Below are 72,089 nucleotides of genomic sequence, written 5' to 3' on the forward strand. Positions count from 1 at the left end.
ACCATTAAAAACTTGGTATCAGATAAAGCATGGTTTAAACAGAGTTTGAAAGACTTTTTGATAGGCAACTCATCCTACTCTATAGATGAATATCTTAACAGTGGCTGTTAGGCCAGCTTAAATAAAAATGTCTGCTAGATTTCAGTTCTGAGAGCACTTTGTCATAACAGTCAAGATTATGTACTTTTTGTTTGATAAATTTATTAATAGTGCATAACAATGTTTCAGTCTGACAGCGTATCAATTCTAAAAATATTAGCTGTTCCAGTTTGTATTGTATTCATCTAGTTTGACAATCTCCTGACAAATGATCAGGGTATTCAAATGTTTTATATTTTTTATGTTATACTTTCTGGCATGTTACTCACCCATGAGAATCGTCTCATGTTTTGGGTCTTGGAACAAAAGCTGAATCTAATCTAATCTAACCTACAAAATAATGGTTCTACAAGTCTGTTGTTATATTTGTATACCTCACTGATTCTGTTAAATTAATTTTTTTCTCTCTTTTTAGAGAATGTGGGAATTTATCTTAGCATGCCAAGCTGTTAACCTTCTTAACAATTTAAGAAAATTAAACTACATACATCTCCAATCCTTTTTCCCACTCCAACGCACACATCTTTTGCTGAAGGTATTATTTTAACTATTACATTAAATTAAGAAGCTTTCTTGAAACTGTGCTGCCATTTGTGAAACAAAGTTAAAAGTGTTCTCAAGATAAAAGGTCTTCACAAAAGGAGCATTTAGTATCTGTGCAGGTGGTAACACTGACAGCCTTCATATAAACAAGCCCATATGGTAGAACATCCTACTTTAAACATACACGCAATGGCAGAAAAAAGGAAAAGAGCACACCTTTCATTCAAGCATTGGATATATAAACTGATGAGACAAAACACTATGACCTCCTGTTTGATAATGTGTTTGTCCACTGTTGGAACACAATACAGCAGTGATTTTGTGTGGGACAAGTTCAATAAATTTCAGGTATGTTCCCAGCATTATGTGAGGTATGTTCCCAGCATTATGCAGCACCACATGTCTAAGCACAGGTCATGTAATTCCCATAAATTGGAGATCAGTGGTTTCTGGGTGCAGAACTGGTATCTGATAGCATCGCAGATGTATTCCATCAGATTCAGAAGGGGTGAATTTGATTCTGGCCTCATGACACTGAAAGTCATATTGTTGAAACATGTCACCTTCATTAGGGACAGGGTGCGGACAGTGCACAATAATGTTCACACAGAACAAAGCTGTTATGGAGCCTTCAGTTACTACCACAGGACCCACAAAAGACCAGGTGAATGTCCTCCATAGCATAATATTGCTCCCACTGGCCTAAGTCTGTAGCAAAGTGCACCTTTCATGCACCAATTCACTCTGTTGACAGTGTATGTGCACAAAACCGTCAAGCAGGTGTAATGCGAAACATGAATGATTCAACCAGATGACACATTTCTATTGATTCACTGCCCAATCTCAATGCTCCTGAGCCACAGAAATTGTAATTCAACAGTGTTGTCAACATGGGAACATACAGGGGTTGTCTACAGCAGAGCCCTATGTTTAAAAATGTGCAATGAATGGTTTGCTCTGAAATACTCGTGCTTCCACCAGCACTGTGTCATCAGACCTGCCACAGAAATTAGCTTCCTCAGCCGAATGTCATCTTTTTCAAAGGAACCATACCAGCATTTGCCTTAAATCAATTAGGGAAATCAAGGAAAAGGGGGCGGGGGGAGGGGGGGGCTTTGCACCAAAAGCTTACGTGTTTAATAGGTGGTGTTTCCCCCCCCCCCCCCCCCTGCCTGCAACACAACATCTACACTATACAGTGAGTGCCAATCTATCCTTTTCATAATACTGTCGTTACCACCTTGCCAAGAGGCATATCGTGGAGTAATCTGAAGGGCTCTACTAATTTGTACAAGAGGAAGGAGAGCACAATCTCAATGTAAGTTTTTAGAAAACTGGTATGTGCATTACTTCTCCAAACCTTTCAGAAAAGACACGGTATGCACTTCATTCAGCAAGATGCATAATAAACAATATTAGCAATACTGCATCAAACTTGTTCACTTTCATCTTTGGATTAAACATTCGATTTCAGAGAGTACAGAATTTGGCAGAATCAAATTTTGGGGCTATATGGAACTGGGACAATGGCATATTTTTTACCCATTCAACAAACTAAGCACTGCTGATTGCTACTTTTATTGTGTCTGCTGCTGCAATGCATATATGAAACTGTAAGTGCAGCATCTATGATGGAATAAAATGTTATACAAATGAAACAAACAGGCACAGTGAAATAGAGTAGTATGGCTCATCATTTCGGTCTCACAGATTAGCAGATGTTGACTTGAAAGATAATACTTAAGAAGTTGAATCCAAAGGAGAGGATGTACCATATTTACTCAAATCTAAGCCGCACTTTTTTTCCAGTTTTTGTAATCCAAAAAACCGCCTGCGGCTTAGAATCGAGAGCAAAGCAAGTGGAAGTTCTGAAAAATGTCGGTAGGTGCTGAAACAACTAACTTCTGCCGTCGAATATATGTAGTGCTACACAGGCACGCTTCGTAGGCACAAAGATAAATACTGGCGCCAAAACCTCTGCGTCAGTAAATAAATTTAAAAAAAAAGGTGGAAGACAATTTTCATACATTATCCAATGAAGTAAATACAAATTCCGTATTGTTCATCTTAGAATGTAGCAGAACTTCAATGTATTACGAAAATCCGACTGGCAAGGCTGTTTGGGATGTTTGTCAATATGGCCAATTCTACGTTCTGAATGTTTTCCTACCTGTGAGAAGAGATGGTTGCTAATAGGAACCTGATGAAATGTGAATCACATGCAGTATTCTCTTCATCATAAGAGTAATACAAATATAAACATTTTGCCACATATTCTTTCGTGTTTGCTGCTATCTTATTTAAATCCTGTCTGCCTAATAAACTACGAAACTAGAGTGAGACAACAGCAAATGCGGAAGAATATACGTATCATGACATGTTTATATTCGTATTATTCTTATGCCTAGTAGTGATACAGTCAGAAATGAAGCACGGCAACTGACTAGATTTTTATGTCTAAGATGACTCTAATTTCTGTGCAGAATTTGATGTACTAAAGAAGCGGCCGCAAAGATTTTCAAATGGAGAAAAATTTTCGCCTAACTCTCGTTCAGAACATGTTCTATCATACGCAGTCTATTATTTGGTTCTTGTTGATCATTATCAAAGAAAGCAGCAGTGTAAGTAACAAGAAATAGTAGTCTCTTGCCATTGTTCCACTAATGAGACGATTTCTCTCTCTTTTCTTTTTTTTTTTATTGTAAGCGGCGGTAGCGTGCACAAAAGCAAGCCATGCCGCGAGCGACAAAAGGCTGCAAACACGCACTATCAGAATGCGACAAACAATGCATGACACAGTACAGTAATGCATTTTCAGCTTAGATTGACATAAATGCCTATAACAAGGAAAACGGCACTTATCAGATCAAAGCAAAATAAGCAATCGATTCAAACCAGACGAAGCACGTGAAAAAGGAAGGGTACCAGTATAAATACGGACGGAGCGCCTGACGCATAGCAAAGGCTACCTGGTAAAGCTTAAGTGCTACGCTTACGACTCGAACCAAACTACTGTAGCTGTATCGTCATTCATTCGACCTAAATTGTGTCTCATATTACAATGGACTGACTTTGTTTCGATTTGGAGGTGCGGCCTAAAACTTTTCTCTCCCCTTGAACTTCGAGACTCAAATTTCAGGTGCGGCTTGGATTCAGGAATTTCTTTTTTTTCCTTCCTTTATTTCGAGTCTCATTTTTCAGGTTTGAGTGCGGCTTAGATTTGAGTAAATACGGTAGGTGGTATTTCAACTAATTCTGACTATGAAATAAAACAAAGTACAGCAGGGAACTCTGACGAATCAAAGAGCAGCGATGAAGATTCTGATGAATAGTAAAGTATGAGTTAAGAAATAAGATGCTACTGAGATCGTAAATTTTTGTTGTGTTGATGAATCTGTTAACAAACATATTCAAAAATGCACTGAAACATTGGCACATGTAGTGTTGGGAGGTGATAAACTGTCATTACTGTTAGAGGAGCTACGTATTTCTTGCTGTTCTAATCCTACATTACACTGTATCTGAAGGTATAGAATGAATCTTCACTGGCTAGAGAAATGGGTAACACAATTTTACAAGTCTCTGCTGTCATGTAATCTCTTCAGGGAAATCATGACTGTACTACGATTCGGTTTGTGGTTGACAAGGTCAGAGTCATTAAGAAATGCAAGGCAGCTACCATGTCAGTCCTAGAAGAGAGAGACGTAGGAAACTGTCAAAGCATGTACATTTCCGGTCCTTATGTTTGTGGTGATGTACTAACCAAGTAATACTGAAGTGTGATCCAAGTCGCACAAATATGGCTTTAATAATAACCTCCGAACAATATGCCTCTAAGGACTCAACAAGACACAGAACACTGATGTGCACATTACAAACTAGAATCACACAGAGAGTCAGTCAGCACTGTTCCACACTTATATATGTGCAAGTCGCCAGCAGATGGCATGGCAGGGACCGCACGGCACACTTGGCTCCCAGAGATGGCCTCCAGCAGCCAGCCTGCAATGATCAGTCGGTAACCAATTTAAAGACGCATGTACGGCAACACCACTCTTGGTGCACTCACACTGACACGTACTAGTAGCACGATACAGCAGTGATGAGCAGTAGTACCCCTCCTGTCTTGCGCGCCTTTTATCTGGCTCTACAATTTACTTTCCTAGACCCACACAAATGCCTGATCCTCCTAATTCAATTTGCTCTGCAGACTATTTAAAATTCATAATGAAAAACAGGAATGGGGGAAATAAATACAGTAGAAGAAGAATGGGTAGCTTTGAGGGATGAAGTAGTGAAGGCAGCAGAGGATCAAGTAGGTAAAAAGACGAGGGCTAGTAGAAATCCTTGGGTAACAGAAGAAATATTGAATTTAATTGATGAAAGGAGAAAATATAAAAATGCAGTAAGTGAAACAGGCAAAAAGGAATACAAACGTCTCAAAAATGAGATCGACAGGAAGTGCAAAATGGCTAAGCAGGGATGGCTAGAGGACAAATGTAAGGATGTAGAGGCCTATCTCACTAGGGGTAAGATAGATACCGCCTACAGGAAAATTAAAGAGACCTTTGGAGATCAGAGAACGACTTGTATGAATATCAAGAGCTCAGATGGAAACCCAGTTGTAAGCAAAGAAGGGAAAGCAGAAAGGTGGAAGGAGTATATAGAGGGTCTATACAAGGGCGATGTACTTGAGGACAATATTATGGAAATGGAAGAGGATGTAGATGAAGATGAAATGGGAGATATGATACTGCGTGAAGAGTTTGACAGAGCACTGAAAGACCTGAGTCGAAACAAGGCCCCCGGAGTAGACAATATTCCATTGGAACTACTGACGGCCGTGGGAGAGCCAGTCCTGACAAAACTCTACCATCTGGTGAGCAAGATGTATGAAACAGGCGAAATACCCACAGACTTCAAGAAGAATATAATAATTCCAATCCCAAAGAAAGCAGGTGTTGACAGATGTGAAAATTACCGAACTATCAGCTTAATAAGTCACAGCTGCAAAATACTAACACGAATTCTTTACAGACAAATGGAAAAACTAGTAGAAGCCAACCTCGGGGAAGATCAGTTTGGATTCCGTAGAAACACTGGAACACGTGAGGCAATACTGACCTTACGACTTATCTTAGAAGAAAGATTAAGGAAAGGCAAACCTACGTTTCTAGCCTTTGTAGACTTAGAGAAAGCTTTTGACAATGTTGACTGGAATACTCTCTTTCAAATTCTAAAGGTGGCAGGGGTAAAATACAGGGAGCGAAAGGCTATTTACAATTTGTACTGAAACCAGATGGCAGTTATAAGAGTCGAGGGACATGAAAGGGAAGCAGTGGTTGGGAAGGGAGTAAGACAGGGTTGTAGCCTCTCCCCGATGTTGTTCAATCTGTATATTGAGCAAGCAGTAAAGGAAACAAAAGAAAAATTCGGAGTAGGTATTAAAATTCATGGAGAAGAAATAAAAACTTTGAGGTTCGCCGATGACATTGTAATTCTGTCAGAGACAGCAAAGGACTTGGAAGAGCAGTTGAATGGAATGGACAGTGTCTTGAAAGGAGGATATAAGATGAACATCAACAAAAGCAAAACAAGGATAATGGAATGTAGTCTAATTAAGTCGGGTGATGCTGAGGGAATTAGATTAGGAAATGAGGCACTTAAAGTAGTAAAGGAGTTTTGCTATTTGGGTAGCAAAATAACTGATGATGGTCGAAGTAGAGAGGATATAAAATGTAGGCTGGCAATGGCAAGGAAAGCGTTTCTGAAGAAGAGAAATTTGTTAACATCCAGTATTGATTTAAGTGTCAGGAAGTCATTTCTGAAAGTATTCGTATGGAGTGTAGCCATGTATGGAAGTGAAACATGGACGATAAATAGTTTGGACAAGAAGAGAATAGAAGCTTTCGAAATGTGGTGCTACAGAAGAATGCTGAAGATTAGATGGGTAGATCACATAACTGATGAGGAAGTATTGAATAGGATTGGGGTGAAGAGAAGTTTGTGGCACAACTTGACCAGAAGAAGGGATCGGTTGATAGGACATGTTCTGAGGCATCAAGGGATCACCAATTTAGTATTGGAGGGCAGCGTGGAGGGTAAAAATCGTAGAGGGAGACCAAGAGATGATTACACTAAGCAGATTCAGAAGGATGTGGGTTGCAGTAGGTACTGGGAGATGAAAAGGCTTGCACAGGATAGAGTAGCATGGAGGGCTGCATCAAACCAGTCTCAGGACTGAAGACCACAACAACAACAACAATGAAAAAGGAGCCACAATTGCACTTTGTGTGCCAGTTACTTTCCAACACATTGGCACCAGCTGATCTTATTTAAGAATACTCAACTTTCGTAGCCATACTTACAGCACATCCTTTGCTTCCTGGTCTAAATCCAAGTTAACTCCCAGCCCCCCTCCCCCCCCCCTCCCCCCCCCCACACACACGCCCCTCCCCCCCCTCTACCCCCCTCCCAATCAGCTAGTTGTGTGCTGTTATCTCACGTCACACCATAGTCTATGAGTGCCCAGTTGTCTGTCGCCTTACTCCTCCACCTGCACCCCTAGCTAGCCCACAGATGGCTCCCCACTCTCCCACGAGCCACTAAATGCTTCCCTCCAAACCCCTCCCATCTCTCTCCATCCCTCACATTTCCTCAACCCACCCCATCCTACCCCACTCTAAAGCCCCACCTCACTCCAGAACACTCACCGTGGGCCAGTAAAGAGGTGGCAGTTGAGCGACCACACCATAAGGAGACATGCATGCGCATGTGAGTGTGTGTGTGTGAGTGTGCGTGTGTGTGTGTGTGTGTGTGTGTGTGTGTGTGTGTGTGTGTGTGTGTGCGCGTGCGCATGTTTTCCCTACAGCTAGAAAAAGAAAGTGCATTCTGGAAGCTCGCCAAGCAACGTACCTTTTAGTTTGGAAGGTAGAAGATGAGGTACTGGTGGAAGTAAAGCTGTGAGGACAGGTCGTGAGTCGTGCATGGATAGCTCAGATGGTAGAGCACTTGCCCATGAAAGGCAAAGGTCCCAAGTTCGACTCTTGGTCCAGCACACAGTTTTAATCTGCCAGGAAATTTTCATATCAGTGCACACTCCACTGCACAGTGAAAATCTCATTCTACATACCTTTTGTTCATGTGCCTATCGATGAGACAGTGCTTCTGCCTTTTGGTGAGCCATCTCCTTTATTCCTAAATAATTCGTAATTTTCAACAGAAACTTTCCGTACGTTATTATTGCATCCTACATTTCAATATGCAATTTCCACAATATGTGGTCATCTGTGAATATAATGGGGGTAACAACTGTAGGAGACCAAAAACTGACTGCAGAAAGCAAGTTCAAGTTATTGTACGCTGCAGTAGTTATGCAGAGGTGAAGAGGGTCACACAGGATAAGCTAGCATGGGCAACTCCATGAAACCAATCTTCAGATGGAAGATCACAACAATAAAAACATTTGATTCAGCACACACCAGACTCCAAACAGCGTACACAACCTGTATGCTCAGAAACACAGAAAATCATATTGGTTCCATCAGCAGGAAACTTCAGCCCGTAATTGTTATGGAACACTGCGGCGATTTTGTTCATTAACAAACCCAAAACTGGGGAGTAATAAGAGAGTATTGTTGTAACTTCTTATCAACCTGGTTACCAAAATACATATTAAGAAGACTGGTAAAGTGTTATTTTAAAGGGGTCACTCCAAAGCGCCACGAAAGTATTTGAGCAATGTATAAAATTAGAGAATCAGTGCACAATATTGAAAGCCTATCTACATTATCTATATCTGCATGACTAGTCTGTAATTCACAATTAAATGCTGGCAGAGGGTTCAGAGAACCACCCTCAACCTCTTTATCTACCATTACACTCCCCTACAGCATTTGAGGAAAAACAAACACTTCAATATTTCCGTACAAGCTCTCATTTCTCTTATTTTATTACAATGATCATTTCTCCCTATGTAAGAGGGCTCTAACAAAATATTTTCACATTCGGAGGAGAAAGTTGATGATTGAAATTTTAAGAACCTGCTCCAGCAAAATACTTTTGCTTTAATGACTGCCACCCCAATTGTATTGTATTGTATTGTATTGTATTTATTGGTCCAGTAAATCAGATATTGGACAGGTCAAAGTATATCTTACAATTAAAACACTTTAGAAACTAGAAAATTATGTTCACAAAATTTTACAGCACTTCATATACTGGGCAAGTCAATGTGTAAGTTATAATTAAACCACATTAGAAACTTGAAGTTTACAACTGAATACATGTATAAGCCAATATTAACGATTAAAGTATTTGCATGATCGTCTCTTAAGGTCTAAGGATTTTTGAGGAACTCTTCTACACTATGAACTGGCATGTACACTAGAGAATTACATTCACAGAATTTTACTTCAGATACTGGGCAAGTCGCTATACAACTTATACTTGAACCCCATTATAAACTTGAGAATTACATCTGAATGTATTTATAGGCCAATATTAATGGTTACAGTATTTGCATAATCATCACTTAGACTCTCGAGGATTTTGGAGGAACTCTTCCACACTATAAAAGCAATGTGTCAACAGATATTCTTTTAATGCTGCTTTAAAATTTTTTACTTCTGTCATTACTTTAATTTCTCTTGGCAATTTATTGTAGATAATTTTTCCATGGTGTAATGTTCCTTTTTGGCACAAACTGGTTTTTGTATTGAGTACATGGAAGTCAGTTTTCTGTCTTGTATTATGATGATGAACATTTTCATTTTTGGGCAGGATACTAGGATTTGTTATTGTATATTTCTTTATAAACGTTGCACTTTCAAATAGGAAAATACATGGAAGGGGAAGAATCCCCATCCTTTTATCCTTTTAAATAATGGTCTACATGGTTTGTTCCTTTTTATTCCAGCCATGATTCTCACTATTCTTTTTTGCATCCTGAATAGTTTTAGGCAGGATGGCGAGTTACCCCAAAAAGTGATCCCATATTTTAGGACAGAATGTATATTAGAATAGTAAACTGTCATTAGACAGTCCTTATGACAGCAGTTTTCTAGCACTCTCATTAAATAACACATGGTACTTAGCTTCTTTAATATGTTGTCAATGTGAGTTTCCCATCTAAGATTATCCTGTAGCCAGATCCCCAGAAATTTTGTATTAGGCTCACTTGCAATATCTGTGTCTGACATCTGAATTCTTATATCCTCTTCAATGTTTCTCTTGATATTATGAAAATTTAATGCTACTGTTTTGCTTTTATTTATTATTAGTTTGTTTTGGTTGAACCAGTTTACAACATTTGTTAATGCCTCAGACAGTCTTGTCTGTAGTATCTCTGCAGTCTTCCCGCTGACTAATATGCTTGTGTCATCTGCAAACTGGATAGTGCTACGGTACTGGTTAGCTGATGTTAGGTCATTTATATATATCAAAAATAGGATGGGGCCAAGTACCGAGCCCTGCGATACTCCATATTTTACTGCTTTATAATCAGAATAATGTCTTGTTGATTTATTTTCTTTGTGAAAATGTATTTCTACTACTTGCTTGCGGTCAGTTAGATATGATCTAAGCCAGCTGTTAGGCATACCTCTGATACCAATTCTTTCAAGCTTCTGCAGCAATAGAGTGTGGTCTATGATGTCAAAAGCCTTAGACAGATCAAGGCATATGCCAGTTACTTTTTATCCACTATCAATTTTTTCAAGTACTTCACCCAGAAATTTATATATTGCTGTTTCTGTTGATTGGCCTTTCCGGAAGCCATGTTGGGTTGTGGATAACATTTTGCACTTTTCTAGAAAATCTAGCAACCTCTTATGAAAAATTTTTTCTAGTATTTTAGAAAATGTAGATAGCAAGGCAATAGATCTATAATTGGCTATGTCTTCTTTCTTACCCTTTTTGAACAGTGGTTTTAGTTTCACTGTCTTTAAGCAGGAAGGAAAGACTCCATTTGTTAATGAACTGTTGAAAATGTAGGCTAATGGTATTGCAATGAAGTCCCCCACATTTTTAATGACATAATCTGGAATCTCATCCACACCTGTTGAAAATTTTGTTTTTAACTCGCTTATTGATAGTATAATTTCCTTAGGGTTGGTTGGAGTAAGAAATAGGGAGTTGCAGTTTCTATTTTGATTGGATGGTGTTGTAGCTGGATTTTTATTTGAAGATTTTATGTCAGATAGTAATTTTTCACTAATATTTGCAAAGTATGTATTAAAAGCATTGGCTACTTCTTCTGGATTTGTAATTTTTTTGCCATCTTGGATTACCTGGAGATTTACATTTTGGGAGGTCTCGTTTCCTACTTGTTCTCTGACTATCTTCCACATGGCTTTCATTTTGTTCCTGGCCATTTTTATATGGTGATCATTTGTTGTTTTTTTAGATTCTTTTATGACTTTGTGAAGCACCCTCTTATAATTCTTGAAATGCACCAGAAATTCTTCTGTAACATTTTGTGTTTTTGAGATTTCATAAAGTCTCCTCTTTTCAGCACATGATATTTTAATGCCTTTCGTCAGCCATGTAACATTTCTTTTTTTAGTTTTTAATGTTTGGTTTTTAACTGAAATAATAATAATGGGAGAATATTTCCATGAACATATCAAACTTTTTAGATGTGTCCTCATAGTTGTCTATATCATTTCATGTTTCTATTTTTAGTAAGTGCCTGAAGTGTTCTAGGTTGTGCTTGCTAAAATTTCTACCTTTTCTTGTCATTTGTTGTTCAGTATTTCCTGCAGTGTCTACTGGGAATTCAATTAACTGTGCATAATGATCACTGAAACCTGTATTCATATTTCCAGATTTGTGTAAATATTTATCTGTATTTATTAGTATCTGATCTATAGCACTGCTTGACGATTTGGTGACTCTGGTGGGGGATTTGATAGTTGTATGTATGTTGTAGGTTTTTAATAAGGCCTCAAGGTTTAATCTGTCTTTTAAGTTCTTGTTGAAATCTATATTAAAATCACCACATATGATGGTTGTTTTACTAACTATTTTTATACTGTTAAGTGCCTTCTCAAGATTTTCAACGAAAGTAGTTACGTTTCCATCTGGGCTTCTATATATGCAAATAACAATTATATTTAAATTTGTCAGTTCTGTAGCAGAAATTTCGAAGTTTTGCTCTTCCCCTAGCTGGTTAGTGAACTTTAAATTTTCGTGTTTGACGTCCTCTCTAACATATATGCATGTTCCTCCATGCATGGAGGTTTTCCTACAAATAAAAGATGAAAGGGCAAAGTCCTTTATCCTTGTGTGATGTAACGTATTTTCGGATAACCAGTGCTCACTAACACATATAACAGACACTTCTTTTAGGTCATCTGATAACAATATTTCTATCTCACTAACTTTATTTGATAAGGATTGTACATTTTGGTGCAGGAGCATAAATTTCGACGATGACTTATTTACTAGGTTGTTTTGGCCTACCTTATGTTCGACAGCTGCACATGACATATCATTTTTTACACTTTTACAATTGAAGTTTTCTTTCCAGAGTGATGTTTTAGAAGATGAAATCAACATTTCTCTGGAATCACTTGCCATAAAAAACGTTGTGGTTCTTTCCTGTTTCGTGTTGGGCGAATTGACTTGTAGTGTGATGGCGTTTCTGCTGTAATTTTTGGAGTTGTAATTTGAGGAACCACAACCAGGCTAGATGGGGATCCTCTTCTTGCACATGCGATATCTGTGGCATGCACTTTCCTGTTTGTCAATAATACAAAATGAGCTGCCCTTCTTTGAACTTTTAAATGATGTCCTCTGTCAGTCCTATCTGGTAAGGATCCCACACCATGCAGAATACTCCAAAAGAGGACAGACAAGTATAGTTGTAGATAGTCTCTTTAGTAATCCCAATCTTCTAAATGTTTTACTATTAAATCACAGTCTTTTGTTTGCTTTCCCACTGCATTATCTATGTGAGCATTCCAATTTAAGTTATTTGTAAATGTAATTCCTAAGTATTCAGTAGACTTCACAGCCTTTAGATCTGCGTGAATTATCATGTAACCAAAATTTAGTAGATGCCTTTTATTACTCATGCGGATGACATAACAATTTTTATTATTTAAGGTCAGTTACCACTTTTTGCATCATATGGATAGGTAGCCTAAATCATTTTGCAGTTCATTTTGATCATCTGATCACTTTACAAGACAGTAAATGATTTGCAAGACTGTAAATGATAGCATCATCTAAGAGGACTGCTCAGATTCTCTCTTAAATTGTTAATGTAGATCGGCAACAGCAGGTGGTCTATAACACTTCCTTGAGGAATGTCAGATATCACTTCTGTTTTACTTGATGAATTTCCATCAATTACTATGAACTGTGACCTTTCTGACAGGAAACCACACATCCAGTTGCACAACTGAGACAATACACCATAGGCACACAATATGATTAGAAAATGCTTCTGAGGAACTGTTTCAAAAAGTCTTCTGGAAATCTACAAATATGGAATCAATTTGAGATCCCCAGTCGACAGCACTTATTACTTTGTGTGACTAAAGAGCTAGCTGTGTTTTAAAAGGTCGATATTTCTGCATCTATCTTGGCTATTTATCCATGAATCATTATCTTTGAGATAATTCATAATATTCAAACACAATATATGTTCCAAAATCCTAATGCAAATCAACATTAGTGATATGAGTCTGTTATTTATCAGGTTACTCCTCTTTTCTTTCTTGAGCATTGGTGTGATCTGAGCAACTTTTCAGTCTCTAGGTATGGATCTTTATCAAATGAGCGGCTATATATGATTTCTAATGGAGCTATTGTATCAGCATTCTCTGAAAGAAACATAACTGCTTTATTACACTGAGGAGAGCTACTACTAAGTTACTCACAGTTGCAGTTGTTCTTGATTTGAATACTGCAATATTTACTTTGTTGTCTTTGGTGAAGAAATTTCAGAAATCCGTGTTTAGTAACCCTGCTTTAGTAGCACTGTCATCAGTAACATTACCATAGCTATTGCACAGTGAAGGTATTGGTTGTGTCTTGCCATTGGTGTACTACACATTCAACCTGAACCTCTTTGGATTTTCTTCCAGATTTCAAAATGAAGTTTCACTATGGGAACTATTAAACACATCTTGCACTGAAACCCACCCTAAGTTTCGAGCTTCAGTAAAACATCGCTAATCTTGGAGATTTTGCATTCTTTTAATATTGACATGCTTTTTTTCATTGCTTCTGCAGCTGAGTTTAGACATATTTTGTGCACCACCCTTTTAATTTATTTGGTATCCTTTCAATTTATTTGGTATATATCTCTTAATTGATGTCGACACTATTTCTCTGAATTTAAACCATCTCTGGTCTACACTTACATAGTCAGGCTTGAAGGAGTAGAGACTTAGTAGAGACCGTCTCCTTGGAAGGCATCAAGTTAATTTTTATCTGCTTTCTCATTAAATGCCCCATTGTGTAGGGCTGAAAAATAATAGAGATAAGGCAAACAGAATGTGCAAAGTAAGTGGAAATTACTCGTCTCTTCCCCGATTACAGTGCAATAGAAGATACTACAAGATGTTGACAGATTGCCATATCTCGGTAGCTTTATATGTAATAATGAGGTCACAGATGCAGAAATCACCAGCAGAACGGGAAAATCAGTCGATATGGTAATTAGGTCTGTAATATGTCAACAAAGCTTTGACTGTACACCTTTATCGTTTATATGTGTGAGACTTGGAAAATGTCAGTAAAATCAGCACACAGTCTCCATATTTTTCACCAACAATGCTAGAGATGAATTATGAAGATGTTAACCCAACCAAGTTACAAACGATGAAGTGCTGAGAATACGAGGTCTACACAGCCTGCACAAAATTATTGTTGAAAGAAGACTGAAGATTGCAGGTTATGTTCTACGCATGTAAGGTGGAAGAATCCCAAAATCAACACTGTTGTGGAAATCAATGGACAGATACAGATGTACAGGAAGACCTTTTAACACCTGGTACTTTTGCAATGAATCTTCAATGCATGGACACAAACTTGGAGGAAGGTGAGAACTTGGCAACTGATCGAGTGAACTAGTGGAAACCAGTTCCTTGTATGGTACACAGCAAATCTGAGTAAGTTAGTAAGTAAGTAAGTAAGTAAGTAAAGTAAGTACAACTGGGGATTTTGCAAAACTGTTGGATGATCGATATTATTGTTTAGATTTGACACTGTTGGACTTCTACCTTTTCCTTGATGTGTATTCTTCAAATTGTGAGTTTTATGAGAAAGCTGATAGGTACTTACCAATCAACCTTCCCTCACATGAACTGACATTGTCTCTTTATAAATTCTACTGTGCTAACAATTATCTACTGAGAATCCTCGACTTGGTCTCCGCAGCTCAAATGAGCCAGTTTCTTTTAAATTTCTGTCTTTGGCTATAATTCTCTTCCAAGTATGGTGACACAACATCCTGTCGTGAAACTTTTGCCTTTACACTTATTTACTTTTCTGGACACTGCCTTTTTCTGCACTGTGCACTAAATACACTATGCGGGCAACGCCCAATCTCCAACAACCAATCGTGAAGTGTAAACAGTTGTCAACTCTACCAGGGCACATAACAAACAATTAACATTTGCGTTTTAGTGTTCTAAGCTGTGAGATCATCAGCGGACAAATAATTTAGTACCTATTCCTGGACAGCCGGAGTGGCCGTGCGGTTCTAGGCGCAACAGTCTGTAACCGAGTGACCACTACGTTCGCAGGTTCGAATCCTGCCTCGGGCATGGATGTGTGTGATGTCCTTAGGTTAGTTAGGTTTAATTTGTTCTAAGTTCTAGGCGACTGATGACTTCAGAAGTTAAGTCGCATAGTTCTCAGAGCCATTTGAACCTATTCCTGACGTGCTGTTGTTTGGAACAACAACTGACATGATCCAAAATATTACTTTCTTTTATTATAGCTTCACTTTTATTTTGTCTAATGATTACTAATTTCAGTATCAAATTCCATCATCAAGCCACTATATGATCAGAAAGCATAGTGTATCGTTAAAATATTGTTTAATAAACAGATTATCATTATATCATCATTCCTTAAAGTAATGTCCAAAGTGGAAGGACAGATGATTAATTTTGAGTATATACAAAAGTCAGAATACTGAACCGGATATGAAAGAAGGAAAACCAGAAGGGCAATGAGAGACGGGCGCCTTCTATCACCTTACTTCTATATATGTTCATCAAGGAAGTAATAACAACAACAAAGAAAAGATGACAAGAATGAAAAGGTAATTTCTGGAATACTCCAAGGAAATGTGATAGGACCATTACATTTACAATGTATATAAATGATCCAGTAGAAAGTGTCAGAGGCTCCTGAATATTGTTCACAGGTACTACACTTGTCCATCAGAAAGTAGCAACAACAGAAGACAGTATCAATTTGCACAACGACCTGCAGGGGATTGGTGAATGATGCAGGCTCTGGCAGTTGACCCTACACATAAATAAATGTAACATATCACACACACATACACACACACACACACACACACACACACACACACACACGCACACACACACACACACACACACACACACACACACAGGAAAAGAAATCCAATACTGTACAACTACACTATTAATGACAAATTGCTGGAAACAGAATCTACCATAAAATATCTAGAAGTAACTATCCAGAGCAACCTTAAAGTGGAATGACCACATAAAACTGCAATAGAAAAGCAGATGCCAGACTAAGATTCACAAGAAGAATCTTAAGTGAATGTAAATTACCCCTGTGTCCTTACCCAGTAAGACTGACAGAAGAGAGAAAGAAGATACAACGAAGTGCGGAGTGTTTTGTCACAGGATCATTTAGTCACTGTGAGATCATTACAGAGATGCTCAGCAACTCCAGTGGTAGATGCCATAAGAGAGCAGTTGTGCATCATGGAAAGATTTACTACCCAAATTTTGAGATAGTAATTTCCGAGAAGAGTCTGACAACATAATAGTTTCTCTCATATACAATTCACGAAATGATCACGAGAAGGAAATTTGAGAAGTTAGAGATAATACAGAAGCATACTGACAGTCATTCTTCCCAAGCACTGTTCACAAATGGAACAAGGCAGAGGGGATCAGTTGGTGGCATGAGACGTATCCCCTGCCACACACAGTTAGGTGGTTTTTGGAGCATGATGTCGATATGGAAACTTAATTGCATGCATATACACTGCAGATTGATGACATCACAATAGTAAATCAGAGTAGGAACTAAATAAAATATTTCAGGCCTTAAATCAAGAAATGGTAAAACTAAAGCTAAAAATGAATACAAAGAAGACAAAAGTTATGGCTAGAGACAAGAAAGGAGGTGGAGGTAGAACTGACACAAGAACAGGCAATGAGCAACTCAAGAAAGGAACTGAAATTCAATATCTCAGTAGCATTTTGCAAGAAAACAATCAATATTTCAAGGCATTCAAGAAAAGAATAGCACAGGTGAAGAGTTCCTTCCAAAATAAGAAGAAGCTGCAACTGAATAAACATATCAGCTTCCACATTAAGAAAATATTTGTAAAGACCTTTGTGTGGAGTGTTCTGACACACAGATGCAAAATCTGTACATTAGAAAAGCTAAAGGAAGCTCGCCTCAAACCTGCTGAAATGTGGTTCTGGAGGAGATGTACAAGAACTAGCTGCATTGACAGAAAAATTAAAGGAAATAGGAGAGAAGAAAGAACCACTGAAAGTTATAGGCCAGGGCAAAGCAAAATACACTGGACACTTAACTGGAGACGATAATCTTTTAAAAAAATTTCTGAAGGCAAGATCGTAGGTAAGAAAACAAGGGGATGACTGAGAACATCCTACTTAAACAATATGATAAATGAATGGGATTTTCTTCACACATGGAAATGAAGACAACTGCTGGAGAGAGGAAGCTGTGGCTGCAGAGACAAGGTTTAACCTTTTGGAAGAGTAAGGACAAACTAATACAAAATATGAGTCTGCATGGTAGCTACATATGGAATAAATGACAACTTCTTGTGTGCATTCATCAAGTCACCTACCCCAGTAGGTGTCTTATCTACTAAAAGTAAATGTCACTGTTGTGCTTTCAATAGATGTGAACTGCACCCTGAAAATGGTATGTCTAGTTTGCAGTTGTACAGAAGCTTTTTATTTTGAAAAATGGTTCAAATGGCTCTAAGCACTATGGGACTTAACATCTGAGGTCATCAGTCCCCCAGACTTACAACTACTTAAACCTAACTAACCTAAGGACATCCCTGCCTGAGGCAGGATTCGAACCTGCGACCGTAGCAGCAGCACGGTTCCGGACTGAAGTGCCTAGAACCGCTTGAACACAGTGGTCAGCTTTTATTTTGCAAAGAAATTTTTGATAATAAGATGAACTGATGCTGGTACTTGCTACTGAAACCAGTAGTACTTAGACACAACAAAAATGTGACTACAGAATTAAGAATAATTTTTCCAAACAATGGAGTTTTTTCTTCAAAACAACACCACAATAGAGGATACTTATTTTAAACTAAAGACACAAAAGAAAAAAAGAGAAACTGTAAAGATCTTGAGTTTCATAAGACTCTCTTGGGAGGAAAATATAAGATACCAATTACAAATTATTTGTTTCAGTTCCTTTAGAATAATTTCCTGTTTCACAGGTGCCTTGAAGAAAATAAAAGATCTTGAAAGTGTCTTAATGACAACCGATGGCCTCATATTGACAATAATTGGTAAACTTGCAAGGCATACTTTTTTATGTTGTATAAACTATGAAACTGTTAGCATCGTCAGCTAAAATTTACTTCTTCTGTCTCAATATACCTTCCTTCACTTACAGCTGCAGTGTGGAGACAGGGGTGAGGGTGGGAGTGGGGATGGGGGCGAGGGTGAGGGCGTACTGCTTTAAAATGGTGATTCTTGTATTGATATTCTTAACAACAGATTTATATCTTTTGCTTATGAAAGTCTGCATGCGATGACAGCTGCACTAGTAATACCTTCACAGGTTCGTATTCAAGTTGCAAGGCTAGATCTATGCCAGCCATGACACGCTCCCAGCCTTTCCTCCTCGTGATCAGGTTGTAGCGTTGGGGCTGCAGGGTGTTCTAAGTTGCTGTTCAGACCGTCAAGCCCTGCCCTCTGCAAGGCAACCAGCTGTCTTGTCAACATGAGCCCATCGGTTGTCATTAAGACACTTTCGAGATCTTTTATTTTCTTCAAGGTACCTGTGAAACAGCAAATTATTCTAAAGAAACTGAAACAAATAATTTGTAACATTGCTGCTGCATATGAAACAAAGTTGATAAATTGAAAATACAAATTCCTTAAAAGTTAACTGTACATTTGCCCTAATACGTAGAGATAAGAAGGGTTAATAACCTGAATTGGAGAATGCAAGTTAAGATAGCAATGAAAAAATAATTAGAGGCATAAGATCACCTACTGCAACAGGAAAATGGGAATCAATATGAACCATTACCCAGCTACTGTCAACTGATTCCATGTCTCCATGCACACTGTATAAACCACTGTGGGTTTGTCCGACAAAGTACATTGTTGTACCACACATTACGGTTTTTCCCCATTCAATGCTCATGTGGAGTGTTGGAAGAATGATTCTTTAAATGGTTCTGTGCATGCTGTAATTAATCTTGCCTTCATGGTCCCTATAGGAGTGATACATATGTGTTTATTGTATAATCCCTAAATACCTCGCTTAATACAGGTTCCTGAAATTTCATAAGTTGGGTTTTGTCATATATTTGGCGTCTATCTTCACTTGTCTGGCATTTCCAATTTTTAGTAGCTTCTTGATGCTCTCCCAAGCATCAAATAAATCTATGATCAATCATGCTACACTATTTTGTATACATTCAATGTCTGCCATTAGCCTTATTTGTTATGGGTCATACTTAAGCAATATTCTAGAATGGGCCACACAAGTATTTTGTAAGCAATGTCCTCTATAGACTGATTGCATTTTCCAGTATCTTACCAACGAATTAAAGTCTGCATTCTGCTTTGCCTACAAGTGAGTCTATGTCACCATTTCATTTCATCCAGATATTTGTATGAGTTGACCAATTAAAACTGTGATTATTTGATAATGTAGTCATACAATACTGTCTTTTTTTTGTTTTGTGATGTGCTCCAATTTACATTTCTGAAAACTTAAACTCAGTTGCCTATCTTTGGACCAAATTGAAATGTTATAATCTGAATCAAATTTGTGCAGATTTTTTTCAGGCAATAATTCATTATAGACAACTCTATCATCCAGGAAAAGTATGAGGTTCCTTATAATATCGTCTTCCAGAACATTAAGATACAACATTAATGTAATGGTATAAATTACTATAACTGTATAAATAAGTTTATAAGTGTGTAAAATACATTGAACTATTTGTTACAACAAAACATTGTACTGGTATACTCAGCAAGATGTTAAATCAGCAGATAGCTACATTTTATGTTCAACATTTTGTGTACAGCATATATGCTGGAAAGGATTTATACCCAAATTAAATAAATCTGAAGAAATGGTAGTGTGTGTCTGGAAAAAAAATCCATAAAAACTCATGCAGTCCAATTTGCTATTATGTCACTGTTACTGAAATATAATACAAAGTAACTGAATTCGATGAACATTCTCAGAGTGCAATATGCCTCAGAGTGAAATGCACAGCAATGTCAACATTATTTTTCAAGGCTATGTTTGTGAAAATGGATGAAAGCAAACCACACATTTTGTTCTCAATCTGTGGAAGCATTATGCACTGTGAAACACTGTACTGCTGTTCTACATAAAAGCTGTCTCATTGCCAACATCTTTCCCCTGCTGGCTGTTCTACACTTCTCATCACTGATTCAACACATTGTAAGATATTTTATGCTGTATGACACCACAGTCCAGTCTGGTTAGGACAGTGTAAAAATAATATATGAATTTCAGTATTGAAACTGGAACAGCAGAACAGCTCTCATCAAACTGGATATCAAATCGAGGTTGGATTACAGCTGTGGGTACATCATTTCATGCTACTCAACTGTATGTCATATGTCAGAGTTCTTCAACTGTAGTGGCTGGCGACTGGTGGCTGGCGACTGGTGGCATACCCATCTCTTGGCATCCTGTGAACAGACGTTCTCCACAGGTGACAGATTTGAAGAAAATGCTGGATACTGCAACAGTGGAACACTCTCTGTATCGAGGTAGCTCAGTACAGCTCAGGTGATGTGTAGTCTTGCATTATCCTGTTAAAAGATAACATCATGGAGCCCTTGAAAATAGGGCACAGCGATAGGCCTTAACAAAACACAAATGCAATGGCTGCTGTCCAAATTACTGGCTATGTGAACCAGAGGTTGTGACATGTATCCAGTTGCACCACATACCATCACATCACATGCTGGACCCGCATGTGAATGACAGGTACAATCTGGCCAGGTCTGTTGGCATCAGAGCCTCCACACACAAGTACATCAATTGTGATGATGTTGCAGAACCGAGACTCATCTGATACGATGACACAGTGCCATTCCTGTGTCTGGCATTGTTGTCAGTTGCACCGCTGTCAGTTCACCTCTCTCTAGAGCTGCATTAAGGGCTTGACAGTCTGTGCTGCTCCAGATGCCATCACATTGTCTGTGTGGATACTTGTCTCACTGTATACAAGCCCACTTCCTGACTAAATGTACACAACTTCACTGCAGGATCATGTACGCATGAGCGAACACTTGTCTGCCCTCTCAAGTGCTAGTTGGGTGGCACTACTGAGGCCCTGCAAGGCATTTAGCATGGCCCTCCTGAACCTAAAAATTCTATGTTCGCACAAAATGAGATTCTGAGCAATGCAAGCAGCAATATAGTGAAACAATAAACCAGAGTCTCACCAGACCATGAGCCTGCCACTGCCAAATCTGGAATGCTGATAAACATTTCTCCTTCTTCCATTACGCTTAACATGGTCTTCGTGTAAACAACCAACACTGAAATAGAATTTCTGAATGAAAAACCTGCTTTCTTGCATACAGAATATGCATGGGAGTGCTGAAAAGTAATGCCTCTGAATTTTTTATTCTGTTCTCAATATCGGTCGAGGCATGACACGTCACGCATATTACTTGGTCAACTTTCCCACTTCACTGACTCGTGGCACACCCCCTCCCGCAAACAGATGGAGTCGCAATAGGCAGCCCACTCTGACCAGAGATTGTGAATATGTTTACGGTGCACTTCGATGAAGAGGCCCTGATGTCATCCAAATGGAAATCCATCTTCTTCTTTTCTTCTTCTTCTTCTTCTTCTTCTTCTGTTATGTGGATAACACACTTGTCATCTGGCCTCATGTAAGAGACAAACTTCTTGACTTCTTTGCACATCTGAACTCCACACGCCACAAAATCAAATTCACTATGGAGACCAAAGAAGATGGAAGACTACCATTCCTGGACATCATAGTCAGGAGAATAACGGACAGCACCCTGTGCCATAGCGTGTATCTGACTCTAAAAAACACATAAACGCAGTTCTCCCTATGGCACTGTGAATAATTTCAATAACAAAAACTGAGATGAATGTTGCAGCGTACATTTAATTTCCACTTTGGCTTTGCATTCAAGACCAGGTTGGAAGTATCTGTGAATTTCAATACTCTGTAGAAGAGCTCAATCATTTGAAAATAACTTTCAGACCTTGTGGTTATTCTAACAGATATACATAGGGCACTACATTCTAAAATATTTGCATCTTTCAGTGAAAAACAAGCAACTAGAGGAAAAGTTCTCTTGCCACTTGTAAAAACAGTTGCAGATCACGACCTCCGAGTGCTATAAAGAAAAGGTATTGATGCAGTGCTTAAACCAAACTGAAGACGACAACTGCAGCCATACTCAAGCAAATTGCTATGCAGTAGTTTCAGTGAATTTGACAATGATGTGGCTGCTTTCATGGTGGCCCAGTCATATTGTGGGGTAGCGAATGCCAGACACAGGGCTGGAATTGTAGGTGACAGATGGGTTCTTGGCAAAGCCTTGTATCAATACCTCCTTAATTATTGAGCTGGAAAACTGTAAAAAACATTCAAACAGTAAAATAACACAAAAAAAATTCCTATTTCTGCAGGTATTGTGCCTTCTGTTTCTTTTTCATTACAAAAACATATTGATTCAAGTTTATAATGTCACAACTATGTCACTGTCACTTGTGTAACACACATTCTGGAACATGTTCCAGGAATGTCATGAAACAGACAGCTTTAAATACTTACTCTAGCTCATCTTTCAAGACTTGCATGCCAAAAATAACACCATCTATCCAATCTGTTTTTATTTCACTTTCATGTAAAGATTTCTCCACAAAGGATATCATCTGCCATGTAGGCAGTGCAAGAGAAAATTCCACACTCACATTTGGGTAATCAAGTGGATTCTGTGTCTTGTCAGAACCAAGTACAATCAACCCAATTTCATCTTTACCACTGGTAAATATCTGGAAACATATTAAATGGTAAAAATAAGTTTTGTTTATAACAAGTTGTATACCAATAAAAACATCACACACAGGTACTCTTTATAAAATTATTTAATTCGATAGATAAAAAATCTACTCACCAAGCAATGGCAGAACACACACATAAAAGACTGTTGTGATAGGCAAGCGTTTGGAGCCAGTGACTCCTTCTTCAGGCTGAAGTGTTGCAGGGGAAGCAAGAAGGGTGAAGGAAAAGGACTGGAGAGGTCTAAAAAAAGGGGTAGATTTTGGTAAAGTTACCCAGAAACATGGGTCATGGGTGACTTACCGTACAGGATGAGAAGGAGAGACTAATTGTTGGGGACTGCATCGGGCAAGATTCGGAAACCTGAGAGCTTAAAGGTGGAAGACAGGGTAATATGCAAGACAGAGATTACTACTAAAACTGTACATGAGTTAATAAGAGTGAGAAGCTAAGTGTATTGTATGCAACAGCTGTGGGAGGGGGCAGTGAAAATAGACGGGAAAGACAATGAAAGATGTAGAAACCTAAAACGGAGTGAAGCAAAGAGTAATTACAGTGAAGAAAACCTGAGACAGGAGAAATTAACGTAAATTAAGGTGAGGTGGGTGGTGAGAACCAAGGACACGTTTTAGTGCTAGTTCCCACCGGCGGAGTTCTGAGAAACTGGTGTCTGGCGGAAGAATACAGGTGGCATGTGTGGTGAAACAAGTGCCGAGGTCACGTATGCCATGTTGTAGAGCATGCTCTGCAACAGGATATTGCGAGTTCCCAGTATATACACTATGCCTATGCCCATTTATCCTAACTGATAATTTGGTGGTAGTCATGCAGATGTAGAAAGCTGAAAAGTGGTTACATAATTGCTGGTATATGACATGTGTCGTTTCTATTTCTCGCCTGATCCGCAGTTCTGTGTGACTTTCCCAAAATCTACACCTTTTCCTGGAACTCTCCAGGCCTTTTCCTTTACCCTTCTTCCTTCCCCTACAATGCTTCTGTCTGGAAGAACCACTGTCTTTTATGTGTATGTTCTGCTGCCGCTTGGTGAGTAGATTTTTTATCTATTCAATTAAATAATTTTATCAATAATTTATTGTTTTTGTTGTTATAGTTACTCTTTATAACCTACTTAAAATACATCACGTACCCTCCTCTCCACAATTCTTCGAACACATAGTTTTGCCTTTTGTAAAAAATCACTGCGTTTCTGTATAACATACTTGGAGTCAAAGTGTCCAACATCTATGGCAATTATAAACAGATGAAAGAAAGTCATTGTATTTATTGGCAGTATTATGCAATCAAATATTTTGAAAGAGTTCCAGTGGTATAAATTTACAATATCTTACAAATAAATATATACGTTTATTCTTTAAATCAATTCTTAGCAATAACATAATAGTATAAATTGCAGAATCAATATAGCCAATTTTAATGTAATGACTGCAATACCAATACAAAATAACAGCGGTAAGTTATTACAAATGAGAGGGAGAGAGAGAGAGAGAGAGAGAGAGAGAGAGAGAGAGAGAGAGAGAGAGAGAGAGAGGGAGGCATTTAGACAATGCTTCATTACAGTGTGAAACTTATTAGAATTAAAATGAAGCCATAGTGAATTATTACATTCCAAAAATAATAATTATTGTGTTCTTTCACCACAAAATAATACATTCATTAGGCAATATATACTTTTAATTTCAGAAATTTTTACAACAGCTCTGAACTTCACTGCTTCGATGAATTTATTACATGTGTCAATGAATGAGGGTTGATAACATTGCTTTAGTCATTCAATTGTTCATCATGTGATATTCGCAATGTTCTTAATAATTTCTTATGTAAAGTTCTATCATCAAAAAGATAATCTACGTAAGTTTTAAAAGTCGCGAATCTTTAAACAACAACTTGAAAAAGGGTATATCAGTATTTTGTATACATTCTAGCATTGCTAGATTTACTTTTAAATTTTAAAGTATATGAGCAGATTGAGCGACTTTCCATCCAGAAAATTTGCTGTTGGCAAGACCTCACTACAAAGAAAAATGGTCTCTCCGGAGTCAAATGCTAAAAAATTCATAAAGTAAGTTATACAAACAGGTATTAAGCAATGGGGATAAATATCGATCTGCTTGATGAGAAAAAAAGTAGGTAGATGAAAGAGTAAATTGGGTGCAAGGATTGAACATAAACTCACCCAAATTGCTAAGGTTTTTTTTAAAAAAAAAAAAAAAAAAAACAAAAAAAACAAAAAAAAAACAAAAAAAAACAGAGGGTCACTCTCCTCAAGAATTGAGAACTGCCGCCCCCCCCCCCCCCCCGTTTCATTTACAGGCTTGCTTTCACTTTTCAGATGAGACCATGTCCCCCATATGTGAAGGAAATAGCCAATATGTAAAGAGAATTACAGATAAAGAGTTTTCTAGAAAGAGATTTTCACTCTGCAGCATAGTGTGCACTGATATGAAACTTCCTGGCAGATTAAAACTGTGTGCTGGACCAAGACTCAAACTTGGTGATCTTAACCCCAGACCTGTGTTGCCGTTTTGGGAGGTAGATCTCGTATCTGGAAAGAGGAGATGACAGTTAGGGTACTATGGGTGCGCAACTGCCATCAATTTTTGATGGTGCAGAACCCACAATAGTGGAACTGCTGCCTAGTCCAAAGGCACCTGTTACCAGTCTTACCCCACAATAGTGTATCGAATCCAGACGTAATGTCGAAGCTGATGAAAAGTCATATGAGAGATTCCTGTAATCTAGGTGTGACTGCACCAATGCTGCATACAGCCATATCAAAGTAGAGTGGACCACACCGTGGTCGGTGTCGCTGAGGCATAGAAGAGCATTCAGGTGCGACCTACATGTCTGCTTTAGTTGACAAAGACGGGGAAGCCATGTCAACTAGGCATCAAAGACCAGTCCTAAAAAACACAATGACAGAAATGCATAACGTAGGTCATGGCAGCCAAAAAATGGATGCTGTGAGTGAAAGCCCAGGATTGTGCTTGGTGTATTGTTCCCTGCATTCTGCCTCCAGCAATAGCCGTCGTGGATGAACAGAAAAGATGGGGACACCATATGTCATGCAGCTGCCGCCAGATCATTGATAGCCACAAAAAGGAGAGTGACACTCAAAACAGAACCTTGTGCAAGCCCCTTCTCCTGCAGGGGGGGATGCTACAGGAGGCACCAACCTGTACCCAAAAAGTGTGACATGGAAGAAAGTTCTGGATAAAAATCAGGAGTGGGCCATGGAGGCCCCACTCCTTTAAGGTGGCAAGGACGTTATGGCACCATGTGGTATCATAAGATATATACGCAGGTCAATGAAAACTGCAACAAGGAACTGATGCTGAGCAAAAGCTGTTCAGATAGCACACTTCAAGTGGACTAAATTATCTTCAGAAGAGCGCCCTTGGCGAAAAGCACCCTGGATCGAAGCCAACAGATCCGGGGATTCAAGGACACAATACAGCCTTCGACTAACCATATGTTCAAGTAACTTGCAGGACACTGAGTAAACAATCTGGACGACAGCTGTCCATTTGAAGAGGCAATTTATCTGATTTCAAAATTGGAATAACGGCATTTTCTCGCTACTGGGAAGAGAATTCTGCATTGCACCAGGGATGGTTAAAGAAAGGACGGAAAAATTTGCAACACCAAAAAATAATTAATGTAGAGTAATGAAATACCAGGAATATATTTGTTGAGACAACGTATGTAAAGTGATTAACTTTGCAGGATCAGAGATCAATGTGAGTGTGAGATAAGCCACTGCAAATTTAAATGTAAATGCTGGTACACTGTTGTACATGTGTCATGTGTGAGTTTGTGGGATGAAGTTCCATGCCTGTTGCACTTGGTTGACCAATTTAAGGACAGTTAATGATGTTTGTGGATGGGTTGAAGCTGTCATCAGATGATGTCCAATATGTGCTCAATTGGAGGTAGAGCTGGTTATCGAGCAAGCCAAGGCAATATGTTGACACACTATAGCATGTTGGCTTACAACAGCAGTATGTGAGCAAGTGTTATCCTGTAGGAAAACACCTCTTGGAATGCTGTTTGTGAATGGCAGCACAACAGGTCAAATAACCAGACGGACATACAAATTTGCAGTCAGCGTTCGTGGGATTCATACAGACAGTTTTGTCAGTGGAAAAGCGAAAGCCATTGTTGATGCTCCAGGAGTAAAGACAATCAAGACATTGCTGAAGACGCCACTAAGTGAAACAGTTTCATAGAGAACTGCAATAGAAGGCAAAATCGTCAAAAAAAGGGAGCTGGAGATGCCCAGTGGGAGACAGGCCATTATAGGGTTAATGGCGATAGCAAAGAGAATGACACTCAGAATGGAACCCTGAGACACACCATTTTCCTGGATAAAGGTGTCTGACAAGGCAGACCCTTCATGCACCTTGAAAACTCGGTCTTTTAAAAATGTCTGAAGGAAACAGGGTAGGTGGCCACAGAAGCCCCACATGTGAAGAGTATGGAGGGTACTAGCTCTCTAGCAGGTGTCATCGGCCTTCTCCAAATCGAAAAACACGGCGACAATCTGGGATTTCTGCAGAAAACCATTCATGACATGGGTGGGCAAAATAATGAGACGGTCCACTGCAGAATGCCGTGTTGAAAGCCACACTGTGCATTCATCAAAAATTGTGAGACTCGAGCCACCATATCATCCGGGCATGAATCATATGTCCCATCACCTTGCGAACACACTGGTAAGAGAGATGGAGTGGTAGCTAGAAGGAAGAGTGTGTGTGTGGGAGTGTTTTTCTGTCTGTGTGTGTGTGTGTGTGTGTGTGTGTGTGTGTGTGTCAGAGAGAGAGAGAGAGAGAGAGAGAGAGAGAGAGAGAGAGAGAGAAAGAGAGAGAAAGAGAGCTAATTTCGGCAAGAGCTGAATTTCCATCAAAAACTGAGTTGAAGTCTGCTGTTGTGGTCTTCATCCAACTACTGGTTTGGTGCATCTCACCAGCCTATTCCAGCCTTTCTAAGCCTCTTCAGCTCTGCATAGTATTTCAACCTAAATCCACTTAGAATGGTGAACCACCATTCAGAGAATAACTTTTTAACAACACAGTTTGACTTCTGTAAAGGCTTCTATACTGAGAATCCAACATAATATCTCACAAATTCAATTCCAGTAGAATTAAATAGTGGAAATTATCCCCTCTGTCATCTTGCCAAAGCCTTTGACTGTTTAGATTAAAAAATTCTGTGAGGGGAAGCTAAAATAGTATGGCATTAAAAGTCTTCCCCTTGCATGCATTGAGTTGTACTTTAACTACAGAAAATGGAAGGTCACATTAACAAATGATAAGACAGGAATAAGATTAAACTCAAAAAGGGAGAACATAAAATATGGTGTGGCACACAGTGTTTGCTGCCAAGTCCACAAAAATGATTTACTTGGGGCACTGGAGGTGTTTGGAAAAACTCTACTGTTTTGCAGTGTCACAAACTTATTGATGCAAGATCTAAACTCATCCATACCAGAAACATCCAGGAGAATAACAGAACAGGCGTGTACTGATCCACAGGTACCAGCTTATTGCCTAAAAACTTGTATTGTGCAGTTCTAAAGAAATAAAAGTGACCTACAGATAAGAACACCAAAAGTAGGGATAAATGGGCGATTAGGCTCCTGTGTTCTAAGTGCCTGGGTATGCAGATACCACTCACGTGTGAGACCAGCATGTGAGTCAGTTAACCGAGAAGCTCAGTTCTGCCCAATTTGTGCTTAGAAATCTCTTACTGAATTAAACTGGACAAAGGACTGCTAACACACTTTCACTCAGTTTACTCATATGGCATAATCTTCTGAGGTACTTCAACTAAGCGGAAAAAAATATTTATTCTACATCTTGAAAAAGCTTCTTCAGGGACCCATGGATTCTCACACTTACATGCCTATAGAAGTTATATTCCCTAATGGTATTTGTGATTAATAACAAGATTTAGTTTAAGATGAACTCAGCAATTCAGAACTGCAATACTAGAAGCAAAAATAATTTCCATATTTAAAAACCTAAAATCAGGGTTGCCACAAGTTTCTCCAAGTGAAATTCCCTGATATTTCTCTGATTCCACAGACACATTTTAGAATTTTTCCCCAACAAATTTTGAGGTCTCAAGGGGAGGTAAAGACATAAGTCGACAAAAGAATGTAAGGGCTTTGTATTTCTCCCCCATTTTGTTTTAGGGCACAAAAACAACTAGGGTCATATGTGTCCATGCCAAAACTGTGAAACACAAAGATGAAGAGAGGAGTTAAAAATGATTACATGTCAACGTTTAATGACAGAAGAGAGGACAGCTACAATCAGGGATGTGGAGAAAGGTCTATGAAGTACGCAATAGGGAAATGGAGGCCCAGAACTAAAAGTTAAGTGGCCTTCACCATATTGCTACAACTGATAAAAAGTAAAATACGGTCGGCAGCCCACGCTTTGTTCACTAAAACGGCCAATATCTCAGATGGCAAACCCAAACGGGAACGTAAACGGTAAAAAAAAAGGGCATCCTCTCAGGAAAGAGCAGAAAGTTAAAAGTTGGGTGCAATGTACACAAAGTAGTGGGGGAGCACCACTTAACAAATAGTGATGGCTAAAAAGGCAGTGCCCATTATGCAACCTAGTTAAAATGACCTCCTCACCGCAGGAGGACTGAGAGGAGGTTGTCCAAGCCACTGGAAGGGGCTTAATAACCCAGAGCTTATTCCTATGAATGGAGGACCAGTGGCGATGCCAAAGTGACACCACCTCCTGACAGAAAGCAACAAGAGATCATCAGAGGGAATGCAAGAATTATTGGGCTGAAGTATGAGGAATGCAGCTTTGGCAGCAGTGTCAGCAACCTCTTGGACTGATATGACCTGGAACCGACGTAATCATCACAGTGGCTCCATAAAAAGTGAGCAAGTGGAAGCTTTCCTGGAACCGGTGCACTAAGGGATGGACAGTCTACAGTGCACAGAGGCTTTGAAGGATGCCGAGAGAGTCTGAGCAGTGACACAGTTGAAAAGAGTATGTCACCAGATGTACTCCATGATCTGATACAGGGTGAAGAGCTCTGCTGTAAATACTGAGCAATGTGCAGGAAGTCAGTACCAAAAAATGTTGGTTGACGTTGAAGGCACACCCGACACCATGGTCAGTCCAAGAGCCATCAATGTACACAAAGATACTGTTGCGAAAATCCATGCATAGGTCGTGAAACAGAAGGCAATTGAGCGAGCCTGGTGCAGTGTCTTTAGAAAGTGAATGAAGGTCAAGGTGAAGATGGGCTGCCGCACGAAGCCAAGATGGTGAAGGTTTCACACCCATCAAAAAAGCTGCAGGGAGCATGAAGTGGGAGGACCAAGATAGTTTTGTATAAAGCAGGAGCCTCAAGAATTTTGTAGTTTCAATGAATGGAAGAGCAACAGGCCCAAGATGTAAAAATGGTGGAAGAAAACAGCTGTGCTGCCAGAAATTCATACAAATGTTTTTGTCAGTAGAAAAACGAAAGCCACTGTCGATGCTCCATGAGTAAAGATGATCGAGACATTGCTGAAGACACCACTCAATGAGACAGGTTCATGAAGAGCAGCAGTAGATAGCAAAATTGTCAACAAAAAGAGAGCCAGAGATGCCTGGCAGGAGACGGGCCATTGTAGGGTTAATGGCGACAGCAAAGACAACGACACTCAGGACAGAACCCTGAGGTACACCATTCTCCTGGATAAAGGTGTCCGAGGAGGCAGACCCCATACGTACTTCGAAAACTCATCTCTTAAAAATTCCTCAAGGAAATGGGGCAGTTGGCCCCATGTGTAGAGAGTACAAACGATACTAGTCCTCCAACAAATGTCATAGGCTTTCTCCAAATTGAAAAGCACAGCCAGTCTGGGATTTCCACAGAAAACCATTCATGACATGGGTAAACAAAGTGGGTGATAGCCAGAAGGAAGTTGTTTGTCCTTACCGGGCTTAGGTGTGGGTATGACAGTGGCTTCACGACAGTAGCTGGAAAACATGCCCTCTGCCCAGGTCCGGTTGTACGTATTAAGCAAAAAGTGCTTGCCCACAAGAGAAAGGTGCTGCAACATTTGAAAGTTAACAGTGTCTGGTCCAGGGTGGAGGATTGAGATGAAGTGAGAAAGTGATCTAGCTTCCTCATAGTAAAGGCAGCATAGTAACACTCACAATTCTGATAAGTGAAGGGTATTGAGCGAGTCTTCTGTGCTCATTTGCAATAGAGGTAGGCAGGATGATAGTGGGATGAGCTCAAAATTCTGCAAAATGGCGACCCAAGGTGTTGTAGACAGCAATAGGGTACACGATGATATTGTCTGCTACTGTCAGGCTGAAAATTGGGGAATGGATCTTGCTCCCAGAGAACTGTCGGAGGTTGGTGCACACGACAGAAGAGGGGGGTGAAACTGTTAAAAGAACTAGTGAATGAAGTTCAGCTACCTTTTTGGTTATCCCGAAGAATGCGAATTGCATCGCAGCAGGCTTCAGTCCACCAAAGGACTGGGACACAGCATGGTAAAGAGAAAGTGTGAGGAATGGAATGTTCTGCGACGGTAAGGATAATGTTTGTAAGAAATTCCACCTGGTCATGACAACTGCGGAAATCGTGTTCGTTGAAGGTCGCCAGGGAGGAGTAAAGTCTCCAGTCAGCCTTAGTGAGCTGCCATTTCGATGTGCACAGAGGTGGGGTAGGAGTCAGCAAATGGATAGCACACAGGAAATGGTCGCTCAAGTAGGTGTCAGAAAGAACGGACCGTTCAAGATGATGTGCAGGACGGGCAGTGAAGAAGGAAAGGTCCAAATGGGAATAGGTGTGTGACGAGTCTGAAAGCAACATGGGTGCTTCTGTGTTAAAGAAGAAAAGGTTAAGTAGATTAAGAATGGCAGCGAAGAGGGCACCTCTCAGATAGGTTTTGGAAGAGCCCCAAATGGGATGGTGTGCATTAAAGTTCCCAAGCAGCAGAAATCGGCAAGGAAGCTGTCCAATAAGCTGGAGGAAGTCGAACCTGGTGACATTGAATGACGGAGGGATGTAAATGGTAGAAAGGGAAAAGTTCAGGTGAGGAAGGAAAAGACAAACTGCAACAGCTTGATGACATATAGTCAGGGAGATGGATGGGCTGACTATGAATGCCATCCCATATGAGCAGCATGACTCCCCCATGAGACAGAATGGCAACCTCGAGCGGAAGGTCAAAACAGACCAGGAAGAAATGCAAAAGCTCAAAGCAGTCGTGAGGATGCAATTTTGTCTCCTGAAGGCAGAGTACAAGTAGAAGCTGCGATTCTAAAAGCAGTCATAAATCCTCTTTGTTGGATCAAAGTCTGCAAAAGTTCCATTGGAGGACAGTCACGATGAGGACAATAGGAAGGGGTGTCACCTCGGCAGCTGCCGAGTGCCAGTCTGCGAAAACTCGCTGCTACAGGGCACAGAGGCAAGAGGATCCTGCTCCATGAGGTCCTACAGAAGTGTCAGCTTTCTTCTGCTGTCGACATGAGGAATGCAGGGCATGTTGTCTGTAGTTCAACAATGCCTAGATGTTCCTTACTGTAGTTCAATTGCATCTGCATTATTACACTGTGCCAAGAAGGGCTCTCAGCAAGGGTAGTGTCCAGGCATCGTGGAGTGAAGTGTGGCAATGTTGTTCGGACATGGAGGCGATAGAGAGGGGCAGGAACTGTCAGTGACATACCTTGCTCAGGCCACCCGAGGGCTACTACTGCAGTGGGTGCCTGCTACCAATGGATTATGGCTCTGAGGAACCCTGACAGCAATGCCACTCTGTCGAATAATGCTTTTCGTGCAGCCACTGGACGTCACGTTACAACACAAACTGTGTGCAATAGGCTGCATTATGTGCAGTTTCACTCCACACATCCATGGTGAGGTCCATCTTTGTAACTGCAACACCGTGCAGCACGGTACAGATGAATCCAATAACAAGCTGAATTGGACTGCTCAGGATTGGCATCACGTTCTCTCCACCAATAAGTGTCACATATGCCTTCCGACGATTGTCAGAGATGTGTTTGGAGGCAACCCGGTCACGTTGAACTCTTAGACACACTGTCAAATGAGTGAAGCATGGTGGAGGTTCCCTGCTGTTTTGGGTGGGATTATGGGGGGCTGATGCACACTGTTGGTGGTCATGGTAGGCACCATGACAGCTGTGCTATAAGTGAATACCATCCTTATATTAGAACAAATAAGCCCGTGGTCACAAATATTAAGTCAAAATTGACCAGGTTTCGATGCTACTATGAGCGTCGTCTTCAGAATTAGACTAACTGTTCTAAAACATATTAGGTATATAATACATTAATAAAATTAAAGTTTGTACTGACTGGAAAAGATGCAGTACAAACTTTAATTTTATTAATGTATTATATACCTAATATGTTTTAGAACAGTTAGTCTAATTCTGAAGGCGACGCTCATAGTAGCGTCGAAACCTGGTCAATTTTGACTTAATATTTGTGACCGAGGGCTTATTTGTTCTAATATAATTCTGACACGGGCACTGAACCTTAGCAGCTATGTTCAAAGTTTTATGAATGCCATCCTCCGACCAATAGTGCAGTCATATTGGCAACATATTGGCGAGGCATTCGTCTTCGTGGATGACATTTCGCATCCCCATTAGCACATCTTGTGAATGACTTCCTTCAAGATAATGACATCACTCGACTAGAGTGGCCAGCATGTTCTCCAGACATGAACCCTATTGAACATGCCTGGGATAGATTGAAAAGGGCTGTTTATGGGCAATGTGACTTGCCAACCACTCTGAGGGATCTACACCGAATCGCCATTGAGGAGTGGGACAATCTGGACTGACAGTGCCTTGATGAACTTGTGGATAGTATGGCACGACGAACACAGGCATGCATCAATCCAAGAGGACGTGCTACTGGGTATCAGAGGTACCCATGTGTACAGCAGTCTGGACCAACACCTCTGAGAGTCTCGCTGTATGGTGGTACAATATGCACTGTGTGGTTTTCATGATCAATAGAAAGGGCGGAAACGATGTTGATCTCTATTGCAAATTTCTGCACAGGTTCAGGAACCGAGGTGATGCAAAACGTTTTTTGATGTGTGTATGTATGTATGTATGGGATGGGCATCAGTTGTTTGGTAAGTGGTGCTTAGGTGTGTGTGTGTGTGTGTGTGTGTGTGTGTGTGTATGTGTGAGAGAGAGAGAGAGAGAGAGAGTGAGAGTGGAGGGGGGGAAACTGTGGTTGGTAAGACCTTTTAACTTTTTGTAAGAGTGTAGTGGATTTGTTTACCGTTCATTGAGGTAATTTATGTTTGATTAATTTGGTATTATTTTTTGGGGGTATTTATTTGCCTATATCGGTGGGTTTTATGGAGTGTGGTCTGGTGTTGTTGATTTGTGGCAGTTGGTAGTATTGTGCACCTTGGTTGAGCTATACAGGTCAAGTGAAATTTGCAGTACCAGGTTTTTGTGTCTGGTTTCATGATATCTCTGGCTATGTTTGAGCCGTATAGACCAAGTGAAAGTTTCAGTGTATGTGTGGGTTTCTAGTATCACTGTCTTCATTGGAGCTGTTTAGTTCAGGCAAAATGTATGATACCAATAGCTGTTTTTCACAGTTTTGGGGTGGGATGATTGTTGAGGATTTGTTGAGGATTTTGTGTGCATAATTTTTGGTTTGATATTTATTTTGGAATGGTGTCATGATCCTTATTGTTGTGTGTGGTGATTGACACGGCCCAAAACCTCTACTTCGAGCGGTTCCCCCATTAGTTTCACTTTATTTCTGGTGTTAAATATTCCACTTGTTAGGGCCTGTTTATGTTTGTTCATGGGTGTAGTGATAGATGTCATGGTCTCCATATTTAAAACGCTTGAAATAGGAGTGTCACCATCTTGAAGATGCCACGGGTTAAAGCAAATAAGAGAACAAGAACTTTTGGTAATCCCCTGCTGCCTATGTCTGTAAAATATGCTAACAACAAATTATGGCTAGTGCTTCTCTGCTCGATCTGATAATTATGAAATTACTTGTAGATTGGTTATGTCAGTGGTAAAACAGCGATTTTGAAAATATCCACTGCTCGTCCTATACTATTTAGCTGCTATTTTTATATAATACTTCAAACAAAACATTCATGTAATGGGACTCAGACTACTGTCAGCTCTCTATATATGGGTAAAGTCAGGATCTATATAATAGTATTAGTATGCAGAATTTATCTTCTGGAGCCCAGGTATTCTTATAAATTATGGACACCTTGTCTCATGGGGTATTTTTTAAACTTCATTTTTAAGGATTTGGGGATTTTTGTTTGCCTGTCCGTCTCTTGTCATACTGTTACACTTTTGTAGCAGAATATAAAGCTGTAATCTGAACTGTACGGAGAGGTGCACAGTCTACATGGAAATATGCCATCGGTACTTGAGGGAACATAGATACATTAATGCTTAAATTCACATCATTGATTTTCCACAATAGTATCTGTTTTATAGTCTGTTATAAACCAGCTTTTGGCATTCTGTGTCATCCTCAGACAATTTCTGATGATGTCCTAAAAGGCCAAAATCTGATTCATAACGAACTGTAAAATAAATGACTTTGATCATGCTGAGCACCACAGCTGAGACCGATATTAATGATTATATGTGTTATTACATATTTATCATGTTGCAGTTGGTTTCACTGATTGAACATCTTCAAATTGCCCATTTGTGTCATGACTTTACACATGTAGGCCACCTGAATATGTTCAGTGAACAAATCTGGTCATAACACAATAAATGTGTAATAATACAGCTTAGATGGTTATTAATATGAAATAAATATTATCATGGCACATCAATCATGTGTATTTACAGGGTTGCCACATGTTCTGGAAATCAGGGAATTTCAAATGTATCAGGAAAATTTGAAAAGAGCACTGGAAAAATCTTGTTTTTGTCTCAGTAGATGAAATGGTTTGGTTACTGAGATGTCACGTGTCATCACTGGCTGGGCACAGCTGAGTACGTGTGTAGCTTCCCTACTCCCTTATTCTTACTGCTTCTCCCCTTTATACCACTCCCATCGAATTGCAGTCAGTACCGCCACCACTTCTTGCCACTAGCCTAGCAGCTATCGACGAGAGACAGGGAGGCAGGAGGAGTGGTTATTTGAATCTGATTCTCAGAGATTGTTGACGCAGCAGCCAGAGGTGGTGATCACGTATACAAGAGTTTTGTCTAGGTGACTGTCTGAATATCTGTGTGCTCTTGTTTTCTGACAAAGGGTATGGCGGAAGTTTAGTTGTGAGAATGTTATTGTCCTTTTTACATGCTAGGATGTGGCTCAGCAATCATCTTTAGCGTGAGTTGCTACTATCCTCATTAGTGTTGATTCTCACAGTATTTGTGCAACTCACCAGCTACACAACCGACAGGCCGGAAAGGACAGAAGGAAGACACCCTTGAAGACTTGCTACATCCCTCCAGCCAATCAACACATGAGTCTCCCTCTGCCACCTGGAAAGGCTCAAAAAAGTCCAACAAAGGCAAATGGTCTTCTCTTTCGCTGACCCAAAGATCCTCTTTGACGGTGTCGCCATCTGATACCTTCTCCTGGCTGGCCTCCATGTTGCCAGTGTGCCCCACCAACCTTTCTTGTGCCCTGGATTCCTCATGTCGACAGCAGAAGAAAGCCGACACTTCTGTAGGACCTCATGGAGCAGGATCCTCTTGCCTCTGTGCCCTGTGGCAGCGAGTTTTCGCAGACTGGCACTTGGCAGCTGCCGAGGTGACACCCCTTCCTATTGTCCTCATCGTGATTGTCCTCCAATGGAACTTTTGCAGACTTTGATCCAACAAAGAGGATTTATGACTGCTTTTAGAATTGCAGCTTCTACTTGTACTCTGCCCTCAGGAAACAAAATTGTATCCTCACGACTGTTTTGAGCTTTTGCATTTCTTCCTGGTCTGTTTTGACCTTCCGCTCGAGGTTGGCATTCTGTCTCATGAAGGAGTCTTGCTGCTCATATGGGATGACATTCATAGTAAACCCATCCATCTCCCTGACTACCTGTCATCAAGCTGTTGCAGTCTGTCTTTTCCTTCCTCACTTGAACTTTTCCCTTTCTACCATTTACATCCCTCCGTCATTCAATGTCACCAGGTTCGACTTCCTCCAGCTTATTGGACAGCTTCCTCGCCGATTTCTGCTGCTTGGGGACTTTAATGCACACCATCCGATTTGGGGCTCTTCCAGAACCTATCCGAGAGGTGCCCTCTTCACTGCCATTCTTAATCAACTTAACCTTTTCATCTTTAACACAGAAGCACCCATGTTGCTTTCAGACTCGTCGCACTCCTATTCCCATTTGGACCTTTCCTTCTCCACTGCCCATCCTGCACATCATCTTGAACGGTCCGTTCTTTCTGACACCTACTCGAGCGACCATTTCCTGTGTGCTATCCATTTGCTGACTCCTACCCCACATCCGTGCATATTGAAATGGCAGCTCACTAAGGCTGACTGGAGATTTCACCCCGCCCTGGCGACCTTCAACGAACACGATTTCCGCAGTTGTCATGACCAGGTGGAATTTCTTACAAACATTATCCTTACCATCGCAGAACATTCCATTCCTCACACTTCCTCTTTACCATGCTGTGTCCCAGTCCTTTGGTGGACTGAAGCCTGCTGCGATGCAATTCGCATTCTTCGGGATAACCAAAAAGTTAGCTGAACTTCATTCACTAGTTCTTTTAACAGTTTCACCCCCCTCTTCCATCGTGTGCACCAACCTCCGACGGTTCTCTGGGAGCAAGATTCATTCCCCAATTTTCGGCCTGACAGTAGCAGACAATATCATCGTGTACCATATTGCTATCTCCAACACCTTGGGTCGCCATTTTGCAGAAATTTTGAGCTCCTCCCACTATCATCCTGCCTACCTCTATTGGAAATGAGCAGAGAAGACTCGGGCAATACCCTTCTCTTCTCAGAATCCTGTGTGTTACTGTGCTGCCTTTACTATGAGGAAGCTAGATCACGTTCTCACTTCATCACAATCCTCTGCCCTGGACCAGACACTGTTAACTTTCAAATGTTGCAGCACCTTTTCTCTTGTGGTCAAGCACATTTTGCTTAATACATACAACCGGACCTGGGCAGAGGGCATGCTATCCAGCCACTGTTGTGAAGGCACTGTCATACCCACACCTAAGCTCGGTAAGGACAAACAACTTCCTTCTGGCTATCACCCACTTTGTTTACCCATGTCATGAATGGTTTTCTGTGGAAATCCCAGACTGGCTGTGTTTTTCAATTTGGGGAAAGCCTACGACATTTGTTGGAGGACTAGTATCGTTTGTACTCTCTACACATGGGGTCAACTGCCCCATCTCCTTGAGGAATTTTTAAAAGACGAGTTTTCGAAGTACGTATGGGGTCTGCCTCCTCGGACACCTTTATCCAGGAAAATGGTGTACCTCAGGGTTCTGTCCTGAGTGTCGTCATCTTTGCTGTCGCCATTAACCCTACAATGGCCCGTCTCCTGCCAGGCATCTCTGGCTCTCTTTTTGTTGACAATTTTGCTATCTACTGCTGCTCTTCATGAACCTGTCTCATTGAGTGGTGTCTTCAGCAATGTCTCGATCGTCTTTACTCATGGAGCATCGACAGTGGCTTTCGTTTTTCTACTGACAAAAACATTTGTATGAATTTCTGGCAGCACAGCTGGTTTCTCCCACCATTTTTACATCTTGGGCCTGTTGCTCTTCCATTCATTGAAACTACAAAATTCCTGAGGCTCCTGCTTTATACAAAACTATCTTGGTCCTCCCATTCATGCTCCCTGCAACTTTTTCGATGGGTGTGAACCCTTCACCATCTTGGCTTTGTGCGGCAGCACATCTTCACCTTGACCTTCATTCACTTTCTAAAGACACTGCACCAGGCTTGCTCTATTGCCTTCAGTTTCACGACCTATGCATGGAATTTCGCAACAGTATCTTTGTCTACACTGATGGCTCTTGGACTGACCATGGTGTCAGGTGTGCCTTCAACGTCAACCAACATTTTTTGGTACTGATTTCCGACACATTGCTCAGTATTTACAGCAGAGCTCTTCACCCTGTATCAGATCATGGAGTACATCTGGTGACATACTCTTTTGAAATGTGTCACTGCTCAGACTCTCTCGGCATCCTTCAAAGCCTCTGTGCACTGTAGACTGTCCATCCCTTAGTGCACCGGTTCCAGGAAAGCTTCCACTTGCTCACTTTTTATGGAGCCACTGTGATGTTTATGTCGGTTCCAGGTCATATCGGTCCAAGAGGTTGCTGACACTGCTGCCAAAGCTGCATTCCTCGTACTTCAGCCCAATAATTCTTGCATTCCCTCTGATGATCTCTTGTTGCTTTCTGTCAGGAGGTGGTGTCACTTTGGCATCGCAACTGGTCCTCCATTCATAGGAATAAGCTCTGGGTTATTAAGCCTCTTCCGGTGGCTTGGACAACCTCCACTCGGTCCTCCTGCGGCGATGAGGTCATTTTAACTAGGTTGCATATTGGGCACTGCCTTTTTAGCCATCACCATTTGTTAAGTGGTGCTCCCCCACTACTTTGTGCACATTGCACCCAACATTTAACTGTCTGCCGTTTCTTGAGGGGATGCCCTTTTTTTTACCGTTTACGTTCCCGTTTGGGTTTGCCATCTGAGTTATTGGCCGTTTTAGTGAACAAAGCGTGGGCTGTCGACCTTGTTTTACTTTTTATCAGTTGTAGCAATATGGTGAAGGCCATTTAATTTTTAGTTCTGGGCCTCCATTTCCCTATTGCATACTTCATAGACCTTTCTCTATGCCCCCTGTTTGTAGCTGTCCTCTCTTCTGTCATTAAATGTTGACATGTAATCATTTTTAACTCCTATCTTCATCTTTGTGTTTCACAGTTTTGGCATGGACACATATGACCCTAGTTGTTTTTGCGCCCTGAAACAAAATGGGGGAGAAATACAAAGCCCTTACATTCTTTTGTCGACTTATGTCTTTACCTCCCCTTGAGACCTCAAAATTTGTCGGGGAAAAATTCTAAAATGTGTCTGTGGAATCAGAGAAATATCAGGGAATTTCACTTGGAGAAACTTGTAGCAACCCTGATTTTAGATTTTTATATATGGAAATTATTTTTGCTTCTAGTATTGCAGTTCTGAATTGCTGAGTTCATCTTAAACTAACTCTTGTTATTAATCACAAATACCATTAGGGAATATAACTTCTACAGGCATGTAAGTGTGAGAATCCATGGGTCCCTGAAGAAGCTTTTTCAAGATGTAGAATAAATATTTTTTTCCGCTTAGTTGAAGTACCTCAGAAGATTATGCCTTATGAGTAAACTGAGTGAAAGTGTGTTAGCAATCCTTTGTCCAGTTTCATACAGTAAGAGATTTCTAAGCACAAAATGGGTGGAACTGAGCTTCTCGGTTAACTGACTCACACGCTGGTCTCACACGTGAGTGGTATCTGCATACCCAGGAACTTAGAACACGGGAGCCTAATTGCCCATTTATCCCGACTTTTGATATTCGTATCTGTAAGTCACTTTTATTTCTTTAGAACTGCACAGTACAAATTTTTAGGCATTAAGCTGGTACCTGTGGATCAGTATACGCCTGTTCTGTTATTCTCCTGGATGTTTTTGGTATGGATGAGTTTAGATCTTGCATCAAGAAGTTTGGGACACTGCAAAACATTAGAGTTTTTCCAAAGCCCTCCAGTGCCCCAAGTAAATCATTTTTGTGGACTTGGCAGCAAACACTGTGTGCCACACCATATTTTATGTTCTCCCTTTTTGAGTTTAATCTTATTCCTGTCTTATCATTTGTTAATGTGACCTTCCATTTTCTGTAGTTAAAGTACAACTCAATCCATGCAAGGGGAAGACTCTTGATGCCATACTATTTTAGCTTCCCCTCACAGAATTTTTTAATCTAAACAGTCAAAGGCTTTGGCAAGATGACAGAGGGGATAATTTGCACTATTTAATTCTACTGGAATTGAATTTGTGAGATATTATGTTGGATTCTCAGTATAGAAGCCTTTACAGAAGTCAAACTGTGTTGTTAAAAAGTTATTCTCTGAATGGTGGTTCACCATTCTAAGTGGATTTAGGTTGAAATACTATGCAGAGATGAAGAGGCTTACAAAGGCTGGAATAGGCTGGTGAGATGCACCAAACCAGTAGTTGGATGAAGACCACAACAGCAGACTTCAACTCAGTTTTTGATGGAAATCCAGCTCTTGACGAAATTAGCTCTATGTTTCTCTCTCTCTCTCTCTCTGACACACACACACACACACACACACACACACACAAACACAACAACTTCCTTCTAGCTACCACTCCACCTCTCTTACCAGTGTGTTCGCAAGGTGATGGGACATACGATTCACGCCCGGTTGATATGGTGGCTCGAGTCTCACAATTTTTGATGAATGCACAGTGTGGCTTTCAACACGGCATTCTGCAGTGGACCGTCTCATTATTTTGCCCACCCATGTCATAAATGGTTTTCTGCAGAAATCCCAGATTGTCGCTGTGTTTTTCGATTTGGAGAAGGCCTATGACACCTGCTAGAGAGCTAGTACCCTCCATGCTCTTCACATGTGGGGCTTCCGTGGCCACCTACCCTGTTTCCTTCAGACATTTTTAAAAGACCGAGTTTTCAAGGTGCATGAAGGGTCTGCCTTGTCAGACCTTTATCCAGGAAAATGGTGTGTCTCAGGGTTCCATTCTGAGTGTCATTCTCTTTGCTATCGCCATTAACCCTATAATGGCCTGTCTCCCACTGGGCATCTCCGGCTCCCTTTTTTTGACGATTTTGCCTTCTATTGCAATTCTCTATGAACCTGTCACACTTAGTGGCATCTTCAGCAATGTCTTGATTGTCTTTACTCCTGGAGCATCAACAATGGCTTTCGCTTTTCCACTGACAAAACTGTCTGTATGAATCCCATGAACGCTGACTGCAAATTTGTATGTCCGTCTGGTTATTTGACCTGTTGTGCTGCCATTCACAAACAGCATTCCAGGAGGTGTTTTCCTACAGGATAACACTTGCTCACATACTGCTGTTGTAAGCCAACATGCTATAGTGTGTCAACATATTGCCTTGGCTTGCTCGATAACCAGCTCTACCTCCAATCGAGCACATATTGGACATCATCTGATGACAGCTTCAACCCATCCACAAACATCATTAACTGTCCTTATATTGGCCAACCAAGTGCAACAGGCATGGAACTCCATCCCACAAACCGACACATGACAAGTGTACAACGGCGTACCAGCATTTACATTTACATTTGCAGTGGCTGATCTCACACTCACATTGATCTCTGATCCTGCAACGTTAATCACTTTACATACGTTGACTCAACAAATATATTCTGTTGTGTCTAGACAAGACAGCCTAGACACAATGAGAGGAAGCCGAAAGGCACGTGCTACGCTCATGCAGATGTGCGTGAGGTCTGAAACAGGATACATAATGAATGCTATAAAGAAAAGTACGTTGCTTCTGTAATACTAAACTTTAATCCATCCTTTTGGTACATCTAGAGAATGTGGCGATACAAGTGAGACTCTTTAGATACATGCAATGTTACTAATGGCGCCTTGCTAGGTCGTAGCCATTGACTTAGCTGAAGGCTATTCTAACTATCGGCTCGACAAAGGAGCGAGGCTTCGTCAGTATAGTCGCTAGCTACGTCGTCCGTACAACTGGGGCGAGTGCTAGTCCGTATCTCGAGACCTGCCTTGTGGTGGCGCTCGGTCTGCGATCCCTGACAGTGGCGACACGCGGGTCCGACATGTACTAATGGACCGCGGCCGATTTAAAGCTACCACCTAGCAAGTGTGGTGTCTGGCGGTGACACCACATTCCTTCCCCGCAAATCGGCGAACAGTCGTGTTATAAGGCTTCCGCCTGCTGTGGGGAGGACCCCATGTTGACGTATGCGATGAGGTGGGGAAACTAACAACAGGCAAAGCTGTGCCACCCGCACCCGGCCATTCGGTGCGAGGGGATCTAGGAAACGCCTGAAAACCTAGTCCAGGGTGCATGTCAACATGCGGTGTATGTGCCCGTAAAGAGACAGGAGGGGCCGAAGGGTCGGCCTCCATTGCGTCGGGGTACCCGACGCGCGAAGACGCCATGTGGTCTGGAGCGGGCAAGAGTTCCATGGCGGAGGACAGCTGGTCACGGGAAGCGATCGGCGGCGCGTGACCCAGGGAGGCGCTTGGGGGCTGTGCCGGCGCCGGCTGGAGAACAGGTGGCGGCGGCGGAGGCGGAGGCGGCAGCGGCGCGTTGCCATGGGGCAAAATGGAAGGCATCGTCGGTAACACCTGGGGATGAGGCGAGCCAGTAGATGGGTCCCCAGGGCGCTGACCGGATGACACCGTCGCTCAAAGCAGACGGGGAGCGGCAGAACCTGTGCGACGACAGAGGCGCAGCTGATTGAGATGCCGACGCACCTCACCAGAGGCCCCCAAAACCAAATACATCGCGCGGCCGAGGCAGCGAAGAATGCGCCCTGCGAGCCAACGCCGTGAACCTCGATAGTTGCGATAAAATACAACATCGCCTGGAGCAAAAGCAGAAGTCTGCCGCTGCACAGGAACCTGATGTGGCGGTTGCAGCAAAGACATCAAGGTTCAATGACGACGACCGTGGAGCAACTCAGCCGGCGAGCGACCATCTTGGGGCTGAGAGTGATACGAAGACAAAAGGAGCAACAACGCGTCCTCCCGAGAATGCGACTCTTTCAACTTCAACATCTGTGACTTGAAAGTCCGGACCAATCGTTCAGCGTCACCGTTTGACTGAGGCAAAAACGGCGCGGATGTCAGATGTTGAATACCATTGGCCTGACAGAATGACTGAAATTCTGCGGACATGAATTGTGGGCCATTGTCGGAAACAATAGTCTGCGGAAGACCTTCAATGCAAAAGATAGCAGACAACGCTTGGATGGTGGCAGATGACGTCGTGGAAGACATCCGGACAACAAAAGGAAAATTACTGAAGGCATCTACCAGAACAAACCACCGAGCATTCCAGAATGGACCAGCAAAATCGATGTGCAAGCGTTGCCAAGGGGAAGTGGCTTTTGGCCATGCAAAGATTTTCCGCGGCTGTGCTGATTGTTGTTCGGCACACGCCATGCAAGAAGGACACATATTCGTAATCGCAGCATCGATGCCGAACCAAGTACAGTGCTGACGAGCAAGTTGTTTCGTTCGCACTATACCCCAATGTCCTTGGTGAAGAAGCCGTAAAACAGAGGACTGTAATGAACGTGGGACCACGACTCTGGACTGATCATTATCAGAACGCAACAACAAAACACCACTTCGAACAAAAAGTCTCTCCTTGTGAGCAAAAAATCGGCGAACCAACGGATCCTTGATCCGAGACTTTGACAAAGGCCATTGCGTAGCAACAAAACGCAAAACGGTAGCAAGGACCGGGTCAGCAGCTGTGGCTGTAGCTACACGACGAAAATCAATTGGAAACGATTTGACCACGTCATCGGTTTCCGAATCAATGAGCATACAAGCAAGTTCGGAAGAGTCGAATGCTCTATCCTCAGCAACAGGCAAATGGGACAACGCATCGGGGTTTCCGTGCTTAGCAGTGGACCGATACAAGATATCATAGCGGTACTGCGAGAGGAAAATAGACCAGCGAATGAATTTCTGCGCTGTACACGGAGGTACAGGCTGGTTCACTGATAGTACCTGATTTACTATAGACATGTTAAACAACTGAAATAAATCTAAACCAAACAAGTTCACTGCAGTAGAAGAACGAAGAACGTAAAATGACACAAGTTTTGTTTGTCCCTTGAATGTTGCAAGAAGGGTGCACTGTCCTAACACAGGGATATTCTGACCTGAATAACTATTTAACTTAACATTTGCGGCACGCAACGGAGGTTTGCCCAGTTGTTTGTACGTGTCATGATTGAGCAATGAAACTGCAGCTCCGGTATCGAGCTGGAATGGTATGACCTTGCCATTTAAGTCCAAATCTACAAAAAGTTTATTGTCCTGGTGACGACAAGAGCGACCGTCTCGTGCAATTTGAACTGACACTGGTACAGAAGCACTTGCGACTTGACGCGAGTTCCGGCGACATCGACGCACAGTATTTGTGGGAAGAACACAGTCACTGTTAGAGACAGTGGCACTGGACGAAGTGGAATTAACTACATGAATGTCCATGGGCGAAGGTGCACGAGCCTAAGTATTCTTGGTTCGATTCCGGCGCGAAGCAAAGGGCCTCGAATGATTAAGAGTGTCTGATCTGAGCTTTTTCTGGCAAACACTTTGAACATGTCCTTTCTTATTACAGTAAAAACAAATAGGTTGGCGTGACAGCCAATTTTCACGCGAATGTTTAGTAGCACACCGCAGGCATGATTTCACTGCAGTTGTATGCTGTCGTGGCACACCTGGTTTAGAGCGAGGCGGCAGCTGCGCGGACGCGTGCGAGGGCAGTTTACTGGGCCGTGCAGCACGCCCGGCGGACTGGGTAAATACTTTTCGAAGTTGGACCTAGCAGATGCGTACTTGCAAATCCCAGTGGACGCCGAATACCAGCGCGTCTTGGTGGTTAACACGCATCTTGGTTTGTACCGATTCAAAAGACTGCCATTTGGGTGTGCATCCGCCCCTGCATTGTTTCAGCAATATTTACAAACTGTTTGTGCGTCGGTGATGATGGTAAAGTGACGACCATACAAGAAATCATGGAACTTAGTGACACCAAACACGAGAGCCAAAGCTTCTTAATGTGGTATCACCGCCGGACACCACACTTGCTTGTCGCTAGCTACGTCGTCCATACAACTGGGGCGAGTGCTAGTCCATATCTCGAGACCTGCCTTGTGGTGGTGCTCGGTCTGCGATCCCTGACAGTGGCAACACGCGGGCCCGACATGTACTAATGGACAGCGGCCCAGTTAAAGCTACCACCTAGCAAGTGTGGTGTCTGGCGGTGACACCACATATTCCTGGTATTTCATTACTCTACATTAATTATTTTTTGGTGTTGCAAATTTTTCCGCTAGTGTACCTGGCCTTTCTTTAACCATCCCTGGTGCAATGCAGAATTCTCTTCCCAGTAGCGAGAAAATGCCGTTATTCCAATTTTGAAATCAGATAAATTGCATCTTCAAACAGACAGCTGTCGTCCAGATTGTTTAATCAGTGTCCTGCAAGTTACTTGAAAATATGGTTAGTCGAAGGCTGTATTGTGTCCTTGAATCTCCGGATCTTTTGGCTTCGATGCAGGGTGCTTTTCGCCAAGGGCGCTCTACTGAAGATAATTTAGTCCACTTGAAGTGTGCTATCTGAACAGCTTTTGCTCAGCATCAGTTCCTTCTTGCAGTTTTCATTGATCTGCGTATATATCTTATGATACAACATGGTGCCATAACATCCTTGCCACCTTAAAGGAGTGGGGCCTCCATGGCCCACTCCTGATTTTTATCCAGAACTTTCTTCCATGTCACACTTTTTGGGTACAGGTTGGTGCCTCCTGTAGCATCCCCCCCTGCAGGAGAAGGGGCTTGCACAAGGTTCTGTTTTGAGTGTCACTCTCCTTTTTGTGTCTATCAATGATCTGGCGGCACCTGCATGACATATGGTGTCACCATCTTTTCTGTTCGACCGCGACGGCTATTGCTGGAGGCAGAATGCAGGGAGCAATACACCAAGCACAATCCTGGGCTTTCACTCATAGCATCCATTTTTTGGCTGCCATGACCTACGATATGCATTTCTGTCATTGTGTTTTTTAGGACCGGTCTTTGATGCCTAGTTGACATGGCTTCCCCGTCTTTGTCAACTAAAGCAGACATGTAGGTCGCACCTGAATGATTTAAAGAATAAACGTATATATTTAATTGTAAGATATTGTAAATTTATACCACTGGAACTCTTTCAAAATATTTGATTGCATAATACTGCCAATAAATACAATGACTTTCTTTCTTCTGTTTATAATTGTAATAGATGTTGGACACTTTGACTCCAAGTATGTTATACAGAAACGCAGTGATTTTTTACAAAAGGCAAAACTATGTGTTCGAAGAATTGTGGAGAGGAGGGTACGTGATGTATTTTAAGTAGGTTGTAAAGAGTAACTATAACAACAAAAACAATAAATTATTGATAAAATTATTTAATTGAATAGATAAAAAATCTACTCACCAAGCGGCAGCAGAACATACACATAAAAGACAGTGGCTCTTCCAGACAGAAACATTGAAGGGGAAGGAAGAAAGGTAAAGGAAAAGGCCTGGAGAGTTCCAGGGAAAGGTGTGGATTTTGGGAAAGTCACACAGAACTGGGGATCAGGTGAGAAATAGAAACGACACATGTCATATACCAGCTATTATGTAAACACTGTTCAGCTTTCTACATCTGCATGACTACCACCAAATTATCAGTTAGGATAAATGGGCATAGGCATAGTGTATATCCTGGAAACTCACAATATCCTGTTGCAGAGCATGCTCTACAACATGGCATACATGACCTCGGCACTTGTTTCACCACACATGCCACCTGGATTCTTGCGCCAGACACCAGTTTCTCAGAACTCCGCAGGTGGGAACTAGCACTACAACTTGTCCTTGGTTCTCACCACCCACCTCGCCTCAATTTACGTTAATTTCTCCTGTCTCAGCTTTTCTTCACTGTAATTACTCTTTGCTTCACTCCGTTTTAGCTTTCTACATCTTTCATTGTCTTTCCCATCTATTTTCACTGCCCCCTCTCACAGCTGTTGCATACAATACACTTAGGTTCTCACTCTTATTATCTCATGTAGAGTTTTAGTAGTAATCTCTGTCTTGCATATTACCCTGTCTTCCACCTTTAAGCTCTCAGGTTTCCGAATCTTGCCCGATGCAGTCCCCAACAATTAGTCTTTCCTTCTCATCCTGTAAGGTAAGTCACCCATGAGCCATGGTTCTGGGTAACTTTCCCAAAATCTACCCCTTTTCTTAGACCTCTCCAGTCCTTTTCCTTCACCCTTCTTGCTTCCCCTGCAACCATTCAGCCTGAAGAAGGAGTCACTGGATCCAAACACTTGCCTATCACAACAGTCTTTTATGTGTGTGTTCTGACACTGCTTGGTGAGTAGATTTTTTATCTATCCAATTAAATAATTTTATAAAGAGTATCTGTGTGTGATGTTTCAATTGGTATACAACTTGTTATAAACAAAACTCATTTTTACCATTTAATATGTTTCCAGATATTTACCAGTGGTAAAGATGAAATTGGGTTGATTGTACTTGGTTCTGACAAGACACAGAATCCACTTGATTACCCAAATGTGAGTGTGGAATTTCCTCTTGCACTGCCTACATGGCAGATGACATCCTTTGTCGAGAAATCTTTACATGAAAGTGAAATAAAAACAGATTGGATAGATGGTGTTGTTGTTGGCATGCAAGTCTTGAAAGATGAGCTAGAGTAAGTATTTAAAGCTGTCTGTTTCATGACATTCCTGGAACATGTTCCAGAATGTGTGTTACACAAATCACAGTGACATAGTTGTGACTTTATAAACTTGAATCAATATGTTTTTGTAATGAAAAAGAAACAGAAGGCACAATACCTGCAGAAATAGGAAATTTTTTTGTGTGATTTTATTGTATGAATGTTTTTTACAGTTTTTCAGCTCAATAATTAAGGAGGTATTGATACAAGGCTTTGCCAAAAATCCATCTGTCACCTACAAATCCAGCCCAGTCACTGACATTCCCTACCCCACAATATGACTGGGCCACCATGAAAGCAGCCACATCATTGTCAAATTCACTGAAACTACTGCATAGCAATTTGCTTGAGTATGGCTGCTGTTGTGGTCTTCAGTTTGGTTTAAGCACTGTGTCAATACCTTCTCTTCATAGCACTCGGCGGTTGCCATCTGCGACTGTTTTTGCAAATGGCAAGAGAACTTTTCCTCTAGTTGCTTGTTTTTCAGTGAAAGATGCAAATATTTTAGAACGTAGTGCCCTATGTATATCTGTTAGAATAGCCACAAGGTCTGAAAGTTATTTTCAAATGATTGAGCTCTTCTACAGAGTATTGAAATTCACAGATTCTTCCAACCTGGTCCACCAATGTCTTACATACTCCTCTTCCTCCATGGATTGTTTCCAGTATTTGGAGATGAGACATTAGGCAGCAAAACGTGCCTTATAACCAAAATCTAACGAACATATAATTAAATTAACCAAAGATGTAATGTTGCACTCTCAGGTAAGACTGATCTTGAATGCAAAGCCAAAGTGGAAATTAAATTTACGCTGCAACATTCATCTCAGTTTTTGTTATTGAAATTATTCACAGTGCCATAGGGAGAACTGCGTTTATGTTTTTTTTAGAGTCAGATACATGCTATGGCACAGGGTGCTGTCCGTTATTCTCCTGACTATGATGTCCAGGAATGGTAGTCTTCCATCTTCTTTGGTCTCCATAGTGAATTTGATTTTGTGGCGTGTGGAGTTTGTCTCTTCCATGAGGCCAGATGACAAGTGTGTTAACCACATAACAGAAGAAGAAGAAGAAGAAAAGAAGAAGATGGATTTCCATTTGGATGACATCAGGGCCTCTTCCTCGAAGTGCACCGTAAACATATTCACAATCTCTGGTCAGAGTGGGCTGCCTATTGCGACTCCATCTGTTTGCGGGAGGGGGTGTGCCACGAGTCAGTGAAGTGGGAAAGTTGACCAAGTAATATGCGTGACGTGTCATGCCTCGACCGATATTGAGAACAGAATAAAAAATTCAGAGGCATTACTTTTCAGCACTCCCATGCATATTCTGTATGCAAGAAAGCAGGTTTTTCATTCAGAAATTCTATTTCAGTGTTGGTTGTTTACACGAAGACCGTGTTAAGCGTAATGGAAGAAGGAGAGATGTTTATCAGCATTCCAGTTTCACTATATTGCTGCTTGCATTGCTCAGAATCTCATTTTGTGCGAACATAGAATTGGTAGGTTCAGGAGGGCCATGCTAAATGCATTGAGGGCCTCAGTAGTGCCACCCAACTAGCACCTGAGAGGGCAGACAAGTGTTCGCTCATGCGTACGTGATCCTGCAGTGAAGTTGTGTACATTTAGTCAGGAAGTGGGCTTGTATACAGTGAGACAAGTATCCACACAGACAATGTGATGGTATCTGGAGCAGCACAGACTGTCAAGCCCTTAATGCAGCTCTAGAGAGAGTTGAACTGACAGCGGTGCAACTGACAACATGCCAGACACAGGAATGGCACTATGTCATCGTATCAGATGAGTCTCGGTTCTGCAACATCGTCACAATTGATGTACTTGTGTGTGGAGGCTCTGATGCCAACAGACCTGGCCAGATTGTACCTGTCATTCTCATGCGGGTCCAGCATGTGATGTGATGGTATGGGGTGCAACTGGATACATGTCACAACCTCTGGTTCACATAGCCAGTAATTTGGACAGCAGACATTGCATTTGTGTTTTGTTAAGGCCTATCGCTGTGCCCTATTTTCAAGGGCTCCGTGATGCTATCTTTTAACAGGATAATGCAAGACTACACATCACCTGAGCTGTACTGAGCTACCTCGATACAGAGAGTGTTCCACTGTTGCCATACCCAGCATTTTCTTCAAATCTGTCACCTGTGGAGAACGTCTGTTCACAGGATGCCAAGAGATGGGTATGCCACCAGTCGCCAGCCACCAGTCGCCAGCCACTACAGTTGAAGAACTCTGACATATGACATACAATTGTGTAGCATGAAATGATGTACCCATGGCTGTAATCCAACCTCGATTTGATAGCCAGTGTGATGAGAGCTGTTCTGCTGTTCCAGTTTCAATACTGAAATTCATATATTATTTTTATGCTGTCCTAACCAGACTGGACTGTGGTGTCATACAGCATAAAATATCTTACAACGTGTTGAATCAGTGATGAGAAGTGTAGAACCGCCAGCAGGGGAAAGATGTTGGCAATGAGACAGCTTTTATGTAGAACAGCAGTACAGTGTTTCACAGTGCATAATGCTTCCGCAGATTGAGAACAAAATGTGTGGTTTGCTTTCATCCATTTTCACAAACATAGCCTTGAAAAATAATGTTGACATTGCTGTGCATTTCACTCTGAGGCATATTGTACTCTGAGAATGTTCATCAAATTCAGTTACTTTGTAATATATTTCAGTAACAGTGACATAATAGCAAATTGGACTGTATGTGTTTTTATGGATTTTTTTTTCCAGACACACACTACCATTTCTTCAGATTTATTTAATTTGGGTATAAATCCTTTCCAGCATATATGCTGTACACAAAATGTTGAACATAAAATGTAGCTATCTGCTGATTTAACATCTTGCTGAGTATACCAGTACAATGTTTTGTTGTAACAAATTGTTCAATGTATTTTACACACTTATAAACTTATTTATACAGTTATAGTAATTTATATCATTACATTAATGTTGTACCTTAATGTTCTGGAAGACGATATTATAAGGAACCTCATACTTTTCCTGGATGATAGAGTTGTCTATAATGAATTATTGCCTGAAAAAAATATGCACAAATTTGAGTCACATCATAACATTTCAATTTGGTCCAAAGATAGGCAACTGAGTTTAAGTTTTCAGAAATGTAAATTGGAGCACATCACAAAACAAAAAAAAGACAGTATTGTATGACTACATTATCAAATAATCACAGTCTTAATTTGTCAACTCATACAAATATCTGGATGAAATGAAATGGTGACATAGACTCACTTGTAGGCAAAGCAGAATGCAGACTTCAATTCGTTGGTAAGATACTGGAAAATGCAATCAGTCTATAGAGGACATTGCTTACAAAATACTTGTGTGGCCCATTCTAGAATATTGCTTAAGTATGACCCATAACAAATAAGGCTAATGGCAGACATTGAATGCATACAAAATAGTGTAGCATGATTGATCATAGATTTATTTGATGCATGGGAGAGCATCAAGAAGCTACTAAAAATTGGAAATGCCAGACAAGTGAAGATAGATGCCAAATATATGACAAAACCTAACTTATGAAATTTCAGGAACCTGTATTAAGTGAGGTATTTAGGGATTATACAATAACCGCATATGTATCACTCCTATAGGGACCATGAAGGCAAGATTAATTACAGCATGCACAGAACCATTTAAAGAATCATTCTTCCCACACTCCACATGAGCATTGAATGGGGAAAACCCGTAATGTGTGGTACAAGAATGTACTTTGTCGTACAACCCACAGTGGTTTATACAGTGTGCATGGAGACATGGAATCAGTTGACAGTAGCTGGGTAATGGTTCATATTGATTCCCATTTCCCTGTTGCAGTAGGTGATCTTATGCCTCTAATTATTTTTTCATTGCTATCTTAACTTGCATTCTTCAATTCAGATTATTAACCCTTCATATCTCTTGGTATTAGGGCAAATGTACAGTTAACTTTTAAGGAATTTGTATTTTCAATTTTTCAACTGGAGTTTTGTTTCATATGCAGCAGCAATGTTACAAATTATTTGTTTCAGTTTCATTAGAATAATTTGCTGTTTCACAAGTGCCTTGAAGAAAATAAAATATCTCGAAAGTGTCTTAATGACAACCGATGGCCTCATGTTGTCAAGACAGCTGGTTGCCTTGCAGAGGGCAGGGCTTGACGTTCTGAACATCAGCTTAGACACCCTGCAGTCCCGACGCTACAACCAGATCACGAGGAGGAAAGGCTGGGAGCGTGTCATGGCTGGCATAGTTCTAGCCTTGCAACTTGAATACGACCCTGTGAAGGTATTACTAGTGCAGCTGTCATTGCATGCAGACTTTCATAAGCAAAAGATATAAATCTGTTGTTAAGAATATCAATACAATAATCACCATTTTAAAGCAGTACGCCCTCACCCTCACCCCCATCCCCGCTCCCACCCTCACCCCTGTCTCCACACTGCAGCTGTAAGTGAAGGAAGGTATATTAAGACAGAGGAAGTAAATTTTAGCTGACGATGCTAACTGTTTCGTAGTTTATACAACATAAAAAAGTATGCCTTGCAAGTTTACCAATTAAATATCTTATATTTTCCTCCCAAGAGAGTCTAATGAGACTCAAGATCTTTACAGTTTCTCTTTTTTTCTTTTGTGTCTTTAGTTTAAAATAAGTTTCCTCTATTGTGGTGTTGTTTTGAAAAAAAAACTCCATTGTTTGGAAAAATTATTCTTAATTCTGTAGTCACATTTTTGTTGTGTCTAAGTACTACTGGTTTCAGTAGCAAGTACCAGCATCAGTTCATCTTATTATCAAAAATTTCTTTGCAAAATAAAAGCTGACCACTGTGTTCAAGCGGTTCTAGGCACTTCAGTCCGGAACCGTGCTGCTGCTACGGTCGCAGGTTCGAATCCTGCCTCAGGCAGGGATGTCCTTAGGTTAGTTAGGTTTAAGTAGTTGTAAGTCTGGGGGACTGATGACCTCAGATGTTAAGTCCCATAGTGCTTAGAGCCATTTGAACCATTTTTCAAAATAAAAAGCTTCTGTACAACTGCAAACTAGACATACCATTTTCAGGGTGCAGTTCACATCTATTGAAAGCACAACAGTGACATTTACTTTTAGTAGATAAGACACCTACTGGGGTAGGTGACTTGATGAATGCACACAAGAAGTTGTCATTTATTCCATATGTAGCTACCATGCAGACTCATATTTTGTATTAGTTTGTCCTTACTCTTCCAAAAGGTTAAACCTTGTCTCTGCAGCCACAGCTTCCTCTCTCCAGCAGTTGTCTTCATTTCCATGTGTGAAGAAAATCCCATTCATTTATCATATTGTTTAAGTAGGATGTTCTCAGTCATCCCCTTGTTTTCTTACCTACGATCTTGCCTTCAGAAATTTTTTTAAAAGATTATCGTCTCCAGTTAAGTGTCCAGTGTATTTTGCTTTGCCCTGGCCTATAACTTTCAGTGGTTCTTTCTTCTCTCCTATTTCCTTTAATTTTTCTGTCAATGCAGCTAGTTCTTGTACTTCTCCTCCAGAACCACATTTCAGCAGGTTTGAGGCGAGCTTCCTTTAGCTTTTCTAATGTACAGATTTTGCATCTGTGTGTCAGAACACTCCACACAAAGGTCTTTACAAATATTTTCTTAATGTGGAAGCTGATATGTTTATTCAGTTGCAGCTTCTTCTTATTTTGGAAGGAACTCTTCACCTGTGCTATTCTTTTCTTGAATGCCTTGAAATATTGATTGTTTTCTTGCAAAATGCTACTGAGATATTGAATTTCAGTTCCTTTCTTGAGTTGCTCATTGCCTGTTCTTGTGTCAGTTCTACCTCCACCTCCTTTCTTGTCCGTAGCCATAACTTTTGTCTTCTTTGTATTCATTTTTAGCTTTACTTTTACCACTTCTTGATTTAAGGCCTGAAATATTTTATTTAGTTCCTACTCTGATTTACTATTGCGATGACATCAATCTGCAGTGTATATGCATGCAATTAAGTCTCCATATCGACATCATGCTCCAAAAACCACCTAACTGTGTATGGCAGGGGGTACGTCTCATGCCACCAACTGATCTCCTCTGCCTTGTTCCACTTGTGAACAGTGCTTGGGAAGAATGACTGTCAGTATGCTTCTGTATTATCTCTAACTTCTCAAATTTTCTTCTCGTGATCATTTCGTGAATTGTATATGAGAGAAACTATTATGTTGTCAGACTCTTCTCGGAAATTACTATCTCAAAATTTGGGTAGTAAATCTTTCCGTGATGCACAACTGCTCTCTTATGGCATCTACCACTGGAGTTGCTGAGCATCTCTGTAATGATCTCACAGTGACTAAATGATCCTGTGACAAAACACTCCGCACTTCGTTGGATCTTCTTTCTCTCTTCTGTCAGTCCTACTGGTTAAGGACACAGGGGTAATTTACATTCACTTAAGATTCTTCCTGTGAATCTTAGGCTGGCATCTGCTTTTCTATTGCTGTTTTATGTGGTCATTCCACTTTAATGTTGCTCTGGATAGTTACTTCTAGATATTTTATGGTAGATTCTGTTTCCAGCAATTTGTCATTAATAGTGTAGTTGTACAGTATTGGATTTCTTTTCCTGTGTGTGTGTGTGTGTGTGTGTGTGTTTGTGTGCGTGTGTGTGTGTGTGTGTGTGTGTGTGTATGTGTGTGTGATATGTTACATTTATTTATGTGTAGGGTCAACTGCCAGAGCCTGCATCATTCACCAATCCCCTGCAGGTCGTTGTGCAAAGTGATACTGCCTTCTGTTGTTGCTACTTTCTGATGGACAAGTGTAGTACCTGTGAACAATATTAAGGAGCCTCTGACACTTTCTACTGGATCATTTATATACATTGTAAATGTAATGGTCCTATCACATTTCCTTGGCATATTCCAGAAATTACCTGTTGTTGTTATTACTTCCTTGATGAACATATTAAGGAAGTAAGGTGATAGAAGGCACCCGTCTCTCACTGCCCTTCTGGTTTTCCCTCTTTCATATCCGGTACAGTACTCTGACTTTTGTATATACTCAAAATTAATCATCTGTCCTTCCACTTTGGACATTAGTTTAAGGAATGATGATATAATGGTAATCTGTTTATTAAACAATATTTTAACGATACACTATGCTTTCTGATCATATAGTGGCTTGATGATGGAATTTGATACTGAAATTGGTAATCATTAAACAAAATACAAGTGAAGCTATAATAAAAGAAAGTAATATTTTGGATCACGTCAGTTGTTGTTCCAAACAATAGCACGTCAGGAATAGGTTCAAATGGCTCTGAGCACTATGCGACTTAACTTCTGAGGTCATCAGTCGCCTAGAACTTATAACTAATTAAACCTAACTAACCTAAGGACATCACACACATCCATGCCCGAGGCAGGATTCGAACCTGCGAACGTAGCGGTCACTCGGTTCCAGACTGTAGCGCCTAGAACCGCACGGCCACTCCGGCTGTCCAGGAATAGGTACTAAATTATTTGTCCGCTGATGACCTCACAGCTTAGAACACTAAAACACAAATGTTAATTGTTTGTTATGTGCCCTGGTAGAGTTTACAACTGTTTACAGTTCACGATTGGTTGTTGGAGATTCGGCGTTACTCACATAGTGTATTTAGTGCACAGTGCAGAAAAAGGCAGTGTCCAGAAAAGTAAACAAGTGTAAAGGCAAAAGTTTCATGACAGGATGTTGTGTCACCATACTTGGAAGACAATTATAGCCAAAGACAGAAATTTAAAAGAAACTGGCTGATTTGAGCTGCGGAGACCATGTCGAGGATTCTCAGTAGATAATTGTTAGCACAGTAGAATTTGTAAAGAGACAATGTCAGTTCATCTGAGGGAAGGTTGGTTGGTAAGTACCTATCAGCTTTCTCATAAAACTCACAATTTGAAGAATACACATCAAGGAAAAGGTAGAAGTCCAACAGTGTCAAATCTAGACAATAATATCGATCATCCAACAGTTTTGCAAAATCCCCAGTTGTACTTACTTTACTTACTTACTTACTTACTTACTAACTTACTCAGATTTACTGTGTACCATACAAGGAATTGGTTTCCACTAGTTCACTCGATCAGCTGCCAAGTTCTCACCTTCCTCCAAGTTTGTGTCCATGCATTGAAGATTCATTGCAAAAGTTCCAGGTGTTAAAAGGTCTTCCTGTACATCTGTATCTGTCCATTGATTTCCACAACAGTGTTGATTTTGGGATTCTTCCACCTTACATGCGTAGAACATAACCTGCAATCTTCAGTCTTCTTTCAACAATAATTTTGTGCAGGCTGTGTAGACCTCGTATTCTCAGCACTTCATCGTTTGTAACTTGGTTGGGTTAACATCTTCATAATTCATCTCTAGCATTGTTGGTGAAAAATATGGAGACTGTGTGCTGATTTTACTGACATTTTCCAAGTCTCACACATAAAAACGATAAAGGTGTACAGTCAAAGCTTTGTTGACATATTACAGACCTAATTGACATATGGACCAATTTTCCAGTTCTGCTGGTGATTTCTGCATCTGTGACCTCATTATTACATATAAAGCTACCGAGATATGGCAATCTGTCAACATCTTGTAGTATCTTCTATTGCACTGTAATCGGGGAAGAGACGAGTAATTTCCACTTACTTTGCACATTCTGTTTGCCTTATCTCTATTAATTTTCAGCCCTACACAATAGGGCATTTAATGAGAAAGCAGATAAAAATTAACTTGATGCCTTCCAAGGAGATGGTCTCTGCTAAGTCTCTACTCCTTCAAGTCTGACTATGTAAGTGTAGACCAGAGATGGTTTAAATTCAGAGAAATAGTATCGACATCAATTAAGAGATATATACCAAATAAACTGAAAGGATACCAAATAAATTAAAAGGGTGGTGCACAAAATATGTCAAAACTCAGCTGCAGAAGCAATGAAAAAAAGCATGTCAAAATTTAAAAGAATGCAAAATCTCCAAGATTAGCGATGTTTTACTGAAGCTCGAAACTTAGGGTGGGTTTCAGTGCAAGATGTGTTTAATAGTTTCCATAGTGAAACTTCATTTTGAAATCTGGAAGAAAATCCAAAGAGGTTCAGGTTGAATGTGTAGTACACCAATGGCAAGACACAACCAATACCTTCACTGTGCAATAGCTGTGGTAATGTTACTGATGACAGTGCTACTAAAGCAGGGTTACTAAACACGGATTTCTGAAATTTCTTCACCAAGGACAACAAAGTAAATATTGCAGTATTCAAATCAAGAACAACTGCAACTGTGAGTAACTTAGTAGTAGCTCTCCTCAGTGTGATAAAGAAGTTATGTTTCTTTCAGAGAATACTGATACAATAGCTCCATTAGAAATCATATATAGCTGCTCATTTGATAAAGATCCATACCTAGGGACTGAAAAGTTGCTCAGGTCACACCAATGCTCAAGAAAGAAAAGAGGAGTAACCTGATAAATAACAGACTCATATCACTAATGTTGATTTGCATTAGGATTTTGGAACATATATTGTGTCTGAATATTATGAATTATCTCAAAGATAATGATTCATTGATAAATAGCCAAGATAGATTCAGAAATATCGACCTTTTAAAACACAGCTAGCTCTTTAGTCACACAAAGTAATAAGTGCTGTCGACTGGGGATCTCAAATTGATTCCATATTTGTAGATTTCCAGAAGACTTTTTGAAACAGTTCCTCAGAAGCATTTTCTAATCATATTGTGTGCCTATGGTGTATTGTCTCAGTTGTGCAACTGGATGTGTGGTTTCCTGTCAGAAAGGTCACAGTTCATAGTAATTGATGGAAATTCATCAAGTAAAACAGAAGTGATATCTGACATTCCTCAAGGAAGTGTTGTAGACCACCTGCTGTTGCCGATCTACATTAACAATTTAAGAGAGAATCTGAGCAGTCCTCTTAGATGATGCTATCATTTACAGTCTTGCAAATCATTTACTGTCTTGTAAAGTGATCAGATGATCAAAATGAACTGCAAAATGATTTAGGCTACCTATCCATATGATGCAAAAAGTGGTAACTGACATTAAATAATAAAAATTGTTATGTCATCCGCATGAGTAGTAAAAGGCATCTACTAAATTTTGGTTACATGATAATTCACGCAGATCTAAAGGCTGTGAAGTCTACTGAATACTTAGGAATTACATTTACAAATAACTTAAATTGGAATGCTCACATAGATAATGCGGTGGGAAAGCAAACAAAAGACTGTGATTTAATAGTAAACCATTTAGAAGATTAGGATTACTAAAGAGACTATCTACAACTATACTAGTCAGTCCTCTTTTGGAGTATTCTGCATGGTGTGGGATCCTTACCAGATAGGACTGACAGGAGACATCATTTAAAAGTTCAAAGAAGGGCAGCTCATTTTGTATTATTGGCAAACAGGAAAGTGCATGCCACAGATATCGCATGTGAATTGGGGTGGCAGTCATTAAAGCAAAAGCATTTTGCTGGAGCAGGTTCTTAAAATTTCAATCATCAACTTTCTTTGTTTGGCACGGCACTTGGAGGGCGACGGTTCAGTCTTCACCCATCTGTCTCTTTTGTCCCATGTCCTGATTATTTTCTCCAGAACTGAGTTAAATAGAGTAGGTGATGGCCATCCTCATGCCTCACTCCTGTCTTTACTTTGAACGGTTCATAGATGTCTCCCATGAACTTCACTTTCGATATTGCATTTCTCATGTTTCTTGTCATATTAACATCAAAGATAATGATAATGTGCAAGAATAATGTAAGGCTAGCATCTTTTTAGTCACATGTTTCTGCTGATACAGCTTATATTGTACACCTGGAAATACAATGTCAATTTTGTTCTGATGACAACACATGTCACCTGGGAATAGTAGATGTACTGGCAATGGTTTCAGTGTCATCCGCCAACAGATAGTGTAATGGCATAGCTATCAGAATGCTATATGTGTCTACCCTTTAATAGGAAATGCTCACAGCCAGTGTGATGCAGACATGTGAAGCAAGCAGGCAACCATGCCAGGAAGGCACACTCGTGATTCTTATAGCCAACGAGTGAGTTTAAAAAGGGGTCAAATTGTGGGCTTCCGAGTGACAGGATGGTCCTTTCGGGGGAATTTCCACACAAGTTGAATGTGCTGCGTCAGTTATGCAACGTTGCTAGTATCAGTAGTCACGTGAACATTCTCACACACGTAGTCGAGGTTCTGGACATCCACACAGCACAGATGCTCACTAGGATTGTTGTACTGAAAGGGCAGCAGTTGCAGATTGTATGGCTACCACAGCACAGATAAAAGGTCTTGTGAGCCCCAGATGTGTCAACACAAACTGTTGCGAAGCAGTTATTGCCAATTGCGTTATGGACGTGCACACATCTATCCTGTCTTCCAATCGTGCCTCAGCACTGACATGCATGGCTCGAGTGGTGCCATCAGAGGATCTCTTTGAGGATGGCATGGCACGCCATGGTTGTAAGTGATGAAAGCAGATTCCGCTCGCACACAAGTGATGGTCGTATCAGCAAATGACGTAAATCTGGTGAGCACTCTCTTGTAGAGTGCATTTGTCCAAGATACAGTGGCCCCACCCCAGGCCTTACGGTCTGGGGTGCAATAAACTACAACTCTCATTCATCTGTGGTGTTTCTGCACTTGGTACATGCAGAATGATTTTACACCCGTTATTTTTGCATTCTTGCAACTGGAAGGTAATGTACTGTTCCAACAGTATAGTGCAGACCCACACGCTGCCCATGAAACTCAGTGTTCTCCGAAAGATGAGGAGTGACTTCCCGGTCCAGCATGTTCTACGAGTTTGTCTCCAACCGAGCACATGTGGGAACATGGGATGAGAAGTGACTCGTGCAACTTGTCAGCCAACAACTCTTACATAACTATGTGAACAGATTGAGCATGTGTGACATAATTTATCTCAGGACAGTTCTTGTCATCTGTACTATCGACTGAATGCCATAGTCAGTGCCTGCATTGTCACCAGTGAGGGCTACACCACGTACTAATGTGTGTTTTGGCACAGGTCGATACATGCTAGCTGAGAAGCATTTGCAGTATTGATCTGTAAATGTGATCATTTCATGTACTCCATATGCACTGTTGCAACATTAAATCTGGAGTGAATTTTCTTCTGGCAGTGGGCACAGGAGTGACTTCCGCAGCGGGTGCCGTTCCAGCTCCGAGTAGCACCTCTGGCAGGCGCGACAACGGCATATCCCAGCCGTCGTCGGATCCAAGTTGTGTAGCGTCTTCTTCCGTTGACCTACTTCTCTCTGAAATAGAATTTGAACTATGTTCTTGGGCTTCTTGCATAACACTGGTACCACTTTCTTCGTTCGTTCGTCTATATCCCACTGCGGGACGCAAGCGGTAGGCCATCCTGTAATATCCAACACATGAAAAAGTATAGGAAGCCACTCTGCACGGAAGTGTTCACACAAATGATAAGAACATTTACACTGCCAATTTTCTTTAATAAATGACAACTTGTGAACAAGCCTATACCTCTGTTTACCCTGACAGGGAGACCTCACTAACCGTGAGGCCATTTTCTAGGATGGCCTACGGCTGTGTGTCTGAGCAGGACTGTGAGACAACTATAGAGGCTCTAATATGTATACCACAGAGGGCGGTATCTACCTTGCCTAAAATCAAAATACCTATGTGCACATCTAATACCATTCGGCATAAAACAAAATTCTCTGTATGCAAGTCGAAACTGTTCAATTAATTCTTGTAAATTAGGCTTATAGTACCACAACTCCTCTAAAACAATCACAGCAGCACCATAATTAATTTTGTTGCCGTAAAATGTTAATGCAAGTTCGTCGATACGTTCCTGGTTGGTAGGTACGAGGAAGGCCAGGCGCAGGTCATCAGGATAGTTTCGAATATGTTCCCAATTCGAATAAAAAAACTCCAACGCAGACATTAGCTGTAAACAATAACCTTTATTTAAAAAGTGACGGTTCCTTTCCTTTTACAAAAAGTCATATACACACGATTACGAACTACAAAGGTTACATATTTTACCTCACTCTGAATTACATCATCTTTACTAGGTTCGTCACCAGCAATTTCAACACCAATATAAAAAGGATGGACGCCTTGGAAAAGCTTATTTTTACACTTGCATTGTTTTTCTAAATCTACCCAAGAACTAACTTTTGAAATATCAGCACTACACTCAGGCTTACAATAAGTAACAAATCTAACTGCATTACGACATCCATACTTGCGCCATGGTACACCTGATGATTTGTCTGGTCTCAAACTGAACGGTCCAAGTTTGTTACTACAAGCTAACCTCACTTTTTCCAAAGCGCCCTGATCTTCAAAAATTTTCTTATTCGCCCTATCATCTAATGTTAATCTCGGAAGCCCACAATTTGACCCCTTTTTAAACTCACTCGTTGGCTATAAGAATCACGAGTGTGCCTTCCTGGCATGGTTGCCTGCTTGCTTCACATGTCTGCATCACACTGGCTGTGAGCATTTCCTATTAAAGGGTAGACACATATAGTATTCTGATAGCTATGCACCTCACAACTTTGATACATTTTACTTTTTCTTTTCTTAGTCTTTATCCCCTGCTATCACAGTCTCAGCATGTTAATGTGGATTTGGCAGTATTAGTGGTAAATTGTGGCCAGATGCCCTTTCCATGCCACCTCCCCCCCCCCCTCCCCCCCTTCCAACCCACACCAGGGTGAAAGTTATGTACCCTGTATCTGTATGTATCTAATATTATCGTGTGTGAAAGTGTGAGAACGTTGTCAAAATGTTTGAGGATCATGTAACTGATGTGGGGTGTGCATACCAGTCTGCTATTCATCTAGTCGGATGTGGACAACGGCCTAAAAACCATGTCCACACTGGCTCTAGCTTCATGCTAACGTTGGCATCTACCCAGGAGTATTACAATTTCAATAGAGTACAGTAGAGTTTTAATGATTTATACAATACTTTTATGTCATGAATTTTAAAGAATTGATTGAAGATGTCTTTCTGTTGTTGTTTAATTTATGATATAGCAGCAACAGAAAATCCAACAGAATATGTTAATTATTCTGGTCTTGTTCATTTCCGTATTTGTTCTGTGTTAAAGTAATTGTTCAGATGCATACAACATAAAAGTAAAAGTAAGGTCTATGATGACAGGCAGTGACTGGGCAGTTGTCCTGACAGCAGGTAGGGTGCAGCCTTTGTTCACCGTGGCACTAGGAGGGAGAGGGTTATGGCCTATCACCTCAGCTTCCTTTTACCCGTGGGAAATATCCCCAGGAGTCACCTGATAGCAGGTTGGCGTCACCTGGGGCCATCCTGCAGTCACTGGAACAAGGAAAAATCCCCACCTTTTATGTTTTATGGGGAATCGAGCCCAGGACCTCCTGATTGGAGTCTAGTGCGCTACCCACTAGACCTCCACAACCATTGTGCTTATGGGATATGAAATGTCTGCATTTCACAGCTCAGTGCCTGACAGAGGATTTATCAAACCACTTTCATACTGTTTCTCTACCGTTCCACTCTTGAACAATGTGTGGGGAAAAGTAACACTTAAATTGCTCTGTGTGATCTCTGATTTGTTGTGTTTTATTATAACGATCATTTTTCCCTATGAAGATGAGTGCTATGAAAATGAAAATGTTTTTGCATTTGGAGGATGAAGTTGGAGACTGGAATTTTGTGAAAAGTTCTTGCCACAGCAAAAAAGTATTTCTTTTTGTGATTACCATCTCAACTCGCATATCATGTCCGTGACACTCTCTCTCTCCTAATATTTTACAATAATACAGGCTGAGCTGCCCTCATTTTGACTTTGATTTCCTCCATCATTCGTATCCCATGGTGTACTTGTGCATTGTCATCTTGAAACACAACCAATGATCATCCAAATGTCAACTATATGACACGACAGTAGGTTCGAGGATCCTATCATCATATTGCACAGCCCTCAAATAGCCTCATTAGAAATGAGATATGTCAGACATCTGTATACCATACTGGCCCAAAACATGACTGATCCATCTGCCTGCTAAACTTAAAAGACTGGACTGCAGGTCTGAAACTCATTTTTCCCTGGAGCGGACACAAATGAACAAGAATTCTCTGTGGCTCTGAACAGTAGCTGAGCACAAGCAGACACCATTCTGTTGCATTTGGTTAGCATTGACAGGTGTTCACTCATGTTCTGCCCATTATCAGTCTTTCGGTGAACTGTCAAACGAAGTCTCCATCATCTCTGCATTGGTGAGAGCAGGAGAGAAAGAGCTAAATTCTGGTGTTTCATCAGTGAACTTTTGTCTTCAACTCAAGATCTTTGAGCAGCAGAATGGTCTGAAGAGAATGTAATGTTTCTGATAACAGAATAGATGCTCGTGAATTCCAAGATGTCCACACCATAAATGCCAAATAAAAAGAAATACAATTGACAGAGGTTTCTGAGGTACTGCAAACATGAGAAAGATGATAATTACAATAGATACTTTCATCAGCCAGGAATGGAGTGAATAAGCACGAGCTTCGTATTTGTTTTTATTAAAAAAGAATAGCACAACAAAGTTCCTTGAAAGTAAAGATGTACAAAAATATATCCATCATGCTGATTAAAATTACGTACATACCCCACACGAGCTTTGTATTTGTTTTTATTAAAAAAGAACAGCACAACAAAGTTCCTTGAAAGTAAACATGTACAAAAATGTATCTATCATGCTGATTAAAATTACGTACATAACCCACAAGCCACCTTAGTAATTTCTTGCCCTGTTCCACTGACAAATAGTGCTATAGATAAATGATAGTCTATATGCCTCTGTACAAGCCCTAATTTCTCTTGTCTTTGTGGCCTTTACATGAATTGTAAATTGGTCACTGTAGGATCGACCTAAAGTCAGCTTCAAGTACGAGGTACCTAAATAGTTTAATGGTGTTTTGTGAAAAGAATATCATCTTCCCTCCAGGGGTTACTATTTGAGTTCATGAAGCATCTCTATAATACTTATGTGCTGGTCAAACTTACTGGTGACAAATCTCTGAATTGGTTCAATGTCTTCTTTAATCCAGTGTCATGCAGATCCCAAACACTCAAGCAATGCTAAACAATGGGTCACACTAGTGTTGTGTCCTTTACAGATAAGCTACACTTTCCTAAAATTCTTGCGATAAACCTATTTGGCCATTTGCCTTCCCTACAACCAATTTTGCTTGTTTCATGTCTTACTGCTTTGCAACATTATGCCTAGGTATTTAATTGACGTGACTGTCAAGCAGCATACTACTGATGCTGTATTCAAACATCATGGGATTTTTTTTCCTTCTCATCTGCATTAACCTACATTTTTTTAATATTTACAGTAAGCTTCCATTCATCTCATCAATCACAAATTTTGTCTAAGTCATCTTATATCCTCCTATAGTCACTCAACGGCGACATTTGCTCATACACAATAGCGTCATCAGCAAACAGCCTCATAGTGCTGGCCACGTTGGCTGTCAGATCCTTAATGTACACTTATTAGCCAAAACATTATGACCACTGCCCACTGCTAGTGGCATTGCGGGCATGTGATGCAGTAACAAAAATATGTAAATAGAGCAGACACAGATGGGGGCTCACTTTAGGGAAGATATGGGCTGCAAATGGGGAAATCAGTTGAGATAAGTGATTTTGATAAATGTCAGATTATTATTATGCTGAGCCTGTGACACACATCTCAAAAGTGGCAATGCTGGTCAAATGTTCATGTGCTATCTATCACTAGGTGCTAAATGGTTAGACATCCATGACTCTTCACAGTACTTGGGGTTTGGCGGCATGTCTGGCTGCAATGTAGGATAGATGGTGATTTGTAGCAACTCTGCTGAAAGAGCACAATGCTGGTGCACGCACAAGTGTTCCATAGCACACTGTTCATTGTAAATTCTGGAACACGGAGCTCCGCAACAGACCACTCCTACATGTTCACATGTCTACACAACAACATCATCAGTTGTGATTGCAGTGGGCACAGGACCATTCATATTAAACCATCAATCAATGGAAATGTTGGCTCTTTGGGTGAATCCCATTTTTGCTACACTAGGTTGATAGGTGTCTCCACAAAAACCATCATTGAGGTGAATGGCAGCTCCAAATGTGCAGCACACCATGGATGCTGGCTGGTGGGAGCATGCTTGGGAGACATTCTCCTGCACTTGCATGTAGTAATCGAAGACATGCCGACAGCTGTGAATCACCTGTGTCCCTTCATGCTTGATGTCTTCCCCGACAGCGATGTCATTTTTCAGCAGTGTAAATGTCTGTATCTCAGAGCCAGAATCATGCTACAAAGGTTTGAAAAGCATTATAGTGACGTCACGTTGATGTCTTGGTGGCCAAATTTGCCTGATGTAAACCTAAAGAACCCATCTGGATCACTATCGAGCATCATTACCACGTATGCAAATCAGTGATATGTTATTTACGTGAATTACAAGACCTGTGTGTAGACATCTAATGCTTCATACCTCCTCAAACGTAACAACAAGCTGTCTGATCCCTGATACGCAGAATCAGTGATGTATTTTGTCCCAAAGATGGACAAACAAGCTATTAAGCAGGTCATAATGTTTTGGACCACCAGTCTATACAGAATGTTACAAAAAGGTACTGCCAAACTTTCAGGAAACATTCCTCACACACAAAGAAGAAAATATGTTATGTGGACATGTGTCCAAAAACGCTTACTTTCCATGTTAAAGCTTATTTTATTACTTTTCTTCAAATCACATTAATCATGGAATGGAAACACACAGCAACAGAATGTACCAGCATGACTTCAAACACTTTGTTACAGGAAATGTTCAAAATGTCCTCCATTAGCGAGGATACATGCATCCACCCTCCGTCACATGGAATCCCTGATGCGCTGATGCAGCCCTGGAGAATGGCGTATTGTATCACAGCCATCCACAATATGAGCACGAAGAGTCTCTACATTTGGTACCGGGGTTGCATAGACAAGAGCATTCAAATGCCCCCATAAATGAAAGTCAAGAGGGTTGAGGTTGGGAGAGTGTGGAGGCCATGGAATTGGTCTGCCTCTACCAATCCATTGGTCACCGAATCTGTTGTTGAGAAGCATACAAACACTTCGACTGAAATGTGCAGGAGCTCCATTGTGCATGAAAAACATGTTGTGTTGTACTTGTAAAGGCACATGTTCTAGCAGCACAGGTATGAAATCATGATAACATGCTCCATACAGCGTCGGTGGAAGAACATGGGGCCCAATCAACACATCACCAACAATGCCTGCCCAAACGATCATAGAAAATATGTGTCGATGACGTGATTGCACAAATGCGTGCGGATTCTCGTCAGCCCACTCATGTTGACTGTGAAAATTTACAGTTTGATCATGTTGGAATGAAGCCTCATCCGTAAAGAGAACATTTGCATTGAAATGAGGATTGACACAATGTTGGAGAACCATTCGCAGAAGTGTGCCTGTGGAGGCCAATAAGCTGCTGATAGTGCCTGCACACGCTGTACATGGTATGGAAACAACTTGTTCTCCCGTAGCACTCTCCATACAGTGACGTGGTCAACGTTACCTTGTACAGCAGCAACTTCCCTGACGCTGATCTTAGGGTTATCGTCAACTGGACGAAGAATTGCCTCGTCCATTGCAGGTGTCCTCGTCGTTCTAGGTCTCCCCAGTCGCTTAGTCATAGGCTGGAATGTTCCGTGCTCCCTAAGACGCCGATCAATTTCTTCGAACATCTTCCTGTCGGGACACCTTCGTTATGGAAATTTGTCTCGATACAAACGTACCGCGCCATGGCTATTGCCCAGTGCTAATCCATACATCAAATTGGCATCTGCCAACTCTGCATTTGTAAACATTGCACTGACTGCAAAACCACGTTCCTGACGAACACTAACCTGTTGATGCTACGTATTGATGTGCTTGATGCTATTACTGTAGAGCAATGAGTTGCATGTCAACACAAGCACCGAAGTCAACATTACCTTCCTTCAATTGGGCCAACTGGCGGTGAATCGAGGAAGTACAGTACATACTGACGAAACTAAAATGAGCTCTAACATGGAAATTAAGCATTTCCGGACACATGTCCACGTAACGTATTTTCTTTATTTGTGTGTGAGGAATGTTTCCTGAAAGTTTGGCCGTACCTTTTTGTAACACCCTGTATAGAGAATGAGAGTGGTCCTATCATACTTCCCCGGGGCACTCCTGAGAATAACCCCAATACCCCTGCCTGTGATGAACACTCACCATCAACGACGACATTCTGGCTTCTACTACACAAGAAGTCATCTCGAGCCATTCACATATCTTGAAACCTAATCTGTAATTTCAGACCTTCATCAACAGTCTGCAGTGGCGCACTGTGGCAAACACTTTCTGGAAATAGCAATGTGGAATCTGCCTGTTCCCTTCATCGCTGATTTGCAGGATATCTTGTGAGAAAGGGGCAAGTCGAGTTTCACACGAACGATGATTTCTAAATCTGTGCTGATTTGTGAACAGAAGCTTTTCTGTCTTGTGGAAATCAAACTGAAAATACATTCAAGAATTCTGCAGCAAACCAATTTTAAGGATATTGGTTTGTAATGTTGTGGGTCCATTTTTTTACTCTTCTTATATACAGGAATTACCGTGCTTTTTTCCATTCGCTTAGGACTTTGCATTAAGCAGGAAATTACAATAAATGCATGCTAAGAACAGGACCTATGCCATAGTGCACTATTTGTCGAGAGACCCATTGCTGAAATTTTGACATTATGTTGGCTAGACAGTAGGTTGAAGGATTCAGTTCTGATACTGCACAGCTCTCAAATTATACTTACTAGTTATTAGAGGCATTTGATATCCATAGGTGAAACCAGACCAAAACCAGACTGACTCAACTATGTGCTGAATCTGTGGGTCTTCACACTTGAGACATTCATTGGTACCTGGCCATTTCTGCATCCTTCTACAAGGATCATCAGGTATCAAAGAAATGCTTCACTTATTGTGAAAGGAATACAATATCACTGATCCAAGTTCTGCTGGAGGACACCCTGTATCACCACTAGTAATTTCCTTTCCTGTTGCACCACAAACAGAGTGAGGGCAAAATGACTTGTCTATATGCCTCTGACTGAGCCCTAATCTCTCTAAACTTGTCTTCATGGCCCTTACATGGAATGTACATTAGTCGCAGTAGATTGTTCTGCAGTCAGTGTCAACAGCCATTTCTCTAAATTTTCTCACTAGTGCTCCTCAAAAAGAATGTCGCTTTCCATCCACCGGTTTCCATGTACACCACAATTCTTTGTGCACTACATTCCCCGGGGGTTTGTACTGTAGTACATAATGGACACCTAGAGACCCCACTGAATGTGTCGAGATGGTTGTGTACCGTGTGAGTCAACACAGCTCTCCCCATTATCTGCAAAAAAAGTCACAGTGCAGTTACAGTAAGTTCCTGAGGTACTACCTGTCAGCTATAATTTGAAGTTAGCAGTCGTCAGTTGTTGTTGGCTCTGAGCAATCTCTGTAGTGCCGATTTTTAACATTTTGTTACTGCAAAGGCTGTGGAATGTTCATATGATGTCGCTGTAGCGTTTGCCAATTGTGTGGTAACTTTCCATGCTGACAAACATTCTTACTGTAAAGTAACAATGCTTGGGCAGTCTTTAAGCATTAACGCTTTAATCCCTTTGCAAAGTCAAATTTTTTGATGTTATATTTGACATGTGATCAGTTTGTTTATTTATTTATTTTTGTAATTTTATTTTTGTGGTATAGGACAAAAACTGTAGTGGTAGTGTATTTCTCCTAGAGCCCTTTTGTGAGCTGCTATTTTCCACTGTGAAAATGAGGCAATTTTTTTTTTTCCAACTACACAAGTGACGATAGTAGTGATCTGACAACAAACAAAAACTGTTTGTTGTAACAATTTTTATGCATCTGGTACAGTGTACTATCACAAGATACCAGGTACATCTGTTGTTGTTGTTGTTGTGGTCTTCAGTCCTGAGACTGGTTTGATGCAGCTCTCCATGCTACTCTATCCTGTGCAAGCTTTTTCGTCTCCCAGTACCTACTGCAACCTACATCCTTCTGAATCTGCTTAGTGTATTCATCTCTTGGTCTCCCTCTACGATTTTTACCCTCCACGCTGCCCTCCAATACTAAATTGGTGATCCCTTGATGCCTCAGAACATGTCCTACCAACCGATCCCTTCTTCTGGTCAAGTTGTGCCACAAACTTCTCTTCTCCCCAATCCTATTCAATACTTCCTCATTAGTTATGTGATCTACCCATCTAATCTTCAGCATTCTTCTGTAGCACCACATTTCGAAAGCTTCTATTCTCTTCTTGTCCAAACTATTTATCGTCCATGTTTCACTTCCATACATGGCTACACTCCATACGAATACTTTCAGAAATGACTTCCTGACACTTAAATCAATACTGGATGTTAACAAATTTCTCTTCTTCAGAAACGCTTTCCTTGCCATTGCCAGCCTACATTTTATATCCTCTCTACTTCGACCATCATCAGTTATTTTGCTCCCCAAATAGCAAAACTCCTTTACTACTTTAAGCGCCTCATTTCCTAATCTAATTCCCTCAGCATCACCCGACTTAATTAGACTACATTCCATTATCCTTGTTTTGCTTTTGTTGATGTTCATCTTATATCCTCCTTTCAAGACACTGTCCATTCCATTCAACTGCTCTTCCAAGTCCTTTGCTGTCTCTGACAGAATTACAATGTCATCGGCGAACCTCAAAGTTTTTATTTCTTCTCCATGAATTTTAATACCTACCTCGAATTTTTCTTTTGTTTCCTTTACTGCTTGCTCAATATACAGATTGAACAACATCGGGGAGAGGCTACAACCCTGTCTTACTCCCTTCCCAACCACTGCTTCCCTTTCATGTCCCTCGACTCTTATAACTGCCATCTGGTTTCTGTACAAATTGTAAATAGCCTTTCGCTCCCTGTATTTTACCCCTGCCACCTTTAGAATTTGAAAGAGAGTATTCCAGTCAACATTGTCAAAAGCTTTCTCTAAGTCTACAAATGCTAGAAACGTAGGTTTGCCTTTCCTTAATCTTTCTTCTAAGATAAGTCGTAAGGTCAGTATTGCCTCACGTGTTCCAGTGTTTCTACGGAATCCAAACTGATCTTCCCCGAGGTTGGCTTCTACTAGTTTTTCCATTCGTCTGTAAAGAATTCGTGTTAGTATTTTGCAGCTGTGACTTATTAAGCTGATAGTTCGGTAATTTTCACATCTGTCAACACCTGCTTTCTTCGGGATTGGAATTATTATATTCTTCTTGAAGTCTGAGGGTATTTCGCCTGTTTCATACATCTTGCTCACCAGATGGTAGAGTTTTGTCAGGACTGGCTCTCCCACGGCCGTCAGTAGTTCCAATGGAATATTGTCTACTCCGGGGGCCTTGTTTCGACTCAGGTCTTTCAGTGCTCTGTCAAACTCTTCACGCAGTATCGTATCTCCCATTTCATCTTCATCTACATCCTCTTCCATTTCCATAATATTGTCCTCAAGTACATCGCCCTTGTATAGACCCTCTATATACTCCTTCCACCTTTCTGGTTTCCCTTCTTTGCTTAGAACTGGGTTTCCATCTGAGCTCTTGATATTCATACAAGTCGTTCTCTGATCTCCAAAGGTCTCTTTAATTTTCCTGTAGGCGGTATCTATCTTACCCCTAGTGAGATAGGCCTCTACATCCTTACATTTGTCCTCTAGCCATCCCTGCTTAGCCATTTTGCACTTCCTGTCGATCTCATTTTTGAGACGTTTGTATTCCTTTTTGCCTGTTTCACTTACTGCATTTTTATATTTTCTCCTTTCATCAATTAAATTCAATATTTCTTCTGTTACCCAAGGATTTCTACTAGCCCTCGTCTTTTTACCTACTTGATCCTCTGCTACCTTCACTACTTCATCCCTCAAAGCTACCCATTCTTCTTCTACTGTATTTATTTCCCCCATTCCTGTCAATTGCTCCCTTATGCTCTCCCTGAATCTCTGTACAACCTCTGGTTCTTTCAGTTTATCCAGGTCCCATCTCCTTAAATTCCCACCTTTTTGCAGTTTCTTCAGTTTTAATCTACAGGTCATAACCAATAGATTGTGGTCAGAGTCCACATCTGCCCCTGGGAATGTCTTACAATTTAAAACCTGGTTCCTAAATCTCTGTCTTACCATTATATAATCTATCTGATACC

This window comes from Schistocerca serialis, unplaced genomic scaffold (assembly GCF_023864345.2).
Source record: "Schistocerca serialis cubense isolate TAMUIC-IGC-003099 unplaced genomic scaffold, iqSchSeri2.2 HiC_scaffold_1370, whole genome shotgun sequence".
In the NCBI taxonomy this organism is placed as follows: domain Eukaryota; kingdom Metazoa; phylum Arthropoda; class Insecta; order Orthoptera; family Acrididae; genus Schistocerca; species Schistocerca serialis.